Source organism: Neovison vison, chromosome 11 (genome assembly GCF_020171115.1).
Source record: "Neovison vison isolate M4711 chromosome 11, ASM_NN_V1, whole genome shotgun sequence".
In the NCBI taxonomy this organism is placed as follows: domain Eukaryota; kingdom Metazoa; phylum Chordata; class Mammalia; order Carnivora; family Mustelidae; genus Neogale; species Neogale vison.
Window position 1 is genome coordinate 204,724,272 of NC_058101.1, and position 69,122 is coordinate 204,793,393.

The following is a 69,122-nucleotide window of genomic DNA, read 5'->3' on the forward strand; positions in this document are numbered from 1 at the left end:
ACGCTTACTATAATCTGCATTTGATCTTTGGATTTTACATAACGTCACAACATCCAGAGGTGAGCATTCAGCTAGCTTAATTTTGCCCTGTGGAAATAATGTGAAATTAGGTCCTGAGTCATGACTAATCAGTTTGCCTTCAAAGGGGCATATAAACAACAGAGGTGGCTCAGGAGATGAGCATCTTTCCTGGTGACGAAATGGACATCAGCCAAGTTCATTAACCTCTGTGTCTCCACTTCATCATATGTAAAATTGTATCTAGACGACAAATGGTTTTGTGGTTTCATGAGTTAATACACTATAAAGTGTTAAGAGAAAGTGCTTGCATAGAGAAAGTGCTTGGTAAAGGTTAGCTCAAAGAAAAGACAGAGGCACAAGGAAAACTATCAGATCACAAACATGAGGTTTTAAGTTCATTGTTAGACACAACTGCTGTTCAGTCAAATGGCCGTATGTTCATGTTGATTTTGTCACTTACAAGCTGGATGACCTTGAATGTGACAATGAATCATTCTGGGCCTCCTTTTTCTCATGGAATTTGGAACATAACAAATTCTCAATAAATCTTCATAACAGTCGTAGTGTTATCATTAACCCAAGGTATCAGAAAGAAGCCATCAACCTGACCAACCACATTAATGTAACAGCCACTGAAAATTCCGAACCTTTAAACCAGTGCAGTCTCCCTTCATTTCTAATTAAGTCCCCTAAGTCTTAACATTTAGTAAACTGGCCTGAAAACGAGACCCTGCATAAGTGATCTTGCTCAAAGAGTAAGAGGACATGGTTACTAAGGGGATTATTAGGAAGTTATCTCATGTAACAACCGGGTTGGGGTCACAGCTATACAGCACTGACGAGAGGAAGCTCACATGTCTGTCTCGTGGAAAGAAAACTGTCAAGTCTAATCCAGCACAGATGTTAGGATGGTCTGAATTGGGCCTTTGTTATCTCCACTCTGAACATGAAGCACAAAAAAACACTTCAACAGTTTATTCATAACACCACAATAATTAGTCAATAAAATTAATTCCAACAAAGAATAATGGACTTTATAAGGAAGTTCCATCCAAGTTTTTAACAGGGCAAGTCAGCCCAAACTGATAAAAACAATTTTTCCACTGCCGCAGCCACACATGTAAGGGCATAATGTACATACATACTGGAGTTATTCATTTTAATATTTAAAGTATATAAATTTGGACTTTCAACTAGATCCATTTCAGAGAGAAATCCAACGTGTAGAATTTTTTTAAAAAATCCTTCTATGCTCTACCAAGATTTCTGAACTACAGTTTTCTAAAAATCAAAACATGGACTGTAAAAGTAGTAGCACTACTATCCCAAGTCTGCCAAGATCTTCCTGTTGTGATGCACACCCTAAGGGAAAGAGCTGAACAGCCTTACACCATTATACTAATCCACTGAATCCATTCCTAATTGTTAAATAAACAACTTAGCTTTACATTAGATATGGGACATGGGGCAAGTAATAGATACTTTGAAGGACTGGGAAATTATTTTTCAGGATTATTACAACAAGAAAGAGTCTGACTATGGAGAAAAGAGAGTACGCAGAACCCGTATGAATTATAAAAATTGTGTAATGACCTGAAATGGTTATCGAACTTACAGCCTTTTATATTTATGTCTTGTTTTCCCTTCACAAGACTCGGCATACTAACTGGCACTGACAGTACCCTGGGAAGTATTTGAGGAAGATTTTGTATCAAGAAATGCATTCTTGTGCACTTAGAGCAAGTCCATTAGAAGAATTATATGGAATTTAATATATTTCTTTTTTTTTTAATTTAAAGATTTTATTTATTTATTTATTTGACAGAGATCACAAGTAGGCAGAGAGGCAGGCAGAGAGAGAGGAGGAAGCAGGCTCCCTGCTGAGCAGAGAGCCCGATGCGGGGCTCGATCCCAGGACTTCGGGATCATGACCTGAGCTGAAGGCAGAGGCTTTAACCCACTGAGCCACCCAGGCGCCCCGGAATTTAATATATTTCAATTGGGAAGTGCATCCCTAGGCTACCATCCAAATTTGGGGACCTCAGTAAAAAGCCATGAGGAGATCACCCTCAGGCAGCAAACACGTGGCCACATTCGTTATGGCCACTGATTCAGATGACAGGGAGCCTGCGTAACAGCTGAAATCTTTTTGTCTTCCTGCTAATGGAAGGTTGACTTGTAGAATGCAGCCACTACCTTCAACTTTTAAAAATTAAACAGGTCCCGGGGCGCCTGGGTGGCTCAGTGGGTTAAGCCGCTGCCTTCGGCTCAGGTCATGATCTCAGGGTCCTGGGATCGAGTCCCACATCAGGCTCTCTGCTCAGCAGGGAGCCTGCTTCCCTCTCTCTCTCTGCCTGCCTCTCCATCTACTTGTGATTTCTCTCTGTCAAATAAATAAATAAAATCTTTAAAAAAAAAAAATTAAACAGGTCCCTCTACATAGGTTGTAGATCACTAACATCATCACCATTGCCAATGACAGACGACCGTCTCAGTCAGGAAGTCACCTGATTATACCATTTCCCTGTTTAAAGTCTGTCAACCCACCCCTCCTCCATCTCTTAATCAATAAAGACCAAATTCCTTCGTCTGGTAAAAATGGCCCTTCATGCAGCTCAGACCCCATGTCCCACAACTTCCCAACATCCACTCGGGCCCCGTCAGCCTCTCCATACTCTGTGTTCCTTCTTCGGGCCCTTTGCATTTCATGTGCTCTATAGAGTCTGAAAGGGCTTGGTCTACCCATGCCTCCCTGAGGTTCTGAAGAACTAGAACCCATTAGTTCTGATGTAAAGTCTTTCCGGCCTCCCCTCTAAGTATAGCCAATAACAGCAATTCTAATAGGACATCCTGAGCTCTTCCTTTTCCCTAGAAGGAACAACAGAGTCGTTATTAAAATTAAAGTTAGCATCAAACCACACAGGCACCCACTCTGGCTCCCTCATCCACTGGTTCTGCAATGTCTGTGGCTTCAGTTTCCTCCTCTGTAAAAGGCAGAGTGATAGCACCACCGACCTCATAAGACTGTTGTAATCCGTGCTTAGTTACACAGCAAGGCGAATGGTAACAGAATAAGGTCTGTGATACTCTGGAGGGGATTGGGGTCATCTCTTTGCTGGAGGGGGAAGGTATAGATTGAGCTTAGAGATGCATCTGGGCGGAAGTGTCCACATCTGCACGTGGCAGGCCTCCTGTGATGGAGGATAGAGCTGAGCATGAGAAAAAGACAAGTCACAAGCCAGAGGCCAGCTCCAAGACCTGCCATCGCTTTCCACACCAGAACCTGGAGTGGTCCAAGAAGTTTTAAATTCAAACCTGCACGTCCAACTCCTAATGAAGGTAACTTTGTTAAGATGGGAGCATAGGACATACTTTATTTAACATAGCATTAGCTTGGTGTATAAATTCTAGATGCCTAGCCAAACATTATGTGGGCCTACCAGTATACTTCTACCCCAAACCCTGCTAATATTAAGGGAAGACAAATAATAGAGACATAACGAATAATAATAAATAATCAATAATACAGCCGCAGCTAAACCTAGAGTCATTTTTCTCTGTTATGTCAAAGAATTAAGGAGCTTAGTAAGGCAGAGAGAAAGCAGTGATACAGTTCTGGGAAAATGGCTGGGTAAACCTGCATCCTTCTTGTTGGTGGGTTTAACCCACATAGGCAGCTTTGCTCATAAGCCTCTATAATTATTCCAAGATGATTAACATGAGAAAGATTAATTTTTAAAAACTCTGGTTTTTCATATGACAGCTACCATATTTATCAGACAATCACTGCCTCCAGTGCTATGCTTCCTCCTAATGAGATCCGTACGTAGGAAGGAGAGACAGCTAGCCACGGAGAGAGGAGCTCTACTTGTCAAGGTGCAAAGTCCCAAGCAGGAAACCTGTTTTCGCTTGGCAGCCTGGGGAGATTTTGAACTTAGCATCAGTAGAAACGCTTGTTAGCCAGGTTGCCATTTCAGAGATCCGTAGGGGAGCTAGTCAACAGAGAATGCAGCTTCGTTTCCACACCAACAAGGAAATCGCCAGTGTAGACGTGGGCTACATTGTTTTAAAGCCTGGCAGCCTCTCTTATCAGAAGCAAGCAAGCTAAAAAGAAGGGAGGTCTCCAAAGTCTACCTCTGTTCAGCAAAGCAAATGCCATATCAGTTTGGTTTGTGTTACAAGGATGGACATCAAGAATTATAATAAATCCAAGGGGCATTTTTGCTCTTTAAAAAGGGGGAAAAGGAACTGTGGAGCCTTGCAGGGAAGGAAACTGCCAGTGAATCCAATCTGCGCAGAAATCAATTTCACACGGCCATAATTCAAGGAAACCGGGCAGTATGTAATGACGTGGACGCGCATTTTGCTTTTTAAAATCTGAACTTTCTTCTTGGCTACTATAATATTTTTAAAAACAGCTGGGATTTTTTTTTCCCCTCTCATCTCCCTCTACAAGCACTTTTGCTAAACATGGGAACCTGCAAAACCCAGACTCCCATCATGACTCATTACTATTGTTTTCTTAACTTTTCTCACCATCTCATCCTGCATCATTTCCCTTTTCTCAAGAAGAAAAACCAGTAAGGAGAAAAATCAGTGTTTTAAAACATGTACTGAACACAGACTGAGAAAGATACAAGATAAATTCACTCATTTTGCTGTGACTTCCCACCGGCACATATTTTGAAATTCATACACAATTCGTGTTCAAGTGCAGAACCGTATTATTCATATAATGAAATAATTAGTAAATCTCCATTACTTTCCCCCTCTGATAAAACTAGAAAAAGGGGTGCATCAATTTTTTTCTGATTTCTGCTTCTACTGAATGTATGTCCTGGAGTCTTTCTGTGTATCTGCTACGAAGATAACATTTTAACGTATTTTAAATAAGAATGGCAATGACAGTGTTGATACATTAAAAAAATATGTTTAGGGGCGCCTGGGTGCCTCAGTCAGTTGAGCGTCTCCCTTCTGCTCAGATCTGATCTCAGCGTCCTGGGATCGAGCCCTGAGTCGGGCTCATCACTTGGCAGGGAGTCTGCTCTCCCTCTCCCTCTGCCCCTCCCACCCCGCTCGAGTTCTCTCTCTCTCTCTCTCTCTCTCTCAAATAAAATCTTAAAAAATATGTGTGTTCAGGGGTGCCTGGGTGGCTCAGTGGGTTAAAGCCTCTGCCTCCACCTGAGGTCATGATCTCAAGGTCCTGGGATCCAGCCCCACATCAGGCTCCCTGCTTGGCAGGAAGCCTGCTTTCCTCTGCCACTCCCCCTGCTTGAGTCCCTGCTCTCGCTATCGCTGTCTGTCAAATAAATAAATAGGGCGCCTGGGTGGCTCAGTGGGTTAAGCTGCTGCCTTCGGCTCAGGTCAGGATCTCAGGGTCCTGGGATCGAGTCCCGCATCGAGCTCTCTGCTCAGCAGGGAGCCTGCTTCCCTCTCTCTCTCTCTCTCTGCCTGCCTCTCTGTCTACTTGTGATCTCTGTCAAATAAACAAATAAAATCTTTAAAAAATAAATAAATAAAATCTTTAAAATAAATAAATTTTATATATATATATATATTCAGATCAGAAGCCCCATATAACTGTTTTATTTGACTAGACCAAATAGGACATCTATGACTTTCAGACTGACCAGCAAACAAACAACAATGTCTAGGTTAACCCTTTAAATAGAAACAGCAATATTTTCATGGCAACCTTTTAAGAGAACTTCAGGGGCGAAGAGGTAGCACTTCAAGGCCCAGACGGAAAAGAGGCGGGGGAAGAGTCACCCTCTTCTCACCAGATCAAGGTCCCAGGAGGAGCACACCAGGATGGGCTGTGGAAGCAGCGAGGCGATCCTGGGCAGGGAGGCCTGTGGGCTGTTCTTTCAAAGCAGTCGCAGAGAGCAGCAGGCAAGAACAGCCCAGAATCCGACCCCAGACGACTTCAGGCCTCAGCCATCTGACCCTGCCCGGCCGCCAGCCGGGAAACCCAGCGGTTGGCGCAGCTCAAACAGGCCAGCACGGCCAAGCCTCCACCTGTGGAGTCCCGGGGCAAGACGCACCCTCTCTGCTTTCGTCGTCAGTGTTAAATCTCCTGAAGTATCCACTTTTTAGATAATAAACCTTAAAATTAGTCACTTTACGAAAGATGCTTCTTCAGGACCGAAAAGGTACAAGCAGCAACCAGGCCGCCACCGGCTTCCGGCGCAGCCGCGGCCGCCACGGCCACTTCCCCGGTGTCCCGCGCGCCACGCAACTACCCGAACGCTCCGGGGCGCCGTTTCAGCGCGGGGACGACCGCCGCAGAGACCACGCGACGGGCAGACCGTCCCGGGCACGACATTCTGGGAGGAAGACGGAAATGCGAAGCTCGGAGACGCCGAACACCGGGACGAAGACGGGGGTGTGACCTGACACGCGGACGGGGATGTGATGCGACATTAGGGTCACCCGGGTCGCTCGGGCTGTTGAGCATCGGGCTGCGCGTGCCTTCGGCTCAGGTCGTCAGCGTCTCGGGGTCCTGGGATCGAGAGCCACGGCCGCCCCCGGCTCAGCGAGGCTGCGGGTCCTCGCCCTCAGCCCCTCCCCCTACCCATGCGTTCTCTCGCGCGCGCATATAAGCAAATAAAGTCTTATTTTAAAAAAATAAATACCTAGAGAAAAATGTAAGGCTGTCAAACAAGTATTTCTATTTTAATCAAGTGTGGTGATTTAAAAAAAGTGATTTAAAAAAGTGTGGTGGTTAAAAAAAGAAAAGCGAATGGAGACTCGAGACTTTCTGAAGCAACAACGGAAAAGGCAGGGGCGTGGGGCGAGGCACTTACTGGGTCAGCGGGGCCCGGCCGGGTGGGCCCGCGGGGCTGCTCGGGCCGCAGGAAAGGCCAGAGCCGAGGGGCGCTCGCGCTCGGCGCGGCGGTGTCGGGAGGAGCAGCCTGCGGGGTCGCCGAGGGAAACTGCGGCCTGACGACGGCCGGACAACACCCCGGGGCCAACCCGCGGGGTCTGTGCTGGAGCCCCCGGGAGGTCGCAGGGCCGCGGCACGAGGGAGGAAAACCAGCCCCCAGCAACGCGCCCTCTGGCAGCCAGGGCTGCGGTGGCTTCTGTTAAGAATAAAAATCCTGCGGCAGGTGGAGACGTGGCCAACAGCAGCTCAAGGGCCGCAGGAGTCGATGGCGGCCTGATGGCGGCCTGACCCTGGAGGGCGAGCGGGCCGGGTTCTGGCCCCCACCCCACCGGCCATCTTCCAGGCCGGGCCGCAGGCGCGGACACAGGCTGCACCCCGCGGGCCTCCCGGGGGAGGCCGCCCCCCACGCCGGGCCGGGGCACAGCCAGCGCGCTGCGGCCTTGCAGGGGAGCTGCCCTCGAGGACGCGGCTCCCCGGCCCGCCCTGCTTTTCTGCGTTTATCTGCGTTTTTAACCCAAGCCCTTCCCTCCGGAGGCCTTGCTCGGGCAGTTCTGGGGGCGAGGGGCGCTGGAAGAGACTTCTTTCCACCCTGACGCGGGACACCCCCCTTTCCACACCTCCCCCTGCCTCCTGCAGGTGCTCTCCCTCTCCCGGCTTTTCCGCGCTCCCAAAATGGCGGGAGTGTGTGGTGCAGGGCTTCCTCGGAAAGGAGACAGCGCCCCCTCCTGTCTGGGATGCCACCTCGCCTCTCCCCCCGTGCCGGGCGGTGCGGGAGGTTTTCCTGTTGCTTCTGCTCGCTCGGAAAGCAATCAAAGGCTCGCCTGGTGCTTTCCTTTTGGCTTGTTGTCTTAATTGATACTCCAACACCTGGCAGCTCAGTTCTTGACAGGTGGCGGCGGGAATTTAAAAAAAAGTCGAACCTAGAAGAGACCCTAGTTCTGATTGCCATTCTTGTAAGCAAATTTCTTACATTCTCCGTCACCAGAAATGTAAACTGTGTTTGCAAAACATTTACAGAAGGCTTATTAAAATATGAAAATTAGTTCTCAATTCTTTAAACAATGATGATAGCAGTATTTCAAACGAAGGATAAATTTCAAAGTTATATACAATATACGAAAAACCCTTATTTCCTGGTATGGACGAATCTACACAAAATTTTCACATCACTAGCAATTGTAATACAAATTGATAAGTCCAAAGATCTCTCAATTACTGCACTTCAGAAACGGCATTGAAAAAAATAAATAAACCATGGGGAACCTGCCGTCTCCTGCAACTATGACAATGAGGGGATCCCTGACGTCTATTGGAAAGTAGGGATGTGGGAAAATGGGAAGAGGGGGATTTATTTACCTCCATTGTACCCATCTCTGGGATTGAATATGCAAGTGCATACAAAAATCAGGGTGTGTGGATACCGTGGTCACTGTTCTGGCTTTCGGTGGGAATACTGGGGCAGAGTGATTGCCAGAGAAGCTCACAGTCACTGGTTCTCCAAGGCGGGGAGCCCATTACCACAATCTCCTCCCAGGGAGCATGCATCTCTCCCTCCTCTGCTCTATTCTGCATTTTCATCCTGTCCCCTACCCCCACCATTACCCTGTCCGCAGGCTTGCCTTGTCCTTCCTGTGTTATGGGCTGCTCACTCTCCCACACGGCCAGAGTTAGGTAACTGAGTACGTACTCGATCCTGTAATGGAACAAGTGTGAATAAAGGAGGGACAAGAGTGGTGCCCTCTTCTACCTTGTGAATTCTGATGTGTGCATCAATAATGCCGCATTTACGTCCTACTGAAGACCTTGAGGAGGTCTTTTTTGTTATGTTGTGAAACTCTCTGCATGTAAGATTTTCAAAATATAACAGCATTTTTTCCTACTCAAACTATTAAACTGTACTATGGCTCATAAAGCTGTTAAAGAGTTGTTTCATATCAAACTTTGTTTCTTTTTTCCTAATTTGATGAGTTGGGCACCTTTTTTGTCATTGATTGTCTCCTGATGAATAACTACTTTTTACATACAGTACCTGAAAACTGGCTTTTTGTATTTAAAAACTGTATAAATGATAGTAGCAGCCAAGAATCCTCAAGAAGTAAAACGAAGAGAAACTGGGTGATTTTTTTTTTCCTGGCTGCAAAGGGCCTGTGAACAGTGACGATCTCTGTGAGGGGCAGAAGCAGGTTACACTATGATCCCCTCGAAAACTCGGTGCCCCTCCAGGAAGAGCCACTAGATACGAGCATAAATGCCTATATTGGAATATTGCAGCCTAGGGTGCCTGGATGGCTCAGCCAGTTAAGCTTCTGCCTTCGGCTCAGGTTATGATCCTGGGGTCCTGGAATGGAGTCCCACACCAGGATATCTGCTCGGCAGGGAGCCTGCTTCTCCCTCTCCCCCTGCTTCTCCCTTTCCCCCTCCTTCTCCCTCTCCCGCTGCGGCTCCCCCTGCTATGCTCTGTCAAATAAATAAATGAAATCTTAAAAAAAAATTAAAGAAAATAGAGCAGTAAGTCCAACTGTTTCAATGAACCAGTTTGAAGCACAGGAGTCAAACAGAGGCTTACGGAGAGATTATCAGTTTCCCACAATAAATTCAGGATTTGCTGAGAAAGACAGACTGGCAATATTACTCCCTTTAATGAACATACTCTTTGAGGATAAATCACTAATCCCTATTAAAAGGAGAAAGTAGATTTAAAACACAAAGTTTGAAAAAGATCTAAGGATACATGAACTTCAGTATGTAATATATTTTCTGTTAAGGAGACAATCCCTCACTTTTAGAAATGGGAGAAAACTTACCTCGCATAAATTAAGCTTGTTTTACTCTGATTTTATAAAATCTGCCCTTAACTAACAAGCCCGATGCCAGCACCAATGGCTGGATATAATGACTGTTTGTTACTGTTGCAGGAATGATTTAAAAGTGCATTGTTAGACACACATTGGCACAAATATACACCACAAACTGGAGGACTTTTTTTATTCTACACTATAGGATGAAATCACAACCTCACATCGACATCAAGGAGTGATTTGCCTTCTCTCGTATACATACAAATAATTTTACCACAAATTTAAATTCCCCGCCTCCTTCCCTGTTTTCTCATTTATCGCCCAGATATACATTTTGGAAACTGAGATGGAGATTTTTTTTTTTTAATTAAGTGAGAAAATAAAAATTCATCATTGCTTGAGTACAAAATGCCTCCAGCTCCTGGTAGGCTAATGGGGAGGATTATTATTGTTACAGTTCAACAAACATGTCACTTTGACATAACGCAAGGTGATTTCTCTTCAGCGGGTCCTGGGCAGGTGACACGAAGCGAAGCCGAACCAAAGAGAATGACTGACATCTGCTGGATGACAGGAGAAATGAAAAGAAAAAAATTCAAGTTTATAAATGCTTACAGTTAACCGTTCGGGCATCCATCCATGTCAACAATCTGGAACATAACAAGGTTGGTGTAAATCCTCAGGAACAAAAAACGTCTGTCTCTGCGATGTCACATGACGCCAGGTCCAACCAAGGTGTTTCAGACCCAGGGCAGGTACATGACCTCTATAAACACTGCATCTCTGTTACCTGTGACTTTCTGTACCTTATAGTTGATTTCTGTTATCTGTGGGTTTCCATCAGCTTGATTCTGCCTAGTCTGTGCAATCAATCAAATGAGCTTTGCGAAGCCAGGATGAAGAAATTAATCAGAATCAATCATTAGAAGAGTCAAAACACAACCTAGTCCCCTACTGGACAGATCCCTGACATCAGACTTTGTTCTCACCTGTTGCTTAAATTGGTCTTTTAAACTTATTTTCCATGTTATTTTAAAGATTTTATTTATTTGTCAGAAAGAGAGTGTGTGCACGCAGTCAGGGAGAGCGGCAGAGGGAGAGGGAGAGGGAGAAGCAGGCTCCCTGCTGATCAGGGAGCCGGACATGGGACTCGATCCCAGGACCCTGAGATCATGACCTGAGCTGAAGACAGAAGCTTAACCAACTGAGCCATCCAGTTGCCCCAAACTTATTTTCCATTTTAAAAATGATTTCTTAATGAAATGAGGGGATGGTTATTGAAAGCCTACCACGTTATTTCTTTTTGGCCCCACTACACTTCCCCGAAGTAGTCGGGGACGTTTAACTTCTCTCATAGAGAAGCTGGGGCAGAGAGGTGTCGCGCCTTGGCCAAGGTTACCCAGGTTGTGGGTACAGGAGCTGTAATGAGCCCTCCAGTTCCACCTGCCCTCGAGATCCGTACTTCTCACTGAACAACCGATTCTAGGGACACAGCTGGTCTGTATCTTTCAGCTCCGGGACCATTTCATGCCACTTTTTAACTGTGCAACTTGTATTAAACAGGAATTGTCCATAAACACTGACTGAGACCCTGATTCTTTACTCATCATCTGGTTCTGCATTTGGACACTGTCTAGGAGCAAACAGTTTGTAGAAGAGCGGCCACCCTTGGGACTGTGCTCAAGAAGGAGACAAGAAAGCCCATCGCTCCTTCCTCTCCCAAGGACACTTTAAAATGGGCTCTGGGTCCTCAGTTGCTTTGCTTGTACGATGACTGATGACTGAGATGGATTAGGTCATTCCTAGGATTCCTTCCAGCTGCGTACTCACAGCAAAGAAAAACCGGGAGAGCTGCCAGGCTCCGTGTTATTCTGGAATAACACTCAATCAGTAGATACCGTATGCCCCATTCAGCGATTGAAACCAGTGCTATTTATTGTTCAGAATTTTGTTTTTGTTATAATGTCTTTTGACAATTGAAGTGAAACTAAGTACTCAGAGGTAGTCTATTCTTACATACAAACATAGCCACTCAAGAGGTTTCCTTGCCTGGTTTAAAAAAAAAAAAAAAAAAAAATTGAAAGATGGAGGCCATAGTCTTTCAAGTGGTTTGAAAATGTTTCTTTCACCCAGGAAGGAAAGTAGCTATGATACCACCTTACAACACATGTAAAGATCACACAAAAAAAGTATTTGATGGTAAAAAGATCATTTCTATAAATTACAATAAAAATACCATATATAATAAAAATACCGGCTCATAAAAAATAAACAGTGTTTTCAAGCTTCCAGAGGCTAAAAATTTTTATTGCTTTACTTTCTAAATGGGTCACAGTGGTCTGGACACGTTTTTGGTATTAACGTAGGAAAGAAAAGTAACAATATAAATGTCTTCTACGTATCAGCCAAATTCCTGCATGAAAATAGGCAGCGGGTTGAATCTTGAACTCAAATAGCACCATCTAGTGGAAATCCACCAAAAATGCTGCTTTTCTTCTGCTCTCCCCCAGCCCTGACAGTTAACTAACCCAGTGGTCAAGGAGTTGAGGGAATTTCCATGCAGTACTTTTTTTTTGGATCAAAAATGTTACTAGCGGGGCACCTGGGTGGCTCAGTGGGTTAGGCAGCTGCCTTCGGCTCAGGTCATGATCTCAGGGTCCTGGGATCGAGTCCCGCATGGGGGGAGGGGGGTCTCTGCTCAGCAGGGAGCCTGCTTCCCTCTCTCTCTCTCTGCCTGCCTCTCCATCTACTTGTGCTCTCTCTCTGTCAAATAAATGAAATCTTTTTAAAAAAATGTTACTATCTTATGAATAACTTAAACTTACTGAGGAAATATACTGAACAAACAGAATGCTATAAAAACATAAATATCTGTGAGCTTATTCTTAACACTCTCTCATACAAGATACTGTTAAATGTTCTTGCAAGGGGTTAAATTTTATGTGTGTCCGACAGAAAACGGAACCCACTGTTACAACCATCTTTCTCCTTCTTGTGATTTCTACCACTGTGGTTTTCAGAATCTTCCAGGACACCTGGCTCCCGCTGGCCTCACTTCCCTCTGGCTCCAACCTTGCTTCTATATTAAAATTAAAAACAAGTCCCTCCTATTCAGTGCGGTTCTCAAATTCTCTTCTAAGCTAATTCTTGGAAGTCGTAAGACCAAATTAGTGAAGATAAATCACTAGCTTCTTGATAAAGTGACACCAGACAGAACAGCCCTGCCAGACAGGAACAGATTCTTCCTTATCCCTGACAACAACCATGGCCAAGGTTAAGGAGAATACAGATCTATGGGACTTTCAGTTTCAGACCTGACAGTTGTACTGAGAACTTTGTACTGCCCTCCAGGTATAGGCTGCAAATAATTCTCCTGCTCGGATTACAAAACTCACGGCCCCTTCCACTCTCTCGGACCCCCTTGGATTAAAAGTAAAAAATAAATATGTGTTGTTTTGAGCAATGGAAATTTGGGAATACTTTGTATCTTGGCATAATCCAAACAGCCCTGACGGAAATAAGGAGTTAAATGTAAAATAAATACAGCAACTCCTAAGTCCACTGAATTGGGGAAACAGAAATACATCTTCACAGGCTGAGAGCAAGTAAGTAAAGGATTGTCCTGTCTCTCTGCACATGGAATTCTCTTTCCTGAGGAAACTGTGTATGTCGAATGTGCCTGTCATTTTCTGACACGTTGATCGAACAAAGGCCTCAGAGTCAAAGGATATTTAACCTCTGACCTCACACTCCTGCCTTGCTTCATTGTGGATCTGCAACCATTATTTCTGCTTCATAATTAAGATAAATATTCTCAGTCAGAAGAGTAACCCCCCCGCCCCAGCCTGTGTGTCTAATGGTAGAGGATCTCAAAAGGGCCAGGTTGCTCTTTCAACTTTCAGTTCAACAGAATCATCTATTTTGCGGGGTGGAGTGAAAAGTTGTGGGTTGAAGAGTCCCCTGGAGAGCAGGACCTTTAGTGTAGCACATCATGAGGACAGAGATGAGAAGGACTAGACATTCCAGTGGGTCATGAGTGTAAATGTGAAAGATCACTCCAATTCCCACTTCATTCCTAGACCCTGGTATGGCCATGAAAACCAGCACTGAATGCTGGTTTCTGCATATGTTCTATATCCCACCGGAAAGTACCACCAACTTGCAAATGTTCTATGTCAGGCGGCTCTACAAATTAGCCCTCATAAAGCCATACCACCATTAAAAGTAACCGACTATTCTAGATAAACATATTTTATTCCACAAAAATCGGCCTTACTTCTTTTGCGGTAAAACAATTTCCTCATTCAGAAATAGTGTCATAAATGATACTCGGACTGTGAATTAGGCATTCAGAAAATTCAGCTGGCGTCAAAATGAAAAGCTGTATTCAAAGTAAGTGTCCATTCTGGGGATGGCAAATCCCTCCTTTCTTCATATCAGAAGTGGTCCACTACAACCAAGTGACCCCTAGGGGACACGATGCCTCCCATCCTCCCTGGGACAAGACACCATATTTATTCGGGGCCATGCATTGGTCAATGCTACTGGCACTCTGGGTAAAAAACAGCAGTAGCAGCCACCTGTCACTTGGCAAGAACCGGGGATCATTTTTTTTTTTAAGATTTAATTAATTCATTTATTTGACAGAGATCACAAGTAGGCAGAGAGGCAGGCAGAGAGAGAGGAGGAAGCAGGCTCCCCGCTGAGCAGGGAGCCCAATGCAGGGCTCGATCCCAGGACCCTGAGATCATGACCTGAGCTGAAGGCAGAGGCTTTAACCCACTGAGCCACCAGGCGCCCCACCACCAGGGATCTGTATGGTTGAATCCGTGAAAACCCACCATGCTTGCTAACAACGGTTGCTTTGTCCTGAGCCCGCTGAATGAGAACTCGAGAAGGCAAAGACGGAACCAACATCTGTAAGACAAGGCACCCTTCACACTTGGTCATGAAGAACTCCGTCTTCAATGAGAGCCCCTGGACGAGCATTTACTTGAGCTGCTCCTGTTTCCACATTCCCTGCACATTCTTGGATGTCCTCGCACATAGTCTTCCCCAAGCTTACTTGTCACCTGTTTCCCAATTCTTCTCCTTCCAGGTGCTGATCAACCATCCAAACCATAACCAAGTTCCCAAGAATTGGTGTAGATCCCACACCTCTTACACTCTCTGTCCAAGAAGAGGACCATGAGACATGCCACTTAAATATCCGGTCACTGGGATTTCCCCACCACCACCCCAAAGAGCATCTCCAAGCACTAAAAGCCTGTCACTTCTGACTAATGCCAGAAGGTCATAGAGCACCATCTATAAACTAAGTTCATTGTTTTTCCCTCAGGTAACTCAACATAATGTCACAGACACAGATTGAGAAAGGGACAGATGGCAATGAGCTTATTAGCTCATTCAGGGCTTTCCAGATCCCGTATAATCCCTTCAGTTTAATGCTGGAGAACGGTAATGATTTTGAGACTTAGAGGATCAGAAAAAACTTATTTTATAATGTGCCTCTCAAATCTCCTAATAGGTACTAGGTATTTCCTAACCTGATAGTTAGCCAAGAATTACTCTCAAAGGAATATTTCCTTCTTGAAGAGAGCACAGTTTTGCTCCCAAAGCCTAGATGCAGGCACCAGGATTCCCCTCCGGGAGCCAACCACAGGCTCCATGGCAGCCCAGTCAGATGCTGACTCTGCCAGCACCGCCAGGTCCACCAGGATGCTGACAGAAGTCTGTGCAGAGCTCACCCAGCAAACCAAAGGATCTTCTTTGATTCTGGGCCACAAAGTTACCAGCCTTTGAATCACTGGTCTGTTGAGTATTTGGATGGGAGCAGCACAGAAATACGGCCTTTGCTACCTCCTAAACCAAGGATGTCCAAGAAGAAAGGTTGCTTTGCTTGGTGGTGGCCGGTACCAGGGGCTGCCATTTGCCTTTCACTTTGAGGGCGGCTATATTACCATGACCCAGATTTCTGAACTCCTGCACCCTTCACCGTAGGGGCAGGCCTGAGAAATCTGTGGGAAAGAGCTCCCACTGCAGCCTATGCATGTGTATAAATACACAAAAGTCTATCAACATAATGTCACTGCAGTACTAAATCGTTATCATCCGTCTTATAAAACGGTGATGGAAGTAGATTCCCCACTGACTAAATTATAGCAGGGGAATGTCCTGAGACAAGACAGTGAAACGTACTTTAGTGTAAAAGCAAACTTCTGGAGTTCTCTGCTTATTGGGAAAAAGAAAAAGAGAAATAAACACATTTACCAGATCAATTGCTCCATACAAGTTGCTAAGAACTCTATTTTTGTGCCAGCAGATTTTTTCTCCTACATAACTTTATTTGCCATTGTGTTGAACTAGGCCCTCTACAAGACAAGGCCATACAATGAGATCCTAGGTAAAGTAAAACAAAGTCCTAGCCCTTAAGAAAATATAAGCTAGCCTCTGGGACTCCTGGGTGGCTCAGTCAGTTGGGCATCTGCCTTCAGCTCGGGTCATGATCTCAGGGTCTTGGGATGGAGCCCCGCATCCAGCTCCCTGCCCAGTGGGGAGCCTGCCTGAGATTCTCTCTCTCTCCTTCTGCCCCTCCCTTCACTCACATTCTCTCTCTCTCTCTCAAAATAAATAAATAAAATCTTAAAAAAAAATAAAATGAAAGGGTCATGGAAATTATAAAAGAACAAACTAGAACTTTTTAGTAAAGAAAATAATAAGAATTCCATAGGTGGGTTAAATAGCTGATTGACTACAGATTAAAAGAGAATTGGTGACCTAGATACAGATCAGAAGAAAGTATCCAGAATAAACCATGAGATAACAAAGAGAACAAAACATGAATGAAAATCTAAAGAGCCCTAGAAGACATCCATCACAGCACCACGGGAGAGGAGAAAGAGACATTTGAAAAGACAGTTAGTGGGAGTCTTCCAGAATCCATAAAAGAAATGAATCCACCGACACAGAAAATACAACTTCTATCAAAGGAAAGAAAAGAATTTCCAAGAAACCACAAAGAAAATGGAGAATAAAATGATTAGACCACAAGATATATTCTCAGAAGCTAAAAGACAAGGCAGAAGAGAGAGAAATAATACAGCTTAGCCTGGCAGGGCCAAAACCACTACAGACCGGATATCTGACAAATAACCGAGATGTACTTTCTCAGAGTTCTGCAGGCTGAAGTCCGAGATCAGGGCCCCCTTCCCGGAAGCTGACTTTTCTGGTATCCTCACAAGACCGCAGAGGGCATGGAAGTGGGAATCTCATTCACAGGACTCTGTCCTCGTGATCTAATCACCCAAAGGCCCCACCCAACTCCATCACATAAGCACCCGGACTTCAACAGGAGCCTTCAGCCTAAAGCAAATATCTTCATAATGTTGGGAGAAAATAGCAGCCAATCTAGAATCAATCATCCAGCAACAGCTTTTAACAACACAGACAAAACGACGTCTTTTTTGATAAATAAAAACTAAGAGCAAGCATTACTCACATAAGCCCATCAAAGGAACGTGGAACAGACTGACTTCAAAAAGATTTAAAAAAAAAAAAGCACCAAGTAATAGTCAGTCAAGAAACCAGTATCAGTAAATCTATAAACAAAGCTGTTTGTCATGATGATGAGGGTGGTATCACATTTATGTTATTAAATTTTAAAAAAATAAATAGATATGATGGACAGCCACAGCATGGAGGCCACGGGCAGGTGAACATGGCTGGTATTCCTCAGCCCACGCAGGCCGTGCAGCTGCTGGGAACCCAGTAGTGGGCAGGGGCAGAAGTTCCCCAGCCCTCACGGAGCGCACATTTCTTCAGACTTGACATTCTTTTTTTTTAGATTTTATTTATTTATTTGATAGAGATTACAAGTAGGCAGAGAGGCAGGCAGAGAGAGAGGAGGAAGCAGGCTCCCTGCTGAGCAGAGAGCCCGATGCGGGGCTCGATCCCAGGACCCTGAGATCATGACCTGAGCCGAAGGCAGAGGCTTTAACCCACTGAGCCACCCAGGCGCCCCCAGACTTTACATTCTTAAGTATTCATTTAAGAATCATTAGGCATTTGTTACATATGCATGGTAATATTTCTTGGTTTACCTGGTTTTTTAAAAAACCCATGAATTAAAAAATGAAAAATAGTCTAATTTTTCTGAGAATTGCTACCCCAGCAATTTTGAGGTCCGTTGGCATGAAAGATGATTTTCCATCCCTCACTTTCAATATAAGGGTGACTTTAGGTTGAAAATGAGCCTCTTGTAGACAGCATATGGATGGGTCCTGCTTTTTTCCCCAATATGAAACCCTGGGCCATTTCATGGGAGCATTTAGGCCCTTCACGTTGAGAGTAACTATTGGAAGATATGAATTTAGTGCCATCATGTTGTCTGTAAACTCCCTGGCCCTATAGATTGTCTCTGTAAATATCTGGTCTATATTACTCTTGGGGTCTTTCTTCTTTTATAGAATCCCCCTGAATATTTCTTGCGGGGCTGGCTTGATGGTCACATATTTTCCCAGTCTCTGCCTCTCCTGGAAGCTTTTTGTCTCTCTGTCTGTTCTCAATGATGGCCTTGCTAGATAAAATATTCTTGGTCGCATGTTCTTCTCATTTAGTACCCTGATTATGTCTTGCTAGCTCTTTCTGGCTTGCAACTTCTTTCATGAAACATCTCCAGCAGGGCACCTGGGTGGCTCAGTGGGTTAAGCTGCTGCCTTCAGCTCGGGTCATGATCTCAGGGTCCTGGGATCGAGTCCTGCATCAGGCTCTCTGCTCAGCAGGAAGCCTGCTTCCTCTCTCTCTCTGCCTGCTTCTCTGCCAGCTTGTGACCTCTCTCTGTCAAATAAATAAATAAAATCTTTAAAAAAAAAAAGAAAGAAAGAAAGAAAGAAAGAAAAGAAAAGAAAAAAAGAAACATCTCCAGGGGCACCTGGGTGGCTCAGTGGGTTAAAGCCTCTGCCTTTGGCTCAGGTCATGATCCCAGGGTCCTGGGATCGAGCCCCACATCGGGCTCTCTGCTCAGCAGGGAGCCTGCTTCCTCCTCTCTCTCTGCCTGCCTCTCTGCCTACTTGCACTGTCTGTCAAATAAATAAATAAAATCTTTAAAAAAATAAAAAGAAACATCTCCAAAGGCAAGGGAAACAAAAGCGAAAATGAATTATTGGGACGTCATCAAGATCAAAAACTTCTGCACAGCAAAGGAAACAGTCAACAAAATTAAGCGGCAACCCACAGAATGGGAGAAGACATTTGCAAATGACATTACAGATAAAGGGCTGATATCCAAGATCTATAAAGAACTTCTCAAACTCAACACCCAGAAAGCAAATAATCCAGTTAATAAGTGGGCAGAAGACATGAACAGACACTTCTCCAAAGAAGACATACAAATGGCCAACAGACACATGAAAAAATGTTCAACATCACTGGCCATCAGAGAAATTCAAATCAAAACCACGATGAGAAACCACTGTATACCAGTTAGAATGGCAAATTTAAAAAAGCAATAAATAACAAATATTGGTAAGGATATGGAGAAAGGGGAAGCCTCTTACACTGTTGGTGGGAGTGCAAGCTAGTACAGCCACTCTGGAAAACAGTATGATGGTTCCTCAAGATATTAAAAATAGAGCTACCCTATGACCCAGCAATTACACTTCTGGGTATTTACCCCAAAGATACAGATGTAGTGAAGAGAAGGGGTACATGCACCCCAATGTTCACAACGGCCAAACTGTGGAAGGAGCTGAGACACCCTTCAATAGAGGAATGGATAAAGAAGATGTGGTTCATATTCACAATGGAACATCACTCAGCCATCAGAAAGGATGAATACCCACCATTTGCATCAACATGGGTGGAACTGGAGGGGATTATGCTAAGTGAAGTAAGTCAAGCAGAGAAAGACAATTATCATATGATTTCACTCATATGTAGAACATAAGAAATGGCACACAGGACCTTACTGGAAGGGAGGGAAAACAGAAGGGGAAGAAATAAGAGAGGGAGACCAACCATGAGAGACTCTGGACTCTGGGAACCAAACTGAGGGTCACAGAAGGGAGTGGGTGGGGGGACGGGGTAACTGGGTGATGTTTATTAAGGAGGGCACCTGATGTGATGAGCGGTGGGTCTTATACATGACTAATGAATGGAACACTACATCAAAAACTAATGATGTACTGTATGCTGGCTAACTGAACATAATAAAAAATTAAAACAAAAAGACTCAATTCAAAATGAAACAAGAGAAAAAATAAGCATAGAGAACAAGCACAGATTATACGTAAAGGACAGAGAAGAGAGAGTAAGTCGAATTAGGTTGATACTCATATAACCATCAATGAAAAGATAGGGAACTTCAGATTGCATTTTTAAAACCCATCCTTATGCTGTTTAAAGGAACTCTAAGCCTAAAAACATAAAAAGGATGGAAGTAAAATGCTTGCACAATGTCTACTCTTGCAGCTTATCATTCAAATTGTCCAGAAAATACCTCTTTCTACATACTGTGAGTGGGTTTGTTTTCAATCTAATTCTCAATGACATTTTATTTTTTCTCTTTATTATTTTTTAGAGCAGGGGAAGGGACAGAGAGAGGAAGAGAGAGAATCCGAAGCACTCAGCGCAGACCCTGCTGCGGGACTTGATCTCACCACCCTGAGATCATGACCTGAGCAGAAACCTACAGGCAGAGGCTTCACCGACTGTGTCACACGGCGCCCCTTCGTGACGTTTTAAAATTTACTTGCCTTGTTTCAGTGAGAGGGGATTTGTTGGCACGATGCACACACCTGTGATGAAACAGATTTATTTCTGTTAGCATCTCTCAAAGAGCTGTAATTTTTTTTTTTTTCCATGACACGGTTTTTGAGCCTACTCTCAGTTTATGAGATTAGATGTTGCTTTCTCTGGCCTCAACACCCTCAAAGATGTTAGCAATTTTTATGTGAGGGAAGACTAAAGGAACTGACAAGTGCACATTCTCACGAGTAATTTTTCTTGACGCGTTGTCAATTGGGAGCCTTCGCCAGCCATAAGGAACCCAGAAATGCTGAGCTCTAACTTGCTTTCCCCACCATCAGCACCAGAGGGCGCCAGAGCTCCAGCAATCTGCAGTAGCCGCGCATTTGCGAAAAAGACGATCCCAACTATTGGAGTTTTCCACAGCTTTTCACAAGAACATAGCTGCGCCTGGTGGGGAATGTCCACTTCTTGAAGGCGAAATGAAATGCCAGGCCATCGAGGTGTACTGTCTGCACAGAGCACAGTGCCCTGAATTAATAATTTGGCCCTAAAACATTTTATTGTAAAGAAATACAATCAAGAAATGGGAAACTATTGGTGAAAATTACTTTGCTGTCCAGTGACTTTACAGCTTACATTGAAGTAAAAAAAAAGTCACTTATATAGAAAATTATTCTCCCCTGCGGTGTCTCTAAATGGGTAATGAACAATGCACTGGATCCGTCTCTTTCTCTATTAAACTCTGTAAAGCTCGCTGGGCCTGTAGTTCTACTGACAGCTGTGTACGATGTCACCATGAGGCGAAACTGGGCAAAGACACCCTACGTGGGACCTTTGTGCTAGCCCTCAGCCCTGTATATACTGTTTTTCCCGATATATGTGAACGATGAAGTGTAATTCATCACTTGGGCCCAGTGAGAGACTAATGGTATCTAATCATAACAGAACAATTACACTCCACCATAATAAACGTGAATGTGCTCTGTCTCCCTCTCTTACAGGGTCTTATTTTACCATACTCACCCCTCTTGTGAGATAAAATACCTACCTGAGGTGATGAGGGGGAGTGATGTCAGCGTTGTGACCTTAGCGTTATGACGTCAGCATTATGACATCAGCACTGTGACATAGCACCCGCCGGCTGCTGACAATCTGATGCTGCCGCGTGAGAAGGAGCCTCTGCTTCAGGAACGAGGTTACCCAGCACATCACAGTAACCCTGGATAAGGGGAGGCTACTGATTTTCTTCTTTTTCTTTAGAGAGCAGGGGAGGGGCAGAGAGGGAGAGAGAGAGAGAGAATCTTAAGCAGGCTCCATGCCCAGCACTCAGCCCATCCCTGGCTCCATCACACGACCCTGAGATCATGACCCGAGCAGAAATCAAGAGTCAGTCGCTTAAGATGGCCAAGTGCTCTACTACCGACTTTTTTTTTTTGTAGGCAGACAACTTTAAAGTAAAGAAAGATCTTACAATCTCTTACTACGAGCAGACCACGTAGCCCAAGAAAACTTTGTTCTTTTAACAGAAAGAAACCGAATTCTTATTTTGCCCCAGCTTACTTTTCATATTAAAACTCATTTACTGGGGTGCCTGTGTGGCTCAGTGGGTTAATCCTCTGCCTTCGGCTCAGGTCATGATCTCAGTGTCCTGGGATGGAGCCCTGCAACAGGCTCTCTGCTCAGTGGAGAGCCTACTTCCCCCTGCCTCTCTGCCTACATGTGATCTCTCTGTCTCTGTCAAATAAAATCTTTAAAAAAAAAAAATCATTTACTTAAATTTATTTTAATTTTAGCCAGTCCTGACTACACACAAAATTCCTTCCTAAAGATTTCTTTCCCATAAACCTATGACTTGCTGTTGTTAATTTTATTAACATATAATGTATTATATGTCCCAGGGGTGCAGGTCTGTGAATCTTCAGTCTTGCCCAATCCACAGCACTTATCATAGCACACACCCTCCCCAGTGTCTGTAAGAGGCAAGGTAGGGGTTCATGGGGGGTAGGGAAGGAAAAAAATGAAACAAGATGGGATCTGGAAGGAGACAAACCATAAGACTCTTAATCTCAGGAAGCAAACTGAGGGCTGCTGGGGGGTCGGAGGGGAGGGATAGGGTGGCTGGGTTACTGACTTTCTAATTAGTAAGGAAGAGCAGTGGGCAAGCTTTTATGACCTGTTATAGTGTTGTAGGAATATTTCATTATCAGAAAGATTATTGAGGATTTTAAGCAGACAAATGGCCAGAAGAGGGAAATAATAATGTGATACACTGACTTACATAAATATTTAGAACTTGACGGAAAAGGTGTTCAGTAAATACTGGTTTAATTGAATTTATTGCTGTGATACAATCAAGTGCAAAGAGCTGATGGTTTGTGAACTACCAATTTTAAGTTGAAAGTTATAAATCATGTGATAGAGCTGTGTTTCGTGCTCCTAGTCTCTCAGTCCCCTGATTAGGTTTCTAATGTGTCATGTCACTTTCTGGGTAAGGACCCATGGTGCTGTCGGATGATTCTGCAGTCTTCTGTGCTCTCCAAATACCAAGGACAGTGTTGAGCTTTTTCTGAACTGCTCCCAGAAGGAAGCAGTGGTTAAGAAATCTCATGACCTTTTAAGTTCTGGGAAGCAGCTACACTTTGGGATCACCCCCCACACACATTCCAGGAACTAAAGGTTTTCCGGCCTTCTTCATGATTTCCATGTTCACCTCTCCTAAAACTTTAAGCCTTCTTCCTTTTGAGACATTCTTCTGCAGAAATGAATGTTCTCCCAATTACAATGGCCAGAAGAAAACCCTCTCTTTCATTGGCTGGTGCATTTTGTCTTGCACATCAACTTTCTGCCAAACTTTTATTACTTGATTTCTTTTCCTCGTCCTTTTTATTTCACATGGTTAAAATGAGGACAGATTTTCCTATACTTCTCACGGTCATTAATAAGTTAATCTATCTGACTGAGCTAAGAAATTGGCCTTTTTCCATTTTTACTAGAAAAAACTGGAGTAGACTTACCACTTTGCATCAAGGGAAGTAAGTAACTACCTAACTTGTTCTATAATTATATGTAAGGGGGGACATGTCTTTGCTGAGACACTTTAAACTCTGAACTGTTCATCTCTGTTGCCTCAACTCCCCTCCCAGGCCCCACCCCACACATGCCCAACACTTCATAGAAATAATAAAAACCTGCCATATTGCAAGAAGGCTAGAGGGTCCTTTTCCCACACATGCTTATTTCTCACAGCAGTTCTGAGAGAAAGTGATGATCATCCCCATGTTTCTGAGGAGACCGCACAGCCTGAGGGAGGAGAAGATACCAGGGCTTGGATATTGGCTTTACCACTAAATACCCTCATGACCTTGGGCAAGTCGATCTGGGTTTTCTTGTCCTTAAAATGGGAATGATAATAGCATCTCCCTCACGGAGCTGCTGGGAGCTTACTAATGGGGAGTTCAGTCAATGCCAAGCACATACAACTTGGTCCATCTCAGACATGAGGTGTGGGCAGGTGACTCCGCTAGGAAAGTGAGTCTCACTTACCCAGGTTCACACAGCTGGAAAGTGACCGAACTGGAATCCTAACCCAGATACTTCTGACTTCAAAGTTGGCAACTCTTTCTATTACGTAGCCCTGCAGTAGCCGAGGTTTTCTGTAAGATTTTATATACACATTTTGACGGCAAAGACGTGTAGTAGCGTTACCAATAAAAGACTTTTGAAAATGGGGCACCTGGATGGCTCAGTCAGTTGAGCGGCTGCCTCTGGCTCAGGTCATGATCCCAGGGTCCTGGGATCAAGCCCCGCAAAGGGCTCCCTGCTCAGCAGGGAGTCTGCTTCTCCTTCTCCCTCTGCCTGCTGATCTGCCTACTTGTGCTATGTCTCTATCAAATAAATAAATAAAATCTTTAAAAAAAAAAGACTTTTGAAAATAGAACTATCTATACTAGTACCCATTAGGATAAATCCTATTGGGGAAAAAGAATGTAAATATGATTTTAAGAAGAAAAAAGAAGAGGGGCGCCTGGGTGGCTCAGTGGGTTAAAGCCTTTGCCTTCGGCTCAGGTCATGATCTCAGGGTCCTGGGTTCGAGCCCCACATCAGGCTCTCTGTTCAGTGGGGAGCCTGCTTCCCCCACCCCCCTCTCTCTGCCTACTTGTGCTCTCTGTCTGTCAAATAAATAAATAAAATCTTTTAAAAAAATAATAAAGTTTTTAACCTTAAGGAAGGATGTGTTCATTAAATAAATGGTTGTGACTATCAGTCATTACGGCATTTCTATTCCATTTGATACATTTAGATACATTTCTTGAATACAACAGCTTATACTTTAAGATGTTAATATTTACATTATGCCAAAAATTATTCTTTCTACTCTTTTAACAAGATGAAAAATTTTAGATTCTAATAATATTCAAATTTTCCATTTCTTTTTTTTTTTTTAAAGATTTTATTTATTTATTTGACAGAGAGAAATCACAAGTAGATGGAGAGGCAGGCAGAGAGAGAGAGAGAGGGAAGCAGGCTCCCTGCTGAGCAGAGAGCCCGATGCGGGACTCGATCCCAGGACCCTGAGATCATGACCTGAGCCGAAGGCAGCGGCTTAACCCACTGAGCCACCCAGGCGCCCCATCAAATTTTCCATTTCCTATGCAAGCAAAAATGTTTGAAGATCTCATTTCTAGAGAAACACAGATGTATCTACCAGGCTCCCTGTGTAATGGTCCATCATTGGAAAATAGGTGAAGAAATTTTGCAGACTATGGATTGTTATGCATTACTATATTACAATTATTACTCCACAACGAAAACACAAAGACAACAGCTTACAAAAACACTAATGAATCTCTCAATTTACTGTTGAACGAAAGCAGCAAGACTCAAAAAACTCCTATGGTCAGATTCACTTATGTTCACAACCAAAGCTAAATTATATTGCTTAGAGATGTTTGAGAAGTTATGTCATAACTCCCAAGAATTCCCTCCCCCTTCCCCACAAAGGATTGTGAAATGCATGAGACTCGCACTATTTTATTATTGAATTCACATTTCTGCCCTTTTGAGTTTGGGTCAAAGGCTTTGTCATATGACATGCTTGAGCCAATTAAAAGAGCAGACATGGAGCTTGTCACATTCAACCAGAGGCTGTAAGGGGCGTCAAGAATTTCTTCCTGTTCTCCAGCTCTGTGCTATTTCAAAGGGAACGGTCCTTTCCTATTTGGATTCTGGAATGAAGAGATGTGAGGAGTAGATCCTAAGCCAAACCATAAAACCTTATCAATTCAAGATACACAGGTTTGTTTTGTAGCCGCCGAGATGTTGCTACTGGTCATGACTGCAAAACTAACGTGATGCAACGCGGGTGCTCAAGACTTCCAAGTGAAGCGAGAAAAGGAGGCAAAAGTGAAGGCAGTGGAGAGGGAGGAAGTTGTGATCCAGAAGAGATAGGGGAGGGAGGCTTGGGGTATTGGTTATGGAGGCGTGTGCTATGTAATTTTTCAATGAACTACTACAAATATTTCGTGCACTTTTCTGTGTTCCTTTTCCCCAACTACAAACATCAGATCAGCAAAAGATATTCTCCCAATCCCTATTTAACATTAAATTAAATCTAATGTTAAATTAATTTAAATTTAAATTTAAAAATTCTCCCAATCCCTATTTAACATCACTTAACATTAAGCATTATCATCAAGCGATATTACTGAGATACCAGTCTAAGCAAATGGAACTAAAAGTTAATCATCACACTCATTTTCTTGGTTTTCATTAATTCATTCAATATGTTTTAAATGTCCCCTGTGTAGAGCTAGGGATAAAACAAAATACACATAGCTCTCCGCATCGTGAAACTGATGTGTACGTACACTTGTATGTATCAGGGAGCCGATGAGATTATGTAGGGGAAAGATAAAGGGACTGGGGAGGATCTGGGGAAATAATCCAGGGAGAGGGATAAAGAAGTGCATTGACTGGGCAACAGGAACCTGCGTGGCGAGCAGGAGGATCAGCAAGGGAGTCAGTGGTAGCTGCGCAGCGCGTGCGTTATCTGCTGGTGTGCTTTCCCTGACACACATTCTGCGTACGCTCCTCATATGGAAGTGATGGCAGCCGAGCAGTTTGAGGCTCTCAACTGTTTATAATTACCTGTACTCAACAGTCTGCCAGATATCTCTTCCAGGTCCAAACGCAGGGACAACACTAGATCAAAGTAGGGCAAGAGCTTTCAGCAGCATTCACTGAGGTCTTCTGCATATCTGAACTGCATTGAGCGACACAAACAGCAGCAACCAGGCAAAAAAAAAAAAAAAAAAAAGAAGAAGAAAATCAATAGAAACTGAGTACCCCTTTACTGAAACTTAAAAAATAAAAATTACTCTAAGGAGGGAATACTAGGTTTGTCAGGTGACTCTAACGCCTGATAAGTTGCTTTAAAAACCTGACTCTTAAATCCTAATATGCTCACCTTCAGAAAATCCTGAATGCCTAGACACTATAGGTAAGACCCCCCCCACAAAAAAGTAAATATAAAAAATAAGTAAAAATATATATTAAAAATATTTAAAAATAAAAATAAAATTTTATATAGATATATAGATGGTGTTCAAAAGAATCAATGGGAGCATAAGTAAAATGTGACAGACTAGCTCTGCAAGAAAGACTTCTGCTCCTTGCTCATCTCATGGTTGTTTCTGGAAAGTGAGCACCCAAGAGAACACTGTCCTTCCCCGACACTCCTTCCATCTCTTCACGGTTCTGCAATTAGTTCTCACCCCTGGCATCTGACTCGGTGACACTTCTGGGCCAAGCTAATTAAGCAGGTAAGATTCCTCCACTTTTCACTTGGTCCTGATCAGCCAGGTTGAAGGGCTGTGAGCCCTGGGATGGTCATCCTAGGATGGGACGTCCCTGGGTCCTTCAGTCACACCATGAGGAAAGCTGCCTGGACACCATCTTGGCTCCTTGCAAAAGCAAGAAAGGAGCTTATTTGCTTGAGCCACTCCAATTTTGAAGTTTAGCTATTACAACAGCTTGGGTCATTTTAACTAACACAGAGTACTCGAGCTCTCCAGTGCTGGGCTGAGTGACAATTAGGTCGCCGTCAGCCTCTCCAACGGAACTGCATGTGTAAACCTTTAAATGCAGGTGAACAGGACTCCCACAGTAGTACAGTCTCTGCTTGTCTCTGCATACATAGTACAATAGTAAGGGAGCCTTTTCTTTTTTTTTTTAAGATATTATTTGGAGCAAGAGCAGGCACAGAGGAGGAAGGGGGCAGAGGGAGAGGGAGAAGCAGGCTCCCCGCTAAGCAAGAAACCCAATGCAGGGCTCCATCCCAAGACCCTGGGATCATGACCTGAGCTAAAGGCAGCTGCTTAACAGACTGAGCCATCCGGGCACCCCAACAATTAAGGGAGTCTGAAAAGCAGCAGGGAAGACTGCAGCAATGGGACAAGCCCTAAGCCGCTCAAACCCACACAACTTGGGGCCTCTTCTAATGGAGTCTAGTTCCCTCGAAGCCCAAATCACCTTGCTCTGGTCCCCTTAGAGCAGCTCAGAATCCTCCTCCTCCAGATCCCATCCGATTCCTTCCAGCCCTTCGTACTCACCTCCTTTCCCAGGTAGGTTAGTCCTTCTGAGCCTCCATGGAAGTGGGGCCAAGGACACAGACATGGTGGCATTTAGGAGCAGAGCCTTTTTGTCTCAGGTATCCGGTGCTGATCAGAACCTTTACTTTTCTACTCCCAGATGCCTGTTTCCATCTATACTCAAGAGATGCACCAGTGGGATGTGTATTGACTACACATATTCCAAAGGGGAAATGCTTCTTTGCTGTCAAGTGGGAAGGAAACGCCCAGCTGAGAAACTACTTTAAGCTTGAGGTCTCTTCAGACAGAGCAGGGCACACCTATTCAAGTGATACATTTTCCTTCTGCAAGGATAACCTGTTAATCAGGCAACAGTTTAATGAGCCCTGAATTCTTGCTTTAACCTACCACCTGGAGAGTACATGATGAAAGAGTAGAAGGGAAAATGCCTAAGATTCAAGTTCTGACACAGGGTTGCCCAGGTTTGGAGAAAACCAGCAAAAGCAAAATCTAGCTTAACTTTTATGATCCCAGGTAACCTACCCTTATGTTAAAAAACAACAACAATAAAAGCACCCTCTAAACTCAGCTGATTCCCTACTCTTGAAAGAGTATTTCTACTGTTTTGGTTGTCTTGAGTTTTCTGGTAAACGTTCTAGATCTTGTTAAAAACTCTTCTCTCTTTTGATATAAAAAAGGAAAACTGCAATTTCTACAACCTCCTACGTTCCGTGCATGCCCCTTGGGCCAGATGTGAGGAGCCAGCCAAGCCAGCCCACGTACCCAAGCTGGTAGAGGCTCGGCAGAGAGGGAGGTTCTGACCCATTGCCTCATGAGCCGCACATGCACGTTGACGTTGTTAAGTCAGGTCTATATGGTGGTTTTCTTGTATAGAAGTAAAGCACTTTCCAGGTTAATCTCCTCCTCCAGGCACTATCCCTTGGCTCTCTTATAATCAAAAGCTGGGTCAAAGAAACAAAGGGCAGCATTTGCCACGACTGAGCAGTCTAAGTGGGCCCCAAAGGAAAGAAGTCAGATCTAACATCACCAGGAGCTCAAGAGAGAAAATGCCGGCACTCACAAAGGAAGAAGAGTGTCAACTGGAAAGCAACCCCCGGGATTTGGCCACTTTATCAAGACAAGGACTTCATTCATCATCAATATTTATTGGGCGCCTATGACGTGCAGGGCACTATGCTGGGCGCTGGGAAGATACAAAGATAAACCCAACAAGACTCTGCCCTCAAAGAGCTTACAGTCTAGCAGAGGAGCATACAGTGTCTGGAGAAGATATTTTAGACGTAAATTACCTCCCCCCCCCACCCCCAGCCCACCAAAAGAAAAAAAAAAAAAAAGGAAAGAAAAGAAAAAAAGACAAAAAGTTAAGTTTCTTAGACTTGGTTTCATCCATTTTCTTTTCGTTCAGCGGCTTCACATAAAAAGCAGAAATCTGGAAGTCTTTTAAAATGCATACTTTCATTACTAAACAAAATTCATTTTCATTAGAAAAAAGGCTGTTTTTTGCAATTAAGAAAATCCTCAAACATCTCTTCAGTATTTTCATGAAATTTTTTATGCATCTGTTATTTGTGAAGTAAACAATTTCCCAAATTGCATCAAAACACACCATAACTTTTGAAACCCATCTTGTTAAACCACTGGCAGTCACAGATAATGCACACGCTCTCTGCTGAAAGGAAAGCTTCTGAAAGGAACAGGTGCTATTTATTACCAAAGTTCACGGCTAACGCTATTTCCCCCTTTCACCCATTTCGTGTCAAATTCAAGGTATTATAAAATAGCACCTCCACTAACATATACCTCAAGGATCCAAAGCTTTAGATCACTAAGCTTCAGATAGAATAGTGAAAAAAAATGTTCACTATAACCTTAAAGCCCATCTCTTAGTGCTAATACGAGGCCGGCCAGACCCACCAAAACTGGAAAACAATTCCAAAAAAATAAATTCAAAATAACCCACTTTCCTATTACACCCTTAGGAACTTCTGAAGTTTTCTACTATTTTCCTTGAAGCATAAAGAAACCAAACCTCATCAATCAGGGAAATATAAAACACGGTCAGAGCTGCGTGTCTAGGTTAACCTGCTAGAGAAAAGGAGTCTGTGAGCATATTTAGATCAGTTCACTTCTAACCCCAAGTATTTTAGATTAAGTATCTTGCAATTCTTCTCCTTCCCCAGTATCCTGGGAATGTCCGGGCTCAGACATTTCAAATAAGACTCAGGGTTCTGAAAGTCTGAAGCCTTGGGCCTGTGTGGAGACCACAAGACTTCTGGAAACACGGGCACTGAAGGTAGGTGGTGCGCTTCTCAAACGGAGCACGAAGCCATCTGCTTTCACGTAGAATCATAGTCAACGGACAAGGCCGCGCACCCAACAATGAGTTCCTGAGACAGAGGCTTCTTATTCCCCTGCTGGAGCATTCCTGTCCTAGCACTTTCCCCAAGTTGAGCAAAAACAAGAAATGGTTTAGTCATTGGCTAGTTGCACCTTTCTACTCGTCTTCCTCACCCAACTCCAAGAAAGCGGGTGGCTTGTCGGGTACACTTTAACTCGAGTCAAGGTCAACATTCACCTCTAGCAAACCCATGATCTGCTCACCACCGAGGGAAGAGCGACTAAGCCAGCGCCTGCTCCCAGTCGGGGCTCCCGCGTTCTTGCGCACGCCTTCCTGAATGCACGTACCCAATTTTTCAGCTTTGACATCTACAGAGACTACATTTCCATGTGTTTTATTTGTACCTAGAAGGTTAAATGTTCTGGGCATAAAAATTTAACAGAAATATAGTCCAATCAGCAGAGAACAGTTATGGGTTAGACTTCCCGGTCATCTTCTTGCCTTCACGTTACTAAGGTGCTTTCTGTCCAATCTCTCTGCTGAAAGGATAGCACAAATTTTATAGACTTGTGTGGTATATAAAAGAACCCCTCCTTAAGTTAGTGAGTCCGACACTGTCGTTTTAGATAAAGAAACCGAGACCCTGAACATTTTAGTGAAAAAGCTGGGGGCCAAACCCAGTCTGGTATTCATGATACGGCAGCTTTGACTTTCGACAGGAACACATGCTCTCACATACAACAGCTGTAAAAACCACCGTAATTAAATGATGTATTTCCGATGAGGCAAATACAACAACTGTTAATTGAAACCCATTCTTAGGAAACATTAGCCCTTTTTGGTTACTGCTGATAGTGTAACTACAGTGCTTGGTCGTGCTTTTAAGGGTAATTGATTTGTAGTTGCTTCCTTGAGCATGTTTATTTGCTCAGTGTAGGAAAAAATCACGTTCAATATGATCATATATTCAACCATGTATTATTCTGCATTTAATTTCTAAAACATCTGTACATACATCTGGATTCTTCTAACACATGTAATATTAATTTATGCAGAGAATGAAATGAGGTATTATCTCTACATAAGTTGTTGGCAGCTTGAGGGTGTCCAGGGTAACATAAAACAAAACGAATATTGTAAGTGAATTTTGATTGGTCTACATTCTGAGCTACAGGAGGAAGGATAAGCTTAGAGAATGACTGAAGTTTTAACTACCTTCCTTGCTAGGTATGAATCCTCAAAGCGGTTCAATAAATTTCTGGGTTTCAGTTTCTTCATCTGCAAAGAGCTAACATCTGTACTACTTACCTCGTTAGATCATCGAGGATAACACACAGTAAAAATACAGGAGAGTGCTTCTAAGTGGAAAAGCGCACCAATATTATTACCCCAATAATTATTAAAATGTGGACCTAGAAACTTAAATAACTACACTCATGGCACTAGGCATGCTCACAAGAACAATCATAACTCAGAAGGTAAACCATGCAAACATTATCAACTTTCAATGGCAATGCTAAAAACTCACACAAAGATATAATACAAAGGAACATTTTTAGAGAAAGCACTGAGACACACATATTTGGTTGACTTAAGAGACTTTAAAATGAGTTAGAATGATTTACAGCATAGAAAGAGGTATTTAGTCTTTAAGTGGAGAAAGTTGCTAGTCACCTGTAAGGAAACAAGCATATGCGGCATTCCAGAGACAAATGGAATACAATTCCATCACTTCTAGCTATTTTTAAACCAGGTGCCTTACAAATAACCATTTTAATTTTTCTGGTAATGCAACATACCCTAAAAAGAGAATGTCCACTTCGGCATCACATCCAATGTGAACCTGCATGAATGCGAGGCATAAAATACAGTTCTTCTAACTGACACGCACCTAAAAGTTTTAAGTACCCGTCATGCTCACTGTATATTCTGTAAGGAACCATGGACATACAGGAATACCTCAAACCTAAATTTTTTTACAAATCTTTATTGTGTTGTTGTCTTGTTTTTATATTTTTATAATATTCTGGTGGCCTTTTTTGTGTGTGTTTTGCTTGTAAAATTAAGTAGCACATTAATCTTTCCCCTTCAACTATGCCTTTGATGTTGTTCTTAAACCACCCCCCGTAAAAAAAGAAAAGTAACAACCAAATGATGATGCAAGGGAAGAGAAAAACAAGATATGACTCATTAAGTATAAAAATATGTTGTTTCAAATTCAGAATAATTTAATAACTCTTCGTTATTTCATATGTATCTGGAAACGGGACAGATACGTGACCTGATCCTGTCACAAGAGGTAGAATTCCAGCATTTGGTACAACGTTCCAAGAGAGGGTTAAAGTGACATTCCTGTTTCCCCTATAAAAAGACAGAATAAACATGTTTATTAGATGTCAGCAGAAACATTTTTAGTTCAACAAAAAACATTCAACTCAAGCACTGGGGTTCAAATACTTCATAACCAGCTATTTGTAGCCAGAATCCTAATCTACCAACAGAAGTCCCTCTCAAGTCTTTGAAATCCAGGAACACCGCTGGAAAACCAGCACTGTATCTGCAGGCATCCCATAATGACCTAACTAAACTCACTCACTTATTGTGAGTGCCAGTTATTAGAACTATGGGTCAAAAAGCTTAATTGAGTAAAACAGAGCGAGAATATAGAAAGAGATTTGAGCTAGATATCAGGAGGCGATGATTTGAAATCGAATTCTCTCCTTGTCTAGACCGTGAACAAATATCATCATTCATGGCTCCAATTTTTCATCTGCAAAACTTGAGGTCTGGTTACAACAGCTCTCCCCTAAATTCCTTTCCAGTGTTTACTCAGAGAGCTTACGAGCTAAAATGACCCCAAATCTCAGTTATTCTAATTCTTTCCCTGTGCATCAAAGGAAAGGGGGTTCAGAGAAGTTAAGCACAGCTGGAACCCTCAGTGTCAATCCTGGACACACATACTACCTCCTCTTGAAGGGCCCCCTGCAAAGGTCACAGCAGCAACAGCTAAGTGCCTTTCTCAGTACGACTGAGCCATTTCACTTACCGCACGAGAACTCAGTGCTCATCTTAGACCCGTGTCTGTGGCAGTGTTTCTACCCAATTTTCCAGATCAGATCTGTATTTATTCTCTCAACTTTCCCCTTTTTACCCTCTAATCACTTTCTTAAAAACAAAAGTACATTATATAATTCTCTCCCCCACACATTTAATTACATGTAAAGAATGACAAAGAACCAGGGTGCCTGGGTGGCTCAGTGGGTTAAAGCCTCTGCCTTTGGCTCAGGTCATGATCTCAGGGTCCTGGGATCAAGCCCCGCATAGCCTGCTTCCCTCTCTCTCTGCCTGCCTCTCTGTCTACTTGTAATCTCTGTCAAATAAATAAATAAAACCTTAAAAAAAAAAAAAAAGAATAACAAAGAACTGCTCACTTGAGGCCATTTCCATCGTCAAAGAAAAAATATTTTGTTTTCATATCTTTCAACAGCAGCTTTGGATTATCACCTCGCAGAACAATCTTGTCCCAAAGGACAACTTGGTTCAGAGCCTACATTAAAATGAAAATTAATTAGATAACTCATCAGAACTTACAACTCTGTCACTTCAAATTAAAAGCAGTACTATGCAAATACTTTAATTTACATTAATGAATACACGTTTTCAGGGAATTGCTAAAATCCTAGAGCATAACAAAATAACAAGTGGATAGATACAAGAAGTTGAACTTTTCTGGGACAAAAAATTTCCCTAAAGCAAATCATTGCTTTTGCTAAAACAACTGTATTACTTAGGGCCCTCAAAGCTTACTCTAAGGTTTTATTTAGACTCATGTGCACTCCAGAGTGGGGCCCCTGGAGAAACAGAGGGATTAGAATCATCAGAAAGCAAGCAAGCATACTCCTAAATCACTTTTCCCAGTAAAATTTCTGAGACCCTCCAGCCCAGTATGGACTCTGAAAAGTGTCGGGAAACGGAGACAGCTACCCCTGCTCCACCATGCTCCTCACACGGGTCTCTGCTGCCAGATTAGGTCAGGAATATCTATGTATCTCCAAGGTCTTAACGTTACCAAGGAATCACTAAAGAAATGAAGTCTTCTAAGTATTTTTCCTTTACATTAATCATAGACACATCATTGTTTTCGTATTGAATGTTCTAGAAATCAATTCTTTTAATCTGCTATTTTGACACATCAAAACCAAGTTCTGTTTGGAAAATGAGGGGCATAAAATGCAAAGAAACCACATCTGTGACCGCTATTAAACCCAAGAAATCTGTTCTTAGTAAGCTATCATCCATTACTATTTAGCCTGGAAGGTCAGTTGCTCAGCGTGTGGGGACTACATTTGCTGAAAAGAAATGTGGACATTATTTCTAAGAAGGTTCAAATCTTCACCACAAAGCCTTTTTCTAGCATAAAACAGAAACATCAAGCCTGAAGAATATATAGTCTAAGATATGCCAAAGTGAAATGACTTTTTAATGCACATTTATTCCTTCACCAAAGCAATGATCTGTCAAGTTCCCAGTTGTATTAACTTACTAGTCACACTGAGGTAAACCAGAATTATGAATATAATTTAGATATACCTGTCACCAAGAAGGTAACATATTAATTCAAATAATCTGTTGAGAGCTATAGAATGATATGTGTGTATACAGTCCATTACTCTTACCTTCAGAATAGCTTTTTCTATATGTTCTAACATTTTGTTGATTCTCAAGGACAGGGTTCAAAACCTACACAATCCAGTAATCCTAGGGCCTAACAAAATATTTGGCATAAAAGACATGCTCGATCAAAACGAATGTAAAATGAATTGAAGTACTAAAAATTCCAGTTAACTGATCAAGCCAATCAGCAGATAAAGTTAATTTTTCATCCCTTGAAAGTGAACATAGTTAAAATACAGAAGTCTAAAATACAGAAGTAGACTCATCTCTAACTACAAATCACCTCTAGACTACACTGATAACAAACACGAGAGTGAAAACAACACAGAAGCATATTTTAATTCCATGGATTTCACCTTCATATTTTAATTCATTTATCATAATCATTCATTTAACACTTTCAGGGATTTCTGTTTTAGCAACATCCTATATAAAAATCTCAGTCCTTCTGGGGCGCCTGGGTGGCTCAGTTGGTTAAGCAACTGCCTTCAGCTCAGGTCATGATCCCAGGGTCCTGGGATGGAGTCCCACATCAGGCTCCCTGCTCAGTGGGGAGCCTGCTTCCCCCTCTCCCTCTCTCCCTGCTGCTCTGCCTGCTTGTGTCTCTTGCTCTCTCTATCAAATAAATAAATAAAATCTAAAAAAAAAAAAAAAAATTCAGTCCTTCCTCTCATCTGCAACAAAAGCTCTAAATCAGACTGAACCAATAAATTTCAATCACAAATTAATAATTTTAAGTGTTTTATTCTAATAGTTTAGTAGCTTTTAATGACAAAACTTCTGATAAGCTCTAGTTTATGATTAAAAAGACTACTTTTAAATCCTGAAATTGGTGAATCCCATACAATTCCAAAGCAAAGGAAAATATTTCTCAACAGATGGAGATGTTAATTGTAGCTATACGGCTTAGTAAGATGATTAGAACAGCTCACATCAAAACAAAAATACAAATATTTAGGCAGATTTTAAAATAACCTGATAGGATTAAAAAAATGTGTTATCTTTATAGTTTTTTATTACATATATGGATGAGAGTTGTAAACACAGGTCACAGATTTTGTTGATTCAAGCATCTTGCCATCTTTTCTCCAACGCTATGAAAAGAATACTTCAGCTTAAAAAATCCGATATTCGCACCGCAACTCCACATCCCCATTTCTTAGTACACTCCTAATTCGACAACAGCCTTTCTGAGCTTATCACTGGAAATGGTACCAAAAGATTTAAGCACAAATTATTTTGAGCACAAACCCAAAATAAGCATTTATTTACAAATTCTGCACATAGTACACATCACTATTGCCATTAGACGATATATCACCACTGATAATGAACATAAATTTGCATTTCTAATAATATTCTTGACCAATGTTTCCCAGCCAACTTTGTATTAGATCTCTCTAGGTTCTCTCTTTTTCTAATCCATTAATGTGGCCGAGCACCTCCAAAGAGGAACACACACATCAGCTCTGCTGTGTTCCTGCTGCTTACATGTGGTTGAACCATTTGTGTTATTTTCAGGGTGTAACTTCTCTGCCGGAATGTTTTTAAGCCGTTTTTCCATTTTGTGAGATTTGTTTATTTAAAACTATGTAACATCACCCACTGAACTGCATTATACTGTACAACTTTATAAACCGCTGAACTTGAACAAATAAATTGCATGCAGAACGGTCAACCATTCTGCCCTGCAGAATTCCTCCTCTTCCCCCGGAGAACCTGCATGCTGTCGGAGACATGCGACCGTCTGACCACGGGGCTGAGCATATGAACGTCAGTCCATATTGCAAGTACTCATACAGTTTGGCTTCTTTCCCTTTTATTTTTAAACAAAAAATATATAGCTAGAGTTCTCGTTTCCAGTACAGATCAGGAGCTTGGCAGTTGCCATTCCATCTCAACATCAAGTGAAAAGTTAATGAACTGAAAAACTGGCAAGTCTTCCTAACTCTGTAAGGGAAGAAATAGTAGCTCTTAATGATGTTCCTTATATACCTAGAGATTACCCTGTATGCACTGCATTCTGGGGACAAGAATACTAGACAGTTATAGTAACAGAAAAAAAAAAAGGCTACCAACCCAAAGAGATGTTTTCTTAGTAGTCACCTCTCCAGAGGCTTAGGATTTTTACTGAATGACTCATGTCAGATATCTTGAATATGTAAGATTTATATCCTTTCATAAATAATGAGATTTTAACGATTATTAAAATACATCTCTCTCTCTCTATAGATATATACTTACATTATTTTTAGTTGAATATTCTGCTGATAAATAAAGAAACAACTGCTTAACATTCCAATCAAATATATTCTCTAGATGTAAACAAATTAAGGAACATAAAAATCATAAAGCAGCAAACAACTTCTAAATCAATCTTATTCTTAATTATCCACAGCAATACTAATACTAAAATAGAAAAAAGAAAGGTGGCTCAGAAACATACTGAGACACTAGTTTAATAAAAACACAAAAAAGACAGATTATAAAATCTCATTTCAAAATAAAAAAATATGTGTCAGTGAGATTATTAGCATCATTCCCCTGTGCCTCTAACCATGATTTAATAAGAAAGTAACAAAACAATACAAAATTTAGCTTTCTGTAACATTAGCCAAGACTAAAAGAAAGAAGATTTAATCTTTGATGCATATTCAATTCCACGGAAGTTCTAAAGTATAACCAATCATCATAGTTTGAATTTACTGACAGACAAACATGAATCAGCTCATGTAATTAAACGAAATATAATAAATGTTCATGTTGCTTTTGAGCCCATGCCAACGGAGATCAAAATGTCTCAGTCCACAAAGTGCTTTGGTAAGAATATGTAGCTGAGCGTCAATCCGATTTCCTCAGCTTACCAGAGTGCAAAAAAATATTCACAATGATTAATTACAAGACCGGTGTTACTGCAAAATGAAATGAATTAAGTGTCTGGATTCTATTAAGTATCATATGTAAATGGCTAAGTCATTTTATTACACGCCTTTATACATACTGACAGCAACATGGTCATTATACTCTGCTTTTAGAATTGAAGTCTAAGAATAGCTCTTTATAAAAACAGGCCCAATTTCAAGTTTTAGAAGCAGCATTAGGAAAAACTACAAATGATGAGATTGAGAATATTTAAGTACAATAATTGAGATGTCAGGAAATTTCACTGTAATTCTCCAGATAAAGTTACTTTACGGAAGAGATCCAAACTCCCTCTTACCAGACTGTTTTAAAATGACACAAAAACTTAAAAGCAGATATACCAAGTTTCCCATAGGCCTCTTCGGACAGTTACACTATCTCCTCACAAAGTACCTAGAGAACTAATTTCTAGTCTACTTCTAAACCCAACACTTTATTTCTAAAAAATCAAGTTAAAGTAATTCCATGGCAGTCAAGAGCCCTATCAGGTAAACTCCCCGGGTTCGTCATCTGCTCCCACTGTTGGAGACAGTGGCTTTACAGAAGTCCGGACAGTGCAATCACCTTAGCCAATTTTAATCCTGAGGTCTTAAAAAAGTAGGTGTGATCAGACGACATGGCAGAGAACAATGCTGCCAACATATTAATCTAAGACCATAAAAGATTAAATTGGCCAAAATGGACAGTTATCAAATGGTGGAAATTCAAAAGAAAAAGATTAAATCATTCCCATTTTAAAGTAACTCTGATAAACGTTAAGATTTCTCTTGACTCTCATTATAAAAGTACTTATTAAAAAAACCATAACGGCAAAATTCTAATATGGTTTGCAAATAATCATACTGATAATGAACTTCTAAACCTTAACAGATGACAATTAACTTTTTTAACATATGTTTCTCTCTGCCATCATGAAATATGGATATATTACTTGGGATTGTACATAAATCAATCTAGGAAGGCTGAGCACTGCTAACAGTTCTCTTTCTATAATCCAATTGACCTGATTCTATTTTTTTCTTTCTGAAATATTCAAACTCTCTTCACGCTTTCAATCTGTTTAACGTTTCTGTGAAAAGTTTTAAAATCTGTTCACAAAATAATAACTGAAGAATCCATAAATAAATTTTCTCAAGTGTGAATGAGGAGATATTAAAACTATTTTACTAATGGAAATATACCTATAGAAACTTCTAAAGTCTGATTGATTCAAGGGATAGTGAGACTACTGTACCTCCCCCAAAATCACTAAACACGTATATCATTATACCAGTACAGAGAAGGCAATAAAATATTTTCTTAAAGGATATCAGCAGTTATATCAAATGTAATGAATCCCAGATCACTTCTTTCTCTAGGTCCAGTGAAGTCTTCTACATTTTTTCTAAAAATAAAGACAAAAGTTTTACCATTCTTCAAACATAACAGCACATACAATGCACACAGTTCCTTACAGTCAAAGACAGGAGCTTGGAGGCACAGGTGGAATGGCAATAAGTAAAACATCAGAGAAACTTACAAGTGGGAAAAGAGGATAAAACTTTTAATCCTGTATAAAATTTAGGTCTGTAGCTACAGCATAAACCTTAAAAGCGAATCCCCAGCAAAATGGGCGGCAGAGTGTGAAAACTGCTGCAAGGGAGTGTGAACGCCTGCTGTCAGTGAGTCTGGTGGCGGCGAAGGTCACAGAGGACTACAGGTGGTGCGGGAAAATTAGGACGAGATGGTAAGTGCTGCTGTATTTACTGAGTGCTTCCTGTGTGTCTGGGAGGGCCAACGGTGAATGTTTCGTAATTATCTCAAATAATCCTCACAACAAGCCTACGCCTTGGGTATTGTTTCTATTCTTAAAAGGAAATTAAGGCCCAGGACGATAAGAAACTTGCTCAAGATTAACAACAGCAAAAAGTGCCGGCGTCTACTTGAATCTAAAACCCAGTAGCCAGCAGGCAGCAGGAGAGGAAAGGTGTGTTGGGCGGGGGGTGGCATCTGCAGGCGGCATTTCACAACAGAGGAGCTCTTCGACGGCTGGCTTGTCGGAGACCCCGACCAAGAACTCTAGGAAACTACGCTGAAGAACGAGTGAACCTGATGCGAGATGGAACAGAGAAGATGTGAGAACCGGGGTGGGGGGGGGGAGAAAGAAAAGAAAAAGGAAAAAAAAAAAACCCACCTACGTATCAAAAAACGTGCCGGCGAACACAAATTATCGAGGCAACATAAAACCGGCATATGGAAATGACAGCGTCATTCTGAAATCCCATTTGGGGCATTTTCGCAGCCGTCTTCTGCCCCGCTGACTCTGAAACCGGCCGCGGCGCCGGCCGCGAGAGCGGGGCTGTCGGAGGCTCCCCGCGCATCGCACCCTCTCCCGCCAACTTCCAAGCGGCTGCGAGTCCGCGCCGCCCCGGAGGAGGCAGCCTCCCCCCCCCGACGAAGAAGGCAGAGCCCCCGAGGGAGGCAGCCCCCCACACCCCCGCGAAGGCGGCCGGGCGAGAACCGCGGAAGACCCGCACGCGGGGCCGAGTCCGGTCTGAGAGGGCAGCGCCGAGGCGCGGCGGCCGGCGGGGCGCGGGGAGCCGGGGCAGCGCGGAGCCGGGGCAGCGCGGAGCCGGGGAGCCGGCCCGGGAGCCGGCGGGCGGGCGGCGGCGCGGCTCTGCTGTTGTGGTGCTCCCTCATTGGCCGGGCGGGGGCGGGGGAAGTGAGGAACAGGAAGGAAGCGGAGGCACCGGCCTGAGGAACACTCAAAATTACAATTTAAGAGCAAGCCCGGGAATTCGCGGCGGAGGGGTGGGAGTTCGAGGGGAAGCCGAGAAGCCCGCGACGTCCACCGGGGCGTCCGTCCTCGGGGGCGCCGGCCGCTGAGGAGCGGCGGGGCGGGGGGAGGGGGTCCCCCGGGGCGGCGCGGACGCCCTGCCCGCGGCGGCCCGGCCTCGGCGCCCACCCCGGCCCGGTCCAGGCGCCCCGCCCCGCCGGCCGGGCCTCCGCCGCACTCACAGCATGATCCGCGAGACGTGCAGCCGCACCGGGACGCTCCTGTCTTTGAAGGCAGTGGTGATGAAGCAGCCGAAGGTGAGCGCCGCCATCACGCTCAGCGAGAAGGCGAACAGCGAGTTCGCCCGCGACAGCACCGTGTTCATCGCGACCGTCTCCCGGGAGCCCCGTTCCGCACGCACACCAGGGACCCCGCTTCGGCCCCGGACCGGCTCCCTGCGATCCGCGCCGCCTGCGCCGCGCGCGTCCCGGGAGCGCGCGCCGCCGCGGCCCCGCCTCCTTTCCGGTCCTCCAACGCCGGCGAGCGCGCGCGCACCCGCCTCCCCAGACACACCCACCCTCCCGGCCTATCGCCGCCACCAATCAGCGACGAGCAGGGAGGGGTGGGGTTTCTCCGCGGAAGGCCCGCCCCCTGCCCGCGCTTCCTCTCCTCCCGGCCCCCTATCTCGCCTACCCCCGTTTCTTGGTGCTTCAGCATGGTGGTCAGCCCCGAGGCTTCTTCAGCGCTACTGTCTTATTAATTTGCACTTAAATCCGGCAGCAAGGCCAGGTAGTTTGGAATGTATTCTGAGGCGTCGCATATGGAAGCGGCACTTCACAAAACTCTTCCCCTTTGTCAAATCTGGTCAAAGTTGGAACAGTTTTTTGGAGGGTATGGGGCAGGGAGAAAGGCCTCCCAGGTCCCCAAAAGCAATTTGCCTTTCCTTTACTTTCCACGTCCAGCCTTAGTCCAGTTCCTACTAATGCTTTGCCTTCCAACTGCAGACTAAACCTATTTTAAAATTGATGCTACCAATTTTGAATATTTGCATTTAATGGGGCATTTCCAATAACTGAAAGAATGGTTTCACTGGGTTTTTAGGATCAAAGGAGATAATTCCTATGGAATTGCTAAACAGCACAATGTAGAAAAGTTTTAAATTAGCAAGCCTTCAACACATGATGGCCTCGCATCTTGGCTTTGCACTCTGGTTGTTTATTCCCCGGGCCCTCCTGCCTCAGACTTACTTTGAATCTGGCCATTCACTCCAATGCCTTTGGTCCTCCTTTGTACTTGACTATTTGCCTGCATGAAAAGGTAGCTCATTTGGTGACTGCTGCCTGCTCCTCATGACATGCCAGACTAGTCCACTGACCATCCTTGAGGGGTATCAGAAATTATACCAGGGACCGTTGGTTCCTGAGGATCTATACCACACTCTCCCAAGGAAAATGAAGATCAAGGGGGCCCTTCCATGTTCCCTAGACAATCAAAGACATCCAGATTTGCTGGGATTCTTCTAATGGTTTAGGCAGTTAATGTCCAACTTCTCTGCTCACATCACCTAGACCCTATGCTTCTAGGAAAGTGAGAGAATGTTAGTGAAGCTTTTGGCATTTTCTTAGTTGAAGAACCCAATTATCCTTGCTCTTTCTGGCCTCCTCCAATTCACTCAGAGATGCATGGTTGAAACTATATCTCGTACATGGCCATGGTAAACATCTGGTCACTGGAGAACCCACATACATCCTGGGCATGCTAGTCCCACCAGAGTAATCAGCCTCAAGGTTGGTTTGGGGAATTACCCCATTATAATACATTCAGACCACTGAAGCTCTAGGATAAGTAAGATCTGAAAATTCAGACCATGCCTGGTGAGGTTTATTTCCTTCCTTAACTCATTTGAATAACCCTTATTCTAGTATATGTGCTGCTGAAGCGAGCACTGAATAACCCTTATTCTAGAAATGTTTCTGATACGCACTGGCAAACAGAGCCAGCTGTATCTGGGATGGAAATAAAAGGGGGAAATAGTTAAGGGAACTGTGTAGAAGGGTTAACATAACAGGTCTGAGACTTCTATCCTTAAGGGTACCTGCTTGCAAGATTTGCCCTTCGGCATCTGCCTCTGAAGACAGGGGCGATGAAGCAGCAGAAGGCGAGTTCCACCTTCACACTCAGCGCTCAGGAAGAAGGCAAAGAGCGAGTTTGCCCACGACAGTACGGTGTTCACTGTCTCCCCCAGGCCCTAGGAAATTGGCAGTAAACAGTTCCCTGCACTGATATAAAACTTTTCCTAAATGATTAAAGTGACTCCCTGCACCGAAACTGTTAATTGAAACAATGTGGTTTATGCCAAACACCTGCTTTCCTTCTGGAAGTTTGGAATGGCAGACAGGGTCTATACAACCCTTCCCAAGTGCAAACCCTTGGCACTGAATCTAATGCTTCCTAGGAATTAAGCACATCCACTGCGATTCCAGCTGGAGAGAAGACTTTGATGCTTCCCTGGTTTCCTCCAGACTTCTTCCTGTGCACATTTTCCCTTTACTGATTTCACTTTGTAATCCTTTTACTGCAATAAACCTTGGCTGTGGGTGTGACTGTATTCTAAGTCCTGTGAGTCTTTACGCAGCAAATCACCAACCTGAAGGGTTCTTAGGGAACCCCAATACAAGGACTATCTCCCGTTTCATAAATTTTAATATAAAAATGGCCTTAAGGATTTCTACCAAAATCTAAGAAAATTTAGCCCATTCTATTCTGTAAGAGGAATAGTATGAGTAGTAACTTTTTTTTTATGCTAAGTCTTATGATTGTGCTCTGTGTTTTGTTCAAGATGGTGTACTGCTTACACATTTTGACCTATCATGCTTTGCATTTATTGTACCTGGTTTTCAGATTCTCTTCTCCTTTCGGTTTCCCGGTGCCTGTGGCAGGCCCTGTATGTGCTCTTAACTTACACGGACACGTCTTGACCTTGAGTTTCTACTTACGCTTGATCTTACCAGTTTTTTGCTTTTACACACGTCCACTGCACAGGATGAGAAGATGTTTTCACTACTTGTTCTTAATCATTGAGCCATTCAGTGTCTTCATCTGCTCATCTGACCTCCCTCTAGAGGGCAAAAATCAGGCAAAATCCGTTATCTCAATCAAGTATATTTTTTGTGTTGATTTATTACTACTTTCGTGCTCCTCATTTATATATGCGAGCTGAGAAGAACTTAAAATCAATTTATAACAGAGAAGGTTAGCGAACTCTGAGTAAAACCAAAAATTGCTTTTTTCTGAGAATTTTAACTACTGAAGATATCTGAAAGGTTAAAAACCCATATGGGACTCTATTATTTCATCTTAGTAACTTACAAAAAAGGAATAAGAAAATACCTGAATTCTTTATATTCTTACTTTGAAAGGTCTATTCTGTAGGGGAAAAAAGTGTTTCAGGAGAATATACTAGATTTCAACTCCTGAATTCTGGTATATATTTAAATTTTTTTATTCTATTACACTTCTGTGAATCCTTACATCAGAAGGAAGTAAATAGTACCATTCAAGTAATGTGAATATACGACTAAAACTGAAATTCTTGAAGCACAAATTCTGCTTCTGTGCTTTAATCATGTGTCACATTGTAGGAGTTAATCATTAAGTATAGGGTGTTCTAGAGCAGATGGGGAAGCAAAGGACATGTGACCTGGCCTAAGATCTGTTAACAGATGTTGAGAAAATGGTCTTGCCATGTACCCTGATTTTACCACCCAGTGCTCCAATGGCGTTCCCAGGACAGTGGTGACATAAGCAACAATCAGCATAAGAGATGGGAGTTGCATGTGCACTCTTAGGGTGTCTTTTGCTTTTGCATTGCTCATTTGTTTAAGACACATTTCACTCTAAGTTACCACAGTTAACAATTGGTAATTTTTCTGACAACTTCATTGGAAAGATCCCAAGTGATTCCTTGGAACACCAACTGATTCTTGACACAAAGATCCCTAGAAGAAAGCAGTCATGTCTTCCTTCCTCTCTTAAACAAGATAAAGAAATGCAAACCTTGAGCCAACCCACAAATTATGTTTCTTCACTTGATGCTTTCATTGAGCCTTTGGATACAGATGTGGATACAGAGACGGACATACATGACACTTGTACTTTCCTTTGGTTCAAGAGCTTGAAGTAAACTTTTAATTCTTCTAGAATTATAAAACTACAATGGATCGTTTTAAAGTAAGAATTATTGTGTGTAACATCTTTTTAAAGCTATTTAAAAGTTTGGGGAGAGTTGCTGGAATAAAACATATGCATGATGGATATCTGGGAACATACCTTGACCATAATCAGGTTGAACTTAGAGGTAGAGACTATGGCAGATTCTCAATCCTATCTAAGATAAGGATGAGAATGGGAAGGGAATGTTATAATTTGAGGGTAAACATGGCTCAGAAAATCACTAAGGAGGCTTACGGAGCAAAGCCGCCACAGCTGGGTCCCAGATCCCAGTTAAGGATCTTTGATAAATGATGCTGCATTCCAGAGCACAGAGGTATTGATACTGTTGATAAGCTTTCTTCCCATGGTCAGGACTGAGTAAACAGCTACAGAATTGAAACTGTAGGTTATAGGGCGGGAGGTTGGGGTGGTGGAAGGATCATCTGTTATTGCCATAAGAAGCTTGGAAACAGGACCAGGAGGAGAAGATATGGGGAACAGGAGGGCTGACATTAAATGCCTATTTTGATTTTCTGTTTTAAAACAAAATATCCATGATTATGTGAGGTCCCTGAATCAAATCTCAAAACTTTTTTTGGTTAAGCAGCTGCCTTCGGCTCGGGTCATGATCCCAGCGTCCTGGGATCGAGTCCCGCATCGGGCTCCTTGCTCTGCAGGGAACCTGCTTCTCCCTCTGCCTCTGCCTGCCACTCTGTCTGCCTGTGCTTGCTCTCTCGCCCTCTCTCTCTGATACATAAATAAATAAAATCTAAAAAAAAAACAAAAACAAAAAACTTTTTTTTATGGAAGGATAATTACAAATTTCAAACATAACTCATACAAATAAAAAATGAGCTATTTTTAACTCAATTATTCTGTGGACTTTATCAAATGTTTGAAGCGAAGCTTCTTTTCAATTTATTTGTACATATATTATTTAATTTACTCTATAATCATACGGCAGGTACTATCTTAATGCAAAAGATACTTTTTTTTTTTTTAAGATTTTATTTATTTATTTATTAGAGAAGGGGAGGGGGAGAGAGCAAGCACAGGCAGACAGAATGGCAGGCAAAGGGAGAGGGAGAAGCAGGCTCCCTGCCAAGCAAGGAGCCCGATGTGGGACTCGATCCCAGGACGCTGGGATCATGACCTGAGCCGAAGGCAGCTGCTTAACCAACTGAGCCACCCAGGCATCCCGCAAAAGATACTTTTGAAAATTTTCAAATTCAAATAATATCCTATTATTGAATTATTCCAACCACGCATTCTGCAGAACATAGACCAGCCTGTAGTACAGATCTTTTCCCATTGATTAAACACATTTTGCTGCCTGCATTATATAAACTATTGTAACACCTGAATCATGTAGGCACTCAATAAAAGGTAGCTTGTTCATATCGGCACTGCAAAAAGTCAGTTTTACCTAAACATACATTTTGGAAGTCAAGAATACTTGCTTTCAGTGTCATAGTTATCCTTCCTCCCCAAGCTTTCATGTAACAATCCCATTTCGATAGAACAGAGCGTTGAGTTAAGTGTACAAGACAGAAAGAAGGCGTTAGACCTACGTTCCAGAGTGGGCTGTGAACTACTTTGGAGATCACCTGCAAATAGAAACCTATTAATTGTTTAATTTATTGGCTATTACCTGAGGTAGAAGAATGACAGAAGGTCTGGGAGAAGGTGAAGAGTAGAAAATAGAGCACTCATCCAGATTCTCCCGCCGGGGGAAAGCCTCGTATCTAAAAGCTCGATATGAATAGCGCTGCCATCTGCAGATACGACATCCCTCTCGGGCGCCTGCAGACGACGCTTCCGTTGCAAGGTGGCGGCAGAGACGGGCGGAACCCTCTGGCCCCATTAAGCACTGAGGGCTCCCGTGACGCCCGAGCGAAAGTCCTGCACAGCCCGGGAAGCCGCCACCCCCAGCTCTGCCATCACACTCCCCAGACAAGGCTGGACCTCTAAGTGGCTCAGTATTGGCATCTGAGGTCATGCCAAAGCTGTAAAGCGGCAGTGGGATGTTGCCGAAGTACTAAAAAGTTCATGACAAAAACCTGAGAAGAGACAAAAGGCCGATCCCCCATGCTGTCCTTCTGGGGAGGCGGGGGCGGGGGGGAATAGTGACCTCTTTGAACGAGCAAGGCTTAGTGTTTAATGATACTTGTATTTACAAGCCTACTGTGTGCCTAGCATTGGGTGAGCCTTTTCATTTCATTTCCTAGGGATGCAATAATGGGCAAAACAGCTCTGGTTCCAAAGGTCAGAGCTTAGAGCCCAGCGGGGGCGGACAGACTTTAAACAACAAATACATGAGCGAAAATTGTAGTAAGGGCTGTGAAGGCAAAGAAGAGGTTGCTGAGAGAGACCATAAAGGAGATGGTGTGCTTAGGAAGGCCCATGGTGAATTCTCTCAAGATGCTTTCAACTACAAGAAAAGCCGAGAACCAAAATGGTGGACACAGTAAGGACGTCCCTCCTCTCACCTAGAGGACGTGGAGGCTCAGCTTCATGATGGCTGGATTCAGTGGCCCGTCTGGGTCGTCAGGAGCTTGGGTTCTCCTTTCTGCTCTGCTGTCTAAATTCTCTGCTTCCTTTTAAGCTTGGGTCTTTTTATGTCATGTCTCAAACAATAGAAATTTATTTTTCTCATACTTCACTGGGATTACTTGCCTTTTATTCACATCCGGCATGAGAGAAACAAGCTTATAGACTAAGGACTTCTCTTCAGCTCTTTAGGCTAATTGAGCCATGTTGGTAGAAAGGCTGCTGGTTTTCCACCAACATCCCTTATCCTCAATTTCTAGCAGGGCACACAGCCACCGGGAGTAAAGATTACATTTCTCACGTTTCCTCATAGCTACATATGGCCTTGTGACTAAGTTTTAGAGATGGAATGTAAATGAAAGTAATTTGTGTAACTTCTGGGATCTGTTCTCACTGGGAGGGAGTGTGCCTTTCCTTGCCCCTTCTTCCTTCCTGTGGCTTGAATGTGAATGCAATGGCTGAGCTTCTGCCCCCACATATTGAAGATGATGAAGCAGTAAGTGTCCTAAGTGCTTGGCACCTATGGCCGTGCTCCATCCTCTAACTTTTTTCAGACAAGGAGAAACCCGTTTGTGTGTTGTTCAAAGCACTAGCTGGGGCATGTTCTGCTCCCTATACCTCCCAGCAAATGCACTCTCCCTAAGTCACTGGCCAGACCGAAGACCGCCATATGCCAACGGACTGATTCCGGCCACTGCTCTTGCCTGGACTAAGGATATGGTTAAGACTTCCCAAGTTGCAAAGATCGCATGAAGGAGGGCTGGATGAAATCATGGAGTGGTTAGGAAGGAGGAAGGGAGGGATTTTGCTGAGTGTGACTGACCAACAGTGACCACTACTGAGGATGATTTGTTAACCAGGTAAAGAGAGAAGGGCTCAGTAAGACAGAATGAGAGTGTGTGTTCAGCCTCTGACCAAGAATCTGCTTGGATGTGGATGTGTTCACAGAACTGAAAGGAAGTCGATTCAATAAATGAAGGGGGGAAATGATGTCAGGCGGGGCAAGAGTTAGATTACGTAGGCCCTTATAGCAAATATCCATGTTTGCCCAGGACTGTTCTGGTTTAACCATGTTGTACTGGAAAAATTGTAATGGTGTTTCCTTTCACTTTCAAAAATGTCCTGATTTGGATAATAAATTCCAAGAGTATGCTAAAAATAGAGCCCATGTTAAGGAATTTGGGCTTTATTCTAAATACAGTGGGATGCAGTCTTCATCCTCATTCTGTTTTAGTAAAAGTATCAGGCTTCTATAGTTGTTTCAAATTTTATCTTCTAGCTACTCCCTTGTTTGCTCCCCTAGGTCAAGCTAGAAAATTCTTCCTGCATTGGCTGCAAGGTCAACTAGCCTCAAAGAACTGATCAAAGCCCAGTCCTGCCTCTTTCTGAGCCACATGATGTTCCCTACAAGATTGCTTCTCTCAAAGCTAGATTTCTAATCCAGCAGTACAATTAATGCATAAGGAATCTCACTATCTTGTTGAAAACTATATTTCTATGGTTTAAATATTCTTGCTTCTCAAAATGGAACTACCATACAATCTAGCAATTTGAGTTCTGGGTTATTTATCCAAAGGAACAAAAACACCAATTCTGAGTGTGCATTCCAATGTTTGTTTCAGCATTATTTGCAGTAGCCAAGAGATGGAAGCAACCTCAGTACATTCAGTGGATGAAATCATAAAGAAGATGTGATATACATACATACGTATGACAACAGAATATTACTCAGCCATAAAAAAGAATGAAATCTTGTCCTTTGTGATGAGGATGGACTAGAGGGTATTATGCTGAGTTACAAAAGTCAAGACAGAGAAAGACAGATTCTGTAAGATTTCACTTATGTATGGAATCTAAAAAAATCATAACGATAAGCAAAAAACCAAAACAGAAACATGCCCATAGACACAGGAAAGTGTAAGTAAGTCATAGAGATGTAAAGCACAATGTAGGGAATATAATCAATAATGTTGTAATCATTTTGTGTGGCAACAGATGGTAACTACATTTATCATGGGGACCATTTGGGAATGTATGAAAATTTCTAATCACTATAATGTACACCTGAAACTAATAGGATATTGAATGACAATTATACTTCAATTTAAAAATAATAGTAAATAAATATTCCTGCTTACGGTCCTTCTTTTCAAATCTTTTCTAACTTACTTTGACTGGCCTTGTAGCCAGAAAGTCTGTGGAAAATTCTTCTTTTGTCTGCTTTTTGACCTTAGGTAGGTTATTATACATTTCCTAGGCCTCTTTCCTAGATATATATAGTTACTTGTAAAATGGAGCTATTACTACTATTAGTAGGGGCTGTGTTAGTCCGCTAGAGCTGCCATCACAAAGTATGATATGGGTATAGACTAGGTGACTCAAACAGAAGAAATCTATTTTCTCACAGTGCTGGAGGCTTTAAGTCCAAGATCAATGTGCGGTCAAGGTTGGTTTCTGGGAAGGCCTCTCTTCCCGGCACGTAGATGGCTGTCATCTTGCTGTGTGCAAGTCCCGTGGCCTTTCCCTGTGTGGAGAGAGAGATTGAGAGAGAAAAAATGTCTCTTCCTCTTCTTGTAAGGACACCATTCTCACCAGATTAAGCTCCCCCCACCCTTCTGACCTCCCCTAATCTTTATTACCTCCCTACAGGCCATATCTTCAAATACGGTCCATTGGGGGTTAGGGTCTCAACATATGAATTTGGGAAGAGATATAATTCAGCTCATAATGAGGGGGATTATGAATAACAAATGAGATACTCTTTGAAAAGCACTTGGAATCAAGTTTAATAGCTTATATTTCAATATATTTTAGGATATAGAGAAATATAGGAATTTCTTTATATCCTAAATGTATATTCTAGTACTCAATAAATGTTATCTGCTACTATTGTGGCTATTACGTGGGATTCTTTTTTCTTAGGACTAAACTCAGTCATTTTATCCCTGCCCTCCTCTTCAAATGGACCTTTATATCCAAGCTCTTAGCGACCGGGACAATCATGTACCAAATGGACTTTAATGAGTCATTGTTTATCCAAATCAATGATTCTCATATGTAAAATTTAACATTGCTATTTATATTGTCTATAAGAAAACAGAAACTTAGGATATGAGTTAATTGCTTTATTGAGATCAAAGTAGAGGAGGGCAATATTATATACAAAATTAACTGGGAAGAAAACGGTATCTTTGACACAAGTCATGGTAAGTATTATTTGAAAGAATAATCCAACACAAGCAGTGACAACAGTCATGATTATTGACCTGATCTGTAGATCCAGAAAAGAAAAAGGGCCTAATTTTGTATCTGTGACTTTGATACATCTGACACAATTATGATATACGCCATCTCGCTATTTTATTATAAACTATATTCATCTTATTCATCACCTCGGGGTTTTAAATAGTAACTACTTATAAAGTAGTTAAATGCTATTTTAATTCTCCATTAACTATATTACAGATTCACTCCAAATAATCTTGTGCCTTCCAATGTATAATATCAGAGCCAAGATATTCTAAAACAATGGTTCCCAAATGTGGCTTCACCAATTGGTTACCAAAGAATCATCCGAGATATTGGTTTAATATCGTTTCTCAGGCCCCATGGAATCAAATCTCTGCAAATGATACCCTACAGATTTCTCCCTCAAGTCAGACTTGTTGCAAGGGTTCTTGCTTTATTAACAGTTAAAGTTCAGGAACACCGATGTGAGTAGTTAGGTGATATCCCATCATAATTAGTTGTAACTCCTGAGTTTCTTGAATTTTCTAAGAATTTTATGGAAAGTAATTTGAATCCAATCCTTAATTAAAGTGTACAGGTAGAGTCTTTCATGAAAACCAATGCACTGCCTTAAACACTAAAATTGCTGGAGTTTACACCTAGAGTTGGACAAGTGCACTAAACCTCTCTACAGATTAAGCACTTGGCCTTGTGGCACACTGAAAAATAGGCATGGTCAAAGCATGTTCATCAACATTATATTATAGCATATCTGTATGGAATATTTATTTGGGATCCAGAAAAAATAATCTGGAATGAGTAAGAGGTAGTGGGGATAAAAGCTTATTCTCTAATTTGTTGTATGCCATTATCAGTATTTTATAATAGTTTTTGGCTGCTTCAAACGTTTATCATTTTATGAGTCATTTTCCTGCTCACTTTCATAATGCATTTTCAGATGCGGACTAACCACTACTATTTTCAGTAGAGCTATTTTTAGTTTAGATCTCAAAATGAGAAATACCTCTTAGTGCCTGTCATAGTTGCCAAAGTAAAATCAAAATATTTAATGACAGCAAATGATTGAAGGGAACTTTTTAGATTATGTAATATAGGAATAGCTAAATTGTCATTTTTATTTGTAGTCTACATTCAGCCCACATAATGCTTTTGTTCAGTCAATGCATTATGAGAATTAAATATGATAATATGTTTTTTAAATTATTTGGAAACTATTTTATATATGTATATAACTAGTCATAACATAGTTATAACATGTTATAATACATATATATTAATATATAAAATGCATAATAGATATCCAAATGCAATATGTCTCTCTATATAAATGTAAGCTAACAGAATTCTTATTCTTAAATATAACTGTATATTATTAGACTGGTCAAAACAAAAACATCATAATTTTTTTTTTAAGATTTTATTTATTTATTTATTTGACAGAGAGAGATCACAGTAGGCAGAGAGGCAGGCAGAGAGAGGGGAAGGGAAGCAGGCCCCTGCTGAGCAGAGAGCCCTATGCGGGACTCGATCCCAGGACCCTGAGATCATGACCTGAGCCAAAGGCAGCGGCTTAATCCACTGAGCCACCCAGGTGCCCTAAACATCATAATTTTTTGGTTAAGCCAACCATGTTAAGAGTAGGAGTCTGTTTTATAGGCTATGAAACACTGGTTTGATATTTCCATTGTGTTTTTTAAATATCTGATTGTTGTTTTGCCAGAGGGATTTTGTCTCTGTAGAAGACTTGCTTTAATGAAGACTTGTTCATTATCCGTTTTATTACTATGTGAAACAATAAGGTTTGGTAACAAGGTAGAGAAGCTGTTAGCAAGAAAGCTGAAAATAGCAGGCAAATTCCCCATTACTGTGGAAAGGATTCACATTGAGCCTCCTACCAGAAACTGTATGTAGTAGATCATTTCCTAAAAACTGCTTTGGAAGATACAAGAGAGACTGATGCCAGTCAGGCCACTTCTGCAAATTCATATGCACAGAGAACTCTAAAAGCAAAGAAAGTAGAAGATTCTGATAGCACCAGCATATTGAGCTTGCTACTGAGGCTGGTACCCTGACATGTACCATGCAAAGATTCCTCACTGTGCCTGACTGGTCTAGAAGTAAATTATTTGAAGACCAGCAGAATTAGAAGAGAAGCATTTCATTAGACTATCAGTCATATTTAGATCTGACACAATAAATACATCTCATGCATAGAGACCCACTCTTGTGAGTTCGAATGATCAATCATACTTTTATTGAGAGAAAATAATTTTCTAATATGTGACTTTGCCAGAAGGCAGGTTAACAGCTGACGCATTACTGAAGATACCGGTGCAGATTCTCAAATAATCATTTTTCACAAGGAACATTCTAAATCAAGTATCTGCAATTCTTTGGTTCCTAAATTTTTTTTTTTTTAAATTACTGTGGTGGTCAGTATTTACTACTCAGTAAAAAACTGAGTACATTGATGATGGAATCAATATAGCTTTATCTTGAGTGAAGCTTTTGTTATGTAAAGAGGGCGGACATCTGTCATTCGTGTCTACCCAAATTTTTGTCAGTGCTCTCTCCATACGGGGATAGTCGTCCACACTGTGCATTTTGCCTCCCCAATGCAGGACCCAAGAAACTACCTTTCCCAGCACTGCTTGTCGACAGGGTACCAACAACATGTGACTTAGACTTCACCAATCAGATAGAGCTTGATGAACCTCTGATTTGATTGATGACAGGAAAAAACAGGGAACCGACCTCCGTACTTGCAGGCAGGGCTGTCCCTGAGATCCAGGGTGAGTGAAGCCGAGTCACTGATAATGGCTGATAATGGCCTACAACAAATCACACCATAATCAGGGGAATTTGGGTGGTCTTGATGGCAGTGGAACCTTCTAGATCACCATAGAAGCAGCACAGGTCTGAGGTCAGGTAAGGTAGCTGCTCCCTCAACGGTTCTTTCTGTGCTATTTAATTTTCACTTTCTTTTATTCTAGTCATTCACAAATGCTGGCTTCATGTAATTCCTATTTTAAAATGTCATTTTGCAGCATGAGACTTATCAGTACAAGTCTTTTTGTTCCTGGAGTATCAAGTCATTATTGAACTCTGGACCTATCCCAGTATATTATAATGAACATGAACCATGTTTTCTCACCTTTTGGTAATTTGCTTTACAGTATTTAAGCTCAGCTTAGTTTCAAAGTGACAGATGGCAACTAACTGCCAATAATTTATTAAGCAAATGCCATGTGATATACAGAACTGGAATGGGGAAATCATAAGCTGTGGACATGTTTTTAAATGTACACTGATTACATATTTTTTTTTAAAGATTTTATTTATTTATTTGAGAGAGAGACAGTGAGAGAGAGCATGAGTGAGGAGAAGGTCAGAGAGAGAAGCAGACTCCCCATGGAGCTGGGAGCCCGATGCGGGACTCGATCCTGGAACTCCAAGATCATGACCTGAGCTGAAGGCAGTCGTCCAACCAACTGAGCTACCCAGGCATCCCTGATTACATATTTCTATGGGGATAATTTTCTAAAATGAAGCCCAAATATCTCACAAGATTTTTTTTTTTAAAGATTATTTATTTATTTATTTGACAGAGAGAGATCACAAGTAGGTAGAGAGGCAGGCAGAGAGAGAGAGAGAGAGGAGGAAGCAGGCTCCCTGCTGAGCAGAGAGCCCATGCGGGACTCGATCCCAGGACCCTGAGATCATGACCCGAGCCGAAGGCAGCGGCTTAACCAACTGAGCCACCCAGATGCCCCTATCTCACAAGATTTTTAACACTGAAGTCTTTTCTCAGGACTTTTTCCTGTTTTGTTTTTAAACATAGTTGTATCCATGCTTCACAAAGCAGTATTGAACTCTGGTGCCCCAATTTTGTGGTACTGCACATCCAAACTTTTGTTACGCCATCTCTTTGGTATTACTCTTGGAGGCTTTCCGTTCCCTTATTATCCAATTAATCACCAAGTTCTCACAAATGTACCCTTCAATGTATATGGTGTTCATGCACTTCTCTCAATTTTTACTTCCATTACCCTCATTCGGAGCATCCCCACCTCACCTAGTCTATATTAGCTTCCTTCCTGCCCTCCGATTCTACGCTTGCCCTCTCTGAGTCTATACACGCCAGCCAACATTATCCTCCCTCGCTTTTATTAAAGGCTTCCAATCGCTTGTGTGAAAATCAGTCTTGGGAAGCCTCCCTAATATGGAGTCGGGAGGTCTCGGCAGGGGCGATCTCACGCCCTGTCACTCCACGTCCATTGCAGACGAGATGAACTTCACCTTACACCGACTTGACCTTGCACGTGCGTATTAGTCCACTTTCAGCAGGAGGGAGAGGTGCTGTCCTCAAACCCCTGACCTGGCAGCATCTCCACCAGGGAGAAGCCACCACTCCTCGAACTCCGCGTTCACTCCCGTGGACTTTTGGTTCATAACATCTTTCCCGGCTTCCCCGTTTTCTTCCTAGAAAGGCCTCCCTTTCCTTGGTTCCTCCCTCTTGCCCATGGTCTGAGCACAGCTTGTTTGCCCCAGGCTGCAGCACTTTTATTCACGACTAACCCATCTTTTGCTGGTAAAACAACTGGCCTTTTTACTTTTCAGGCTAGCACTTTCGTGGAATTTAGAGTAAAATCCTATGTACTTGCTGCGATGTCGCAGTTTGGGGGCCTCAAGAGTCTCTGAGCCAGACCGTCACCTGCAGGAGGTTGAGTCGGGAGGTTCACGGGCGATTCTCAGGACGACTAACAGCTGAGGGCAGCCCGCAGGCAGCCGTTGCAACTGGAGAGATGCTTCTCTTCGAAGGGGGGATCTGGGCGGCACATCTCGGCGTCCACTGGCCATGGCCCTGACTGTCCTCAACCCAGCCTATTAGTGTCATCTCAGCCCCACACAAGTCCTGGGAAGCCAAAATCCTTCTCTCCTGGGCCTGGAACGCTCTCCACGTGGCCAGCTCTCTCATTCTTCAGCTCTCTGATTCTATCACTTTCTCTAAAACATGGTCCCCTTGCTTCCCTAATGCTTCCCATGCTTTAGTCATGATGCTGCCTTTATTTCCCACATTGCTCACATCACTGTCTTTGTCTTTTAAATTGTTTTTCTTTGGTTTCTCCACAAGAATGTAAGCTCCATGACAAAAACAAATCCCATTTTGCTCACACTGGTCTTGCTAATATGTAACCTTGCCTGGCACACAGCAGACGCTTAATAAATCTTTATTGAATGAATGAATGAAGTCTTCAGCACGTTTTCGCATTAGGCAAGCTTCATGATCGCCTAGCTCAGACTGACCTAATTGTGTCAGTCAGACAGGCTAAATGCTGTGGTAACAATTTTAAAACTTAAAGTGACTTAAAAATGCAAAGGAGTTTTAATGCTCCCTCTTCTTTTCCCTGCTGGCGAGGTGGAGGCTCCATTCTGTACTGTCTTCATTCAAGGTCCCAGGCTACACGAGGCTTATTTTCTTGCTTCTGTTATTTGCTGAGGCAAGAAAGAGGGAACGAGGTGAACTGTGCGCAGACCCCACAGTCTTCTTCCTGGAAGTGACATACATGTGCTCACCTATTACTGATCAAAGCAAGTCACATGTTCAGGTTTCATCCCCTGAATGGGATGCACTCCAACTCAGCTGTGGTCCTACAGGGTAAGGAGACAATGTCCACAAGAAAATGTCTGTAGCATCTAATACATTTGTAGCAGTTTTGCCTTGTGTGATGAAAGTACATTTTTATCTCTGGAAGGTCACGTTATGAAGGACACCTCCAGGCGCATTACATAAAATTATTAAGGAGAAGCCAATGTGTGGCAAAAGTGAGCCTACTTGGCATAACCTGTCACTGAGGTATAAGCCATTTATTTATGGACATAAATAGGAACTTGAGAAAATCCATTGATAGCTGAGAATCATTCCAAAAGGGAAAATAAAACCTGCTTTTGTAAAATTACTCCACAAATGACTAATTTTGTCTCAGAGCTAGATTGGAACAATGATTTTTAGCATTTGGATTGCTAGAATATACAGTTTGTGGCATTATTTCTTCATTTGCCTCCATTGAGTTTAAGGAATTTGTGGCAAGGCTCTTTTCCAAGTGATCATCCACCAACTCCGTGTGTGTGTGTGTGTGTCTGTGTGTCTGTGTGTTTACATGTGTACTGAAAACTGTAGGACATGTATTTCTGGGACACTGTAGCAATAATTAACACTAATAATGTATCAAAGCAACTTTAAAGTAATTATTACACATGTAAGAATTATTACAGTGACTGTCTTACTAGAAATGCACAATATTGTTGTCATTAATCACAACAACAATAACTAAATTAATGATGGAGCTATCCCTACTAATGAGTTGTTCAATGACAAGATTGAGAAAGATGAAAGAAATGATTAAAAACAGAGCTTGATACATAGGTGTGTGGTTACTGGATAGCGTATCTGGTTGAAGGGAATTTAAATGATAATTACCTTACAAGGTCACCTCACACAGTTATAAAAGGCCTATAACATAAATCTGATTAGCAAATGTCACCAGACATTTATCTATGAAACAAATCAACGCTCCACTAAAACTAAATGCATCTTGGCCCAGCTGGACATTAACTATCAGTTAATCACTGTATTATCAGAGTGGATTATCATGAGATAAAACTGAGGAAGGAAGAAGCCTCAAGACTTTATATACAAAACTGTTTCTAAAATGGAATGTTATGGGGTATTTAATTAATTAATTAGTACTCAGTACAATTAAACTATTAAATAAAGTCGCTCCCTGTTTGGCAGTGACCTGATTATGGTAATTCTCTGCTGTCGATTTATGAGGATGTATTTTTATATCTACACACAGATGTGGAAGAGAAAAATGGGTCAGCAACAGATGATAGTCTTTACGACTCATCGCCAATCAGTATAATTTTTTTAATTAATCATGGCTGTCTCAAGAACTCAAAGGCTACTCTTCTTACCTTTTTTCAAAAAACATTTACTTTTTTGTTTACTCTTAGGAAATTATGGATCAAAATTTGGGCATAATTTTTTTTTTTTAGTGTTTGAACTAGTGAATGCCTTTTGTTCCAAGATACAAGAGCACAGGTTCCATGACTGCATAGAACCGTGGTATTTGTCACTGTTTTCCAGTGATTATTGAAAAGCAAAATGCCTCAAGTATTTTTAACTACCTTTATTTCAGAGGACTTAGGCATAACCATTTTAAGAACTATTACTGGTTTATTGAGACACATAAAGCTTTTGCTTCAGACCTCCATTTTTCTGCTTGTAGAATATGCTTAAAAAGAAAAAAACAACAAAAAAGAGCATAAGTTTTCTCCTATTCTGCCAATCCTTTGAGGACTCCTACTAAATATTCTTAACATTCGGCATTGGCTCTTGGGGGGGGGGAATGTGTCCCCTGATGCTTTATGCTAGGTGTAGGGACTTAAGTGGATCTCCTCCCCGCCCAATGCTTTACTGACTATCCCCTCTTTTCCATCCCTACACTGAGTGACTAATCTGATTGTCAAGTGTGGGAAGAAGAACCTGGACATGCTCACCTCGGTTCTATGTTCTACCTTTTAGGGCTAACGTCTAACCAGAAGGAGGCATTCTCTGCTGTTCCTCCAGGAGCAAGCTCTTCCCTGCCTCATGGAAGAGTCCGCTTCAGTCCCGAATTGCCAGCAAGTGGGTAGCTAAATGTCCCCAATTCTACAGTAAATACAAGAGTCAAATGGACAGTATTCCGCAACCCAGGCTTTACTGATAACCACAATAATATTTTGACCCTGTCTTCATTGCTATTCGTCTTCCTCCCTTGGGAAGGATAAAGGTGTTCATTATGAACCCCCTCAGGACTTCAACATTGGTTACGTTGGCCAGAATTGCAGAGAAGTTATAAGGAAAAAAATCTAACATGGAATCATCAAAGACTGGGCTTGGGGTTTCAGCTTTCACGTGTGGAGGGCGCACCTGTAGTCAGGGTCAATTTACCCCAAAGACACCATAGACATACGCCTAAAGCCAGGATTCTTTTAGGGGCCCCCAAAAATGTTTTCATTTCTTTTAAAATCTGAACAAAATGAATAGATATAATCCACCTTATAGTTGTCTTTATACCAATGCAGTCATAAAATACAAATTTTGATATTTTAAAATATGTTTTTTCTTATTTTCTTAGGAGTCCCTGAAGAGAAGTGCCTCGGGCACACAAAGAGCATACTGCAGCCTGGCTTGATGGACCAGAGAAGCTTTTATTAAACTGGCTGGACATCTATGGTGGGGTGGTCAGCTTTTATTGCTCTGACCTAAGTTAAATTGGCTGTGGGGCTGTTATCCCGGTACCTGCAGATTATGGCCTCTATATTCCATCCATGGGCGAATGCCTGATCCTAATAGAGGAAGAATTGCAAGGGTGCAAGGCTCTAAGCAGGCAGCACTTGGACAGCATCTTTGTGAAGCAAAGGCCCTGGGGCAGTGACAAAAGTACAAACTCAGGGTAGGGGTTGCTACCGTTCACAGTGGAGGGACATCTGTAGAGTGTGGGGCCTCAGGGGATGCTGGTGTAACAAGAGCTGCAAGGAGGAAAATACATCTTGCTGCATAGAGACGTTTTAGATCAAGGAAGGCAAAATGTAGCAATCATTCTAGAATGCAGGATAACTGACTGCTTTGCTCCCGCAAAGCACTAGTAAGGTTCTAGAATGAAAACTGGGATGTTCTGATGTTTTTTCCTTTTCCAGGTTTTTATTTAAATCCCATTAGTTAACATGCAGTGTAATATTTGGTGAAGGTACAGAACTTCGTGAAGCAACACTTACATACAAGACCCGGTGCTCATCACGACAGGTGCTGTCCTTCTTCCCCATCATCTACTTCCCCCTTCCCACCTCCCTCTGGTGACCGTAAGTTTGTTCTCTACAGTTAAGAGTCTGTTTTTTGGTTTTCTTCTCTTTTCCCTCCTTCTGTTCATTTGTTTCTTGAATTCCCCATATGAGTGAAATCATATGGTACTTGTCTTTCCCTGACTGACTGACTTCACTTAGCGGAACACTCACTAACTCCATCCACATCATTGCAAACGGCAGGATTTCATTCTTTTTTATGGCTCAGTAATGTACCTCTCTCTCTCTCTCTGTGTGTGTGTGTGTGTGTGTGTGTATACCACATCTTCTTTATTCATTCACCAGATGATGGATATTTGGGCTCTTTCCATAAAGTGATTATTGTAGATAACCCTGCTATAAATACTGGGGTGCTTGTATCCCTTCAAATCTGTACTCTCCTATCCTTTGGGTAAATTCCTAGAGGCACAATGGCTGGATCACGGGGTAGTTCCATTTTCAACTTGTTGAGGACCCTCCACACTGTTTTCCAGAGTGGCTGCACCAGTTTGCATTCCTTCCCCCAGTGTAAGAGGATTCCCTTTTCTATAGGGATGCCCCAAATTCTACATTTAAGTGCAAGCTGGACAGCAGTACAACAATCTTGAATTCATGTGACTTATCCATGGGGTCAAATGTAAAAATACTCAAAGAATCAATAGATAAACTTCAAAGTAACATGGTAGAAATCAAAATGGAGGAAAGAGTATCTGAAGCAATTTTTTAATTATGTTTTTTTTTAAGATTTTATTTATTTATTTGACAGAGAGAGATACAAGTAGGCAGAGAGGCAGGCAGAGAGAGAGGAGGAAGCAGGCTCCCTGCTGAGCAGAGAGCCCGATGCGGGACTCGATCCCAGGACCCTGAGATCATGACCTGAGCCGAAGGCAGTGGTTAACCCACTGAGCCACCCAGGCGCCCCTGAAGCAATTTTTCAAAAAGAGTTAGAGAGTGTGTGATGGGCAGGGGGAGAGGGAGAGAGAGAATCTCAAGCAGACTCCCCGCTGAGCACAGAGCCCACGTGCAGCTCCATTGCACGATCCAGGAGATCATGAACTGGGTTGAAACTCAGAGTCAGACGCTTAACCACCTGAGCCACCCAGGTGCCCCAAGTTTCTGGAGAAATGTATACAGACCTCCCAAGGCCTCTCAGGGAACAGGCATTAAAAATCCCAAAAGCAGCCTTTATTTTAGGAGTTTAATGGGGGTGATTTTCCAGTTTGGAACAAATGTAGAGAATTTGATTAACACCTTCTCTGAGATACATGTTTCTTAAACGGTAGCAATCCCACAGGAAAAGACAGTGGCAGCGGCCTCCAAGGCACAAGACTGAAAATATCTGCCAACAAGATATCACAGAGCCCCAACTACCATAGAGAGCTCACACACCGCACCCTAACCTCCGGAACTGTGAGGCTCCCAGGGAAACCGACATTATATGTTTTACTAGATGGGAAGAAAAGTCCCCCCAAATAGGACCTGGTGACCGAAACTGTCCTCACTGCCAATTTCAAATCTTTGCAGAAAGACGGTGGTGTCACAGATAACCCTTCCTGAGAGAAAAGATAGTATGTATAGGTGGGCTTTTCCTTCCAGAAGTTCCTAAGTTCATAGTAGCCTAATTAAACTCTTGCTGAGAAATTCCTTCTCTTGAAGTTCACAGTTGTGGATGCTGTACAATCTCTATCTTTTGATAAGCAATCTGGTGAAGATAAAACCCGATTTTTTTTTTTTTTTTTTTTGGTCTACTCTCTGATGCTCAAATACAACTGAGCTCCTGCCACGGCTTCTGGAACAGTAACACTGGGTTCTAGAAATGTCATTTTTCCTGGGATAATTGCCAGGAGCAGGGAACTGGTTTGTTTTCGCATTTGTTGGGTATGGGGCTAGAACTGCTGAAATCTTACAGGCCCTGCTATGTCTTTGACCTTTTTTGATATGTTAGAAACGTCAGAGAGCTGGCATTGAGCTGAAAGGACTTTCGATGCCCTGAAAGTATTCCAAGTGAGGATCTGGGTGGGGATGTTGAGGGAACTCTAACTGTACCCAATTCCTGACGACTCCTCTGACTAGGCTGAGCAGAATGAGAAATTAGTAAAATCATGTTTGGATCTTAATTTAGCTTGAGTTGGTTTTTCTTTTCTTTTCTTTTCTTTTTTTTTTTTTAACTTCAAACTGGTAAGTCACAAGAGCAAATGAGTGTAATTTTGGACTCCAAGTCCTTTACGTCAACATGCTAACCGTTTATTCCCTTTTTAAAACTTATAAAATTCAACAGTATATTGAGGTTGCACAAAACAAATGTCTATCTTAACCAATGATTATGAAGTGGTAACCCAGATTCAAGGAACAGGACATTGCCTCCATGCCATGTGCCTATCCTGCACCCAGAGAGCGCTTCTTGCCTGGTAAACACCGCCTAGCTATTCTTCATTATACTCTCAGGGCCTCAGTCTGTATCCCTAAAAATAATGGTCAATTTTGCCTTTCTATGAGCTTTCTATAAATCAAATTACAGGTCCTTTCTGGAAGGTGGAGATCATTACATCAGCATTCTGGCTATGAGATCACACGTGTGGACAGCTGCAGTTCATTTCATAAAGAACTAAAGAACTGAACTGAACTGACAGCTTGGATACGCGGAAACCAGATGGCATCCACAGGGCCGTGGTAGCTGTTTAACCTCAGTGTCCACAGCACAGACCCGAGAACGGATGTGGTCTCTCCACTCCCTGGGGGAATTCAATCCCATTCTCTTCGCTCTGGGCAATACTCCCCTTAATGAGCCTCATTAGATTTTTTACGGATTCTTGGGCCATTGTCAATGGCCTAGCTATTTGGTCAGCCACTTGGAAAACTGCGTACTGGCGAATCTGATGCTCCTCTTCGAGGCCACACACTACGGAATCAAATTGTGCCACTAAATGAACCATCTGGGCCACTCATGTGGACGCGCATGGTAAGAGCTCGTTGTGATGAGACCTGCTGACCTGCCGACTGAATCCACACGCCCAGCTTCCAAGCATCGTTGCCTCCATCCATCATGGCACGGGTCATGACAACACATGGACATAACAGACCGGGCAAAAGTGCAAGATTCAGTTTTTTTGCAAAGCTAACCCTGCCTCAGACTTGTGACTCCGCCTGAGGCTGACTCATCTGTCCCCCAGTCGGGGAGGCTGCATGGCCCTGCCCCCCTCCTCCTGGCACACTGACTACTTAGACTTTGACCCTCTCCTAGGGTTATCAGCAGTGCCTCGCTGCAGATAACTGCCTTCTGTTTGTGACCTTTCCTGTTTTTCCAGTCCAATCAGCTAACCACTCTCGAAACTACTCCACGCCACGTGTTTGGCTTTCCGGATTGTTTTCAGTCAGCCTCTCGGTGGTGTGCTTTTTCTCACAAAAACGACTTAACAAGGATGGACAAAGTATTTGATGAAGCTTCTGTGCTCCCTACTATCCACCGGTGTCTGACCCTGTTGGAACGGCTTCCTCAAGAATAAACAAAGCAAGAAACTCTGACCTTCCCTTTCACGCTTCTTCCTGACCCACACACCCAAATAAAGCAGAGGGATGACCGAACGTGGCTGTCTCCAGAACAAGAGCATCCTCCGCTGTGGCTTACTGGCTGGTAATCAGAATAAAAACAGTGGGCAGTTATATAGACACAGTTTGAAAGTTGGGAATTCTACCCTGATCATTCCTAGACATAATGCATCTTCCTTTCCCCTTCATAGCCACACACCTGGTTAGGACTCCCGTCAGAAGGCAGCCCAGCTGAGGCAGCCCAGCTGAAGGTGGGCCGTTGGATATTCAAACAATCCTTCTTGAGCCACCTGGACACACTTCCTTTGTTGGGGTGGCATGACTCTAGATCACGAGAATGATGACTGGTTGGGGAATCTGCTTACCATGTCCCCACTAGAGGACCACAGAGGCTAAACCTGGAGATGGAACAGGTCCCTGTGCCTTATAAAAATTCCCTGTCCTATTGCGTCTGACCCTTCTGGATTAAAAGTCTGAGGGTGAGTAGAGGAACACCGAAGAGAAGGTAAAATTTCAGTTGTTGGAGTGGAGCCAGACCACTGTGTGGTTGTGGAGAGGGGTCCTTAATGAACAGAGAGCCCCTAAGACCCTGGGAGGTGTGGGGAGGGAGGATCTTTGCCCTCCAGATCTGCCCGCAGAGCGTTTCTCACAAATAAAAATGGCGTCTCACAGCTTTCCCAAACTGATGAAGGCACTCTCAGCTTGATGGGTGGCTGGATCTAGCCCAGCCACATGGTTCTCAGCAAAATTTGATCATTATCCCTGTCGGGGAGTCATCCCTACTGGGGAGTCTACCGGAAATAGTAAGGGATGGCTTCAGCTCCTATACCCCTGTCAGTACCTCCAATGTCTTCGTATCCCCTCTCCTGGAGCCCTCACTCAGTTTTCTCTGGGGTGGGTGAATGCTAGCAGTTGTGGTAGGGATCAACTGGACAGGTTTCACTATCCTTAGGCAGTCTCAAAAAAAAAAAAGAAAGAAAAGAACTAGATTTAATTAGCAAACTACACTGGAACCCTAAGATTTGCCAGCCATTGAGAGGCCATGTTTTGAGGCACCAGCTCCCTGTGTCCCCCTGACCCCAAGTAATGCAGGGATCACTTGGGGAGTCCCAACAATTGTAGACATGCTTCCTTTCCAAAACCACCATGAGCATCCTTGGGGTGGTCCCCCTTGTGTAGAAGCCAGATATTAACTTGCCTCCATCCTAAAACCAAAGTGGGTTGCACTTAAGGAGTGATCTAGAAAACACCACCAGTAGATTATGTAGTCCTCCGGTTGAGAGCAGAATGAGTTAGGGGGTCCCCAGAAAAAGAAAGAGGAGACATAGCTCTCTCCACTGATGAAAGCTCATTTCAGGCCTCAGCTACCTTGAGATGTGTGCCTGACCAGCATTGCTTGCCAAGAGCACATTTCTTACAGAACTTCCTGGATATGCTGAAATTGCAGAGGAATAGACTTCAGCAGTTAATGATTTTAAGGGAACAAAAGAATGTAAGAACAAACAGCCACATAAGGCCGGGAGAGACCCTAATCATACCAGAACAATTAATCAGTGGTATTCCCACTGCTGTTTCAAAAGCAACAACTGACCTGATGCATATTCCGTTCTTGAGTTTTCTTTGCAGCATTTAAATGCCTTTGAGCACTCAAACACCAAACCAACTGGAACCAGAGAATTGAAGACACTGACCCTTGCTGATCTTCCTGACTTCGATCAACTAAGACCTGGACTCTGGCACTCTAAGATGATTTTTGCCCCAATTCCTTTCTGAAGTCGCCATTATGCAAGTCCCTTCATGAATATGCATGCACCCTTAGCTTAAAATTTCTCTAGTTTTTTGTTTAAGAAAACACTGCTTTGGGAAATACTCCCAGTGTTCTCATTTACTTATGGCAAGTAAAACCCTTCCTTTTCCTACTCTGGCGTGGTTGTATCTTTTGGTCTGACACCAAGAGGCAAACCCAGTTTTGGGTAACAAGATGGCTGCAGAGATCTCTCCAAAATGGGGCTGCCCTTGATCACTTGGAGTTGCTCCCCAGAGAAATACATGACCCATTATTTATGCATACTCTGGAGATAATTACCCCTACAGTGAGAGTACTGCATTGAGAAAACATGGTTCAAAATTTGTCCCTCCCTTTAGCTAAAGTGATTGATACCTTGGCACAAGAAGGCAGGAACTAACGGTTTATGGGAGTTGTTCAGCTGGTTGGGTCCAGGACTCTGGTGGAATTGTTGACATCAGTGTGGTAAGATTTTCCTCATCCCGCTGCTTGGAGTCTTGTAAATAGCCTTATGTGCATGTTGTATAAGACAAATTGAATGGATGTGGTCCCATCCCAGGCTCCATCAAAGCTTCTGTTGCGTCTTCAGATTTATCGCAGGGACTGACAAGAGTGACGTACTCACGGGAAAATCAGCCAGAAGCCAAGATGGTACAGAAATTAAAAGTGAAGATGTTGGCTCACAGTTCTCCAGGCGTCTCTTGAACCTGTGCTCTTCTTCTAAGTAGAGACACCTGCTGCCTTTTCCCCCCTAGACTATCCTTTCAAGAATGTCTACGGAGTCGATAGCCTTGGGCAAGAGATCAATGTCTTTCTCTAGAGCAGAGAGCAAGTTTGTAAAATGATAATGGTCTCCCTCCAGGGCAAAGTTGAGGGTGGCTTACTGATCATTATGAAAGATCTGGACTGCTAAAGCTTCAAGTTCCTCAGCTGTGACACAAATCCACTGTGTGTGCAGCATACCCTGGGCCCCTCCATGTTGGCCCTGAGGGTCTTGGAGGCAAGAGGAATTGATGCAAACACTCAATTCTTGCTACTCTCTATGCCAGGAATAATATAGTCCTCTGACCGGAAAGAAAGTCTGTGACCCAGAAGGCTCCTGTCTTCTGTAAGCCACCAAGAAACTATGGCAAGCTAACTTACTACACTGCAAGTAGAATAGTATCTCAGATCCTTCAGAGTTCTTGATGGGGAGGATTTTTTTTTTAATTAGCCTCCTTGAGAGTCAATGAGCTTCTTGAATTTGCATATTGATATCTTTTATTAGTTCGTGGATATTCTCAGCCATTATCTTTCAAAATTTTCCTTCTAACCATTCACCTCCCTCTCTAACACCTTGATTAAATATATGTTAGATTTTCGAAATCTCTTCCTCCTCTTCTTTCTTCTGTCTCTTTCATCCTGGATGATTTGTTCTGACTTATATTCAGACATACAAACTTTCTCTTAGTTATTGCTAATCTGGTATACCCATCCATTGAGTTAGCAATTTTAGTTGTTCTGCTTTTTAGTTCCCAAGACAGATATATATATATATATATATATATATATATATATATATATATATATTTTTGCTCTTAAATCTGTGATATCCTTTTAAACTATCCCAGTTTCTTGCTGAGAATTTGAAGTTTGGCTTCCATCTCTTATTAGCTTAATATGATACTTGACACATACTATGTTTCTGGAAAACTTCACTCTCCAAATACCTATGGGTCTGTCATTTGTTGTCTGTGCTGGTTTTCATTCATATTAATCCACCTTTTTGTGCTCCCTTATTTTTTAGTGAGTGTTCTTTATGTATAAAGAAAAATCTTACCTTGGTTTCGTGGACCTCAGTGTTAGGCATATTTATCCTGGTTTATCTTTGTAAAATATTTACAGAACCCACTCCTGCCTTAAGTGACATTACAGTCCATGGCCAGGTGGGGGAGCTCGCCAAAGGACGCTAGGTGGAAAGCTCCACGGGCCAAGCTCTGAAGGCAGTTCCTATGGAAAATGAAGTCTGAATGTACTTATTAGGGAAAAAAATGAGGCTTGAGATTGGTGAGAAAGACAAGGAAGGAATAAAAAATGCTGAGCTAATGCTGATGATGAGAGAACAGAAGGATGGCAGGATGGCTGAGGACAAAGCACAAGGAGATGCTCTGCAAACCACAGCCCCCCTACACTCCTGGGTGGGATGTGTGTGACACTCTTCCAGGAATCTCCCAACTATCTTGATCTTAATGACTTGCCAGAGGGAGAAACTTTGACAAGGGCAAGACCTCTGGTATCCAGTATCTTGTAAGTCCTCTTTAGCATATGAGAGTTCTTCTAAAACCTCCCTTTTTCCTTACCTCCCCAAGCCCATAGTATATCATCAGCCACTCCTCACAACCCCCGTGCAGCAGCTCTTTCCGCCCACCCGTCCTGTCCCTGTGCTTTAATAAACCACCATTTTGCACCAAAGACGTCTCAAGAATTCCTTCTTGGTCATGGGCTCCAGACCTCACCCCACCGAACCTCACTTACGTTCTAAACTTCATCACTGAGGTTGGTGGTCGAATGAAGGGTTCTCTTGACTTTTCGATGATTTTACATTCTGGGCACTGACAAAGAAAAGAGTAAAAGAACTTGCATAATTTCAAGAAAATCTATTGTTAAAAGCTGGATGGTTCATCTGTTCCAAGCCCAGACTGAGTCAGCTGAGGGTGGCTTTAACGTGTGAGAGCAAGGACCTCATCTCCCTCGTTGAGCATCGTATCTCGGCGCCCGGCAGAGCCTGGTGCACTGTGCGTGCCCATGAGGTGGATGTTGAATGAAGGAGCCCTTTCCTGACTTGCAAAGCAGGGAAGGACATTGCTGACATTTAGCAGTGGTGAACTAACTGTAGCTTAGTTGTTACTGGAGGGCGAGCTCGTTTATTATTTTAGAAAGGGCCATGAAATCAGAGGCTCATAAGTTGAGGTGTCGCCTTTAAAAGGAAATTAAAATTTTCATACACCTTTACAAGTCTGTTATAGATCTATGACCCTGCTTTACAGGTAAGAGACCAGGCTCAGAGGGTTAAGGAACTTGCCCAAATTTGATAGCTCATAACTAGAGCAACTGGGTCTTCTAAGAACGTTGCCCAGCGCTCCTCACTGCCTTACCCAGTTTATGCTGGGACACACACAATGTCAGCTGGTAGATGCCCATCAGACCACATGTCCAGGCTCTCTGATGGCCATACGGCTCCCACTGTCTCCGTTCCCCTTCTTGTACAACTTTAGTTGGTTCATGGGCCAGTTTAGGGTGATAGGAATATATGACAAAATATATTTTGCCATTACCATTCTTATTATCATTGCCATCCATTACCTCTTCAGGGAAGATTTTTACCTTTTCAGTACTTTAGTTTCTTAACCCAGGAACCATGGATCCCAATACTAGATCAGCTTTATTTCTAAGACTCCAATACCTGCTTCCCCCTCCCCACCCCTCCCATGTATCCAAAATTCCATAGTGCCTTTGTCATGGACTTGGGAAAATACATAAAGAATTACAAGGGGCACCTGGGTGGCTCAGTGGGTTAAGCCTCTACCATCAGCTCAGGTCATGATCTCAGGGTCCTGGATCGAGCCCCGCATCAGGCTCTCTGCTCAGCAGGGAGCCTGCTTCCCCCTCTCTTTCTGCCTGCCTCTCTGCCTACTTATGATCTCTGTCAAATAACTAAATCTTTAAAAAAAAATTACAAAACATTTGTGATGAATCAATTTCCTAGGAAGTCATAGTTGTCCTTCATATCTTAAAACAAAACGATATCATTTATTTTGTATCTAACATTGATTATGAATACCGGTAGTGGAAATGGGCACATTTTCTCACACCGATGGGAGTCTGATAGATTTCTTTTGCATGAGGACACAACAATTGTTGGCTGAGAGTATAGAACGACTGGAAGTTGGATGTTTAATTAAACAAGTACACAACATTTTAGTGCCTGTGATGCAATGAATTCTAATTTAAATAACTTAAATAACAAAATAATAGAAATTATGATGATACAGATAGTATTTGTAGCTCTTTTCATGCAGCACAAAGTGTTATGCATTATCGCATTTAAACACCACAACATGTGAAGCAGATGCTTTTATAGTGGGACCCATAACTGAAGGCAAA

At 42.7% G+C, this 69,122-nt stretch overlaps 1 protein-coding gene and 1 long non-coding RNA gene across 3 annotated transcripts; both read right to left on the reverse strand.

Moving 5' to 3' along the window:
- Positions 1 to 20,318: 20,318 nt before the first annotated feature.
- On the reverse strand, positions 20,319 to 27,357 carry LOC122889176. Its single transcript, XR_006380835.1, has 4 exons — positions 27,225 to 27,357; positions 26,599 to 26,713; positions 21,500 to 21,705; positions 20,319 to 20,498 (listed from the first exon to the last, which is right to left on the reverse strand). It is a non-coding gene; the product is annotated as an uncharacterized LOC122889176 (long non-coding RNA).
- Positions 27,358 to 32,602: 5,245 nt separating this feature from the next.
- On the reverse strand, positions 32,603 to 41,240 carry SPCS3 (signal peptidase complex subunit 3). Of its 2 annotated transcripts, none has more exons than XM_044225699.1 (5): positions 40,993 to 41,240; positions 39,306 to 39,379; positions 37,318 to 37,394; positions 33,831 to 33,946; positions 32,603 to 32,760 (listed from the first exon to the last, which is right to left on the reverse strand). In XM_044225699.1, exons 1-5 carry the CDS (start codon positions 41,133 to 41,135, stop codon positions 32,628 to 32,630), a joined length of 543 nt encoding a protein of 180 aa, XP_044081634.1. In that variant the 5' UTR covers positions 41,136 to 41,240; the 3' UTR covers positions 32,603 to 32,627. The 2 variants fall into 2 exon arrangements, with proteins under 2 accessions (XP_044081634.1, XP_044081635.1); XM_044225700.1 differs by lacking the exon at positions 40,993 to 41,240 and adding an exon at positions 40,169 to 40,299.
- Positions 41,241 to 69,122: the final 27,882 nt, after the last annotated feature.

Excerpts from the sequence above, each read along its gene's own strand:
- SPCS3 (XM_044225699.1), bottom strand. The coding sequence starts at position 41,135 with ATGAACACGGTGCTGTCGCGGGCGAACTCGCTGTTCGCCTTCTCGCTG. Across the intron at positions 39,380-40,992 it reads CACGTCTCGCGGATCATGCT|AAAAAATGTAGAAGACTTCA; the intron begins GTGAGTGCGGCG and ends CTTTATTTTTAG. Across the intron at positions 32,761-33,830 it reads GACGATGGAAATGGCCTCAA|GGGAAACAGGAATGTCACTT; the intron begins GTGAGCAGTTCT and ends GTCTTTTTATAG.